Below are 60,948 nucleotides of genomic sequence, written 5' to 3'. Positions count from 1 at the left end.
TACAAAGGCCAAGAAAAAACCCATAAGGCAAGGGGGAGTAAGTACGACTTGTTCATGGCCCACAAAGAGACTAAAACTCACAAGTAAAGGGGAGATTTTGGGTGTACACATGTGAGTGAAGCTCTATATTGAATAATGATGAGAAGAATAAGTGGTTAATATAATATAATTTAGCTCATATCCATTGGGTTCACTAGAAATCTTCATAATTGTAAATTGCAGCTCAAGTTGACAAGTAGTTTCATTAGTCAATGGGGGGTTTTGAGAGAGGGATAAAGAAAATTACCCATACCATAGCATTCAAAAATTTAGACTTGTGATTTTCAAAAAAAGAAAAAGAAAAAAAAAATTTAGACATGTAGTCATCTAATGTAGTCATTAAAATTTAGACACATCAAAATCATACTTAATCTTTTAATATTAGGTGTGCCAATAATGTAGACCGTTTGCTACGTAAACATTTTCTGTAGGCAAGATGATGGCAATGACTAAATTGACTGTAAGTTTAAAAATATAATGATTTAGGGGCAAATTAAATGTAGACTCTATATAAAAATAAGATGAAGAAGAAGAAGAAAAATGAGAAAAGATGAGTCTTTTCTGTCAAGACTAAACCAAATTGCAGGAAGATTTTACAAAGCACATCTAGAAAATTCAGCATTCTAGCAACTACAGTATAGAAAGGGTGAAGGTTGTTGTTCAGGACTTATGGGTAATTTTGAGCATTCATTACCAAAGCTAATTTAAGACATTATATCCGCCCTTATGATCTAATTGAAAAAAATGGCCTCAACTTCCTGTTAGAAAAATGATTAAGAATAGAAAAATTAGAATATACATAAAGAGTTGGCATGTTTAGAATACCAATAATTTTTTTTTTATTTTTTATGAGAAGAATACCAATAATTAGTTTTAGTGGAATGTAAAGTATATGAAACATAAAAGGCAAGGAATGACAACAAAATAAAAAAATTTGATTCATAATTTTTTTTATATTTAAAAAAAGCCATATTAATCCTAAATTGCCCTTAAGAAGCAAGAAGAAGAGCTCATGTTCAAAGGATTTATTTGAGAAAGTTAGCTTACACCTAAAAAGGATGGTTCTGATGCATGTGTTGATAGTTATGCCATTAACAAGATTATAATCGAGTATTGTTAGTTATGTCTTTATCAAAATGACAATCAAGTACTAATAATCATGTCATTAACATATCCAGGAATTAACAATATGTTAGATGTAGGGTCCATTTGGATACAGCTGAAAACTGAAACTGAAAAATACTGTAGCAAAATAATTTTTAAATGTGTGAATAATGCCGTGGGACCCATTTTTAATGAAAAAGTTGCTGAAAAGTGAAATTTGTGGGTCCGTAAACAGTACACAATGTGCTCTGATTGGCTAAAAAAAGTTTGAAAAGTCAAAATTTGCAGTTACTATTCATTGAACAGTACATGAACAGTAACCGCAAATCTAAAAAACGCGTGAAAAAAAAAAAAAAAAAGGGAAAAACGCAAACGCGCTGATTTTCAACGCAATCCAAACGCAGCTGTAATGACTTTTTTTTTTCTCCAAGATTAATCTAAAAAGTGGATAGTACCAAACACACTTTGCTTGTGTGGGGGTGAATCACCACCACATGAATTGCGGGCCGAAGAAAGACTATTGAAGAAGCATCTTAGAGATGAGAGTTTGGGCCCAAGTCTCAATATCACAAGCTCGAGTCCGAGAAAGAGTAGAATGACCCAAGCTATCTGCCAAGGTGATCCAAGAACCCCGTTGCCAAGAAAAGCATCAACAAAGCTATCGAGTATGAGATTTTGGCCCAAAATCCTTGTCGAGGACACAAGGAGAAAGACGCAAGCCCAAAATAGTAGTTACCTCCGCATTAATTAGATGTTCCTACCTAATTGCTCAATCCACTCACCCTGACCTTTAATCTTTCAGTCTTTCCATTGTGGAATTGGATCCCCTACCTTTTTTCTATAAATTAGTTGTGTTGATCTTAAGCATCTAGTTATTTGTCTATGCTTGGTGTTTTTGACCCTCACAGCTTGCGTAACACTTTTTTATGTGAGAAATGCATTCACGTGGAGCAACTGGATATTTTGGGAGCGATAAAACAATTTCCATGGTTGAAGATAGATTTTATTGGCCAAGCTTAGAGTGAGATGTGGCTAGAATTTTTTCACGATGTCGGACTTGCCAATTATATAAGGGAAAGAAGAAATACGTATTTAACTATTTATATAAAGCCTATTCCTATACCATAGGACCAAGGTAGGATTTAAGGGTAGATTTTGTTTAAGGCTTGCCTAAGGCTCTTCAAGGTCTTCCATTTTTTCGTGATATTGTCCACATTATAGTTTCTCTAATAAAAGGGCCCTACATTCTAAAAAGGTCCATTCAACCTAATTTCTTGTCTCCATCTATTTGCTTGACGATTATTTATTTTGTGCTATCCAGTGTTATCCCCATTTCTTTTCTTTTAATCCTGCTTATAGCCTGGACATATACAAGAGCGTTCGTAATCCATACGTTATAGACTACAGATGCTGGACTTATTGTTGCCATCAATGTCTTTCAAAGACAAAATCTATGATCTTTCACTAATGAGGGTTAGTGAGAAATGAATTTTCATTCGTATGTTTTGATTTTGTTGCCAATCTCAAGATTGGAAGGAGAAAGAAGGCCCTGCACTGGATGCTGAAATGCACAATAGGATTGAATAGGTGTGGGTAGTGGTGATAGACAAAAAATAATGAAAATAAGAGAGAACTAATGAAAAAGGCCAAGAACCTAAATCAACTAATCTTAAGTTCATAACCTTCCAAATCTAACGCGATAGAATAAGACAAGTCCAGATATCTTCTTTGCAAAACAGACACAAGGAGGTGACAACAAAAAAGAATATGATTAATGTAGTGTTGTACAAAATCAAAGAATAACATTGATTCTTTCTCTAAGAATTGATATCATTCCTATCAACCATATGGTGTATGTGAATATTCTTGCGGACAAAATTTTCTACATTAGTTACAACACTATAATCAAAGCTTCCTGTAATGGTTATCTACAACAAGCAACCTTTGCAAAAAACGAGTAAGCTAAAATTTCATCATTCAAGCCTAATCCGTGTTTATGCGGACTGGTAAATCCCTTCTCTTGAGCTGCTCAAGATCATCCACTGCCAACTGCCTATTATAATACCCAGTCATCTTTTGATAATGAATCCAGAAGATATTTGCCAATTTTCACTGTAAAAACACTGGTATGAATGAAAAGCATGGGAGGCATGTGACCAAGCGCAGTCCTTTCAGTCAGAGAATGGTTGAGAGTCCATGCACAGATGCACCAATTTTCTTTGGTATTGCCCATAACATTCACCTACTGCAATTACATCTTCATTCTCTGGGTCCAACACAGGTAAGTTACGCAACTTATCCTTCACCAAAGAACTAGATTCATCATCTAAATCTCCTAAATCAGCAATTATTTCTGCATATATTTCACGACAAGCAAGGACGAACATAGCTGCTGTGTCTGGTTGTTGTGCCTCACGAAGTGCTGCTAATGCCTCTTGAAGTGCACCAGCTCCAACATACAAAATCAAAGCTCTGCAATTGGCCATGTTAAGCTCAGAACAAATCAGAAGAAAGAATATCATGTTAAGGAGAGCCATAGGAAATATATACCTCCAAATGTTATATTCAGAGCGAAGAGAATGCTCAGCCCACCTTTGTAACACCCTGGGTAAACACAAAACATAAAATCAGAAGAGGATACTAGACTTTTAAACTATCTTCTCAATTTAAAACATATAAACTAGATTTTTTTAAAAAATTATAAATAGTAGTTTATGTTGCAAGAAGAACAAATATATAACAACCGAATGCTACCAGAAATTGGTACAGCACTCTAGCAAGGGAAGGGAAAAATCCCTTGGGTTCTGCTTTCCTTCGGTTTTCCCCTTGCAAAGGGGAGGGGAGCATTGAGATAACTTCCAAGATTAAATTAGAGAAATGAACAAAATAAGTTACAGGAGAGGGAGAGACAGAGAGAGACCTTGAATAATCAGTTCCCTTTAAATGTGCAGCAGCTAAAGTAGCAGCATCTGTCCAGCATCCAGCATCTTGTAGCTGCATGAGAGATTATGTGACGATTAGTCCAGCAAAAATCAAGCAGACCATGTTGACCACTTTTAATGCACAAAAGATAGTTGGAAACAATAGCATTTTTCTTGTGACCAAGTCCCAATGTCAAACCATGTAAAGTCCATCCCAATTCACTAGTTGCAGGAATCTTATATACATGCAGGCACGCTTCAATTTCTGATCCATCTTTTTCATTCTTTGACACTGTTCAGCTAAGCACATCCTTGTGTTTATATGCATGTCTGGTATCACCTTGTAGCAACAGACACCACTATGATTGCATCAAGTAACGCTTCATCATGTTATTACTTTTTTCTCATCAAGGTTATCCGATTCTATTATCCAATAGCTTCAGAGATTATAAATATTTACAAAATTGGCACTTTCTTTTTGCCTTAACAAAACCAGTGCCAAACAGGAACTTTCAGTCATGCAGTGTGATGTTCATAAAATTCCATAGCTGGTTATATCAGTTAACAATTTCACTGACTCCTTTCTCTTAGGCACTTAGTTGTGGAAACCAATGCCAAACTGTAGTGTTCTCATCTGTGCTATTAAGCTATTGTATGCTCATGTTCTCTCTTTTTTCCCATTAGAAAATATGTTTCCATTTGTAGTGTCATGACGATTCTCTCTAATTTAAACATTTCAACTGATTAAAAAGGTTGTGTGGAGAGGAGGAAAATTCTCGATAAAATAATGGAAATATTTGACAAAGTTCAATTAAAATATCTTTAAGCCCAAAACAAGCTTAAATTTTTTTTTTTTTTTTAAAAAAGAGGGAGTTTGGGGGGGGGGGGGGGAGAGGAAGTTATATGCTTCTGAAAACAAAGATTGGACTTTGAATACTATTGATTTTAAACATTAAAAATGACTAGAAAAAATTTATACAAGACAAAGATCCTAACCTGAGAACAAGCTTCTTGATACCTTCCAACAGCACAGAGAAGATGAGTGCCAGACAGTGACCTATCAGTCCTGACCATGTTGGCTGCAACTACCTAGTTGATAATATGGCATTAAAGAAGTAACCAAAACATGGGGAAAACTATACAATTTTATTCCAATCACCACTTGTTTTAACAGTGAAAAGAAACATAAACACTCACCTTTACTGCAAGTTCAAGAAGAGACCTTGACACTGCAGAAGAAAGAGCAACTGCACGCAGGGCATTTGCAGAGAAGTAAGAGCTCTCTGGAGGAGTTGAAAGCAACAAACTAACTGCAGCTTCTAAGTTTCCAACCGAGACAAGACTGATCATTGGCGTTAAAAAAGAATAAGTCAAAGATGTGAATCCACAACTAACAAAAATTGCAGGAACCTAACACAGCAAGCTAGAGGCAATGTGTTGCCGGCTATTTTACTTTTTGTAGGTAGAATGTATAAGTTGTATGAATAATAGGACATGCAAGACATGGAATCCAAAAATCTAGTAGCTATTCTGGTGTTTGCTGATCAACTTAATCTTTAACCTATATTGCAGATACCCAAAGTCAGTACAAGGACATAGCACCCTTCATTTCAGATTTCAGTATTTTGTTATTTGCAGAAATTGACATAGCACCCTTCCTTACTAACCACATCACACATGCCAGCACCAAATTCCATCCATTTGAGGGGTGTTTCCCAACCTAATTGCACTAACCAAAAAGAAGGGATGCTACGTTGTCTGGCAACACCCAATGAATCCCAAAAGACATAAACACTTCACTCCATTAAGCATAAGTAATTTCACTATGAATCTAAAGATGGAAAAATTTCCGTTGTTTGATGTGATGGAAAAGGGGATGGGTGGAGTTTTCCACCCATCCCACCAAATACAATCCTCCCAAATTGGGAGGAAAAGGCAGATAGAAAAAGTTTTGCACATGTAATTTACTATTTTGTCACTTATAATTCAATATTTTCTATCGTCTTTTTATGTAATAAGCATATAATAATAAATTCATTCAAATCACTTTTTCTATCCTTTCACTTTTCTGTTCTCACTACCAAATACACATGAGAGAATTTTAAAACATTTTCTACTTTCTCACTTTTTCATCCTCCCAACCAAATGGAACCTAAATCCAACCCAACTTTTGGGACCTGAAATTTGAGCCCAAGCCTGCCGAAACAATGATGGGCTCTTTTAGGCCGGCAGACCACCGGTTCATGATCAGGTCTAACATAGAGCATAAGCAATCAACTCATGTATTAAAATTAAGCGGAAATCATGCTTATTCATCATATTTTTTACTTGGACAAATAAAAAATAAAAAACTTGTGGAGCACTCACTCGTGTACACGATTCTGAATAGCCTCTTCTCCCTCTAATTTCTCATGCCATGGAATACGCTCATTAGCAGCTTCCCATAATTCTTCTTGTTCAAAAGCCATCAACCTAAGTTGACCTTGACTCTGACCGGATAACACAATTTATGATAGAGAACATGAGATAGATTAAAATGTAATAAAAAAACAACTTACAAAAATTTTGAGGTTTGGAAGATGACAGGGTATAACAGATATATGAGGTAGAAACCTAACTAAAAACTTCAATACTCTAAGAAAGCCGAAAATAATTATACAACAGTTAATATGCGAAATGACTTACAAGTGCATCCTTCTTCCCTTTTCCTGGCATTGATCTTTCCTTTGATGTTATCCTCTTCAGCAGAGCTGTGTCATCAAGCTCTGAAGTTGATGCTGATACATGGACTTTTTGTGGGGACTTATTTACTAACTTATTTATCAAATAATTGAGAGCACGAGGCAGCTGTAGCCAGAAAAGTGCTTCGGAAGATTCACCAAATATTGCGGCTGCAAAGGCAAACCTCGCTGCACAACCTTTATTCACTATCTTCGCATATAATTTCGCCCTCTCATCATCAAGTATGCAGCCTTGAGAAAATAAGTATTGGTAACAGGTAAGAAAAAACAAATATTGGTATCAAAAGCTCAAATTCATAGTTAGAAACACCACATCTAAGACAAAAGATCCACCTTCTTTTCGATAAGGTTCTAATACTTTTAGGAGCATCTCTGGCACCACAGCATCACCAACAGGTGGTAAGTCAATCATGTAGCTGCGAAGATCTCCTGTGTACGAAGCAGTTCCTGGAATTAGGTGTGGTCTTTTCTCTAGAGTTGTACTGCATGTATTAAACCAAGAGGCCTTCACTCCCAATTGCAATATCATTCGGAGTGCCTGTAGTGAAGAATTAACAATGAAACTCAGTAGCTCACAAGAAATGGACATCTATTCTCATTCCCTAAATTTTCATAAATGAGACAAAACACTATAGTTAGCAGCAGTAGGACTGAGTAGGCACAGGAGGGGGAGGGGAAGTTTAAAAAAGTAACCAAAAAAAAAAAAATCTATTTCTGCTCTAATGAGATATGCAAGCTAATTTTTATCCATAAATGCTTCTTAAATATCCTTTTTTTTTTACCTCTTAAAGGTACATGATCTACCATTGACAACTCAACCAGAACAGGAATGTATTAGATATTGCTTTCACTCAGTGAATCAAGAAGAAGTAGAATACAGTATAAATGTTACCAGGGCATGTGGAGTAGGAAGTAGAATGGGAGCACATATAGGCATTGGCCGGAATCTCTCTTTAACAGTTCTGGACTGAGGTCTGTAGCCAATTTTTTTGTCATTTCTGCATGAAAGAGAGGAACAGGATTAGCAAAGCATAAAACATAAGTTTAGGTTGAAAATAGAAAATTAGCAATTGAATAGAGAAGCAAGTTTGTACTTGAATACGTAGTGCTATCTTACATGCTTTGTTTTCCTTTCCTGACATGTAACAGCTAAAAATAATTTCGACACATTACTCCATGAGGACCATACCACATCATAGGGTGCATAAATTACAGAAGGCCACAATTTGAGTGACACTAAGACATGTACAGAGAACACTGTAACAATGTGTAGTTGGTCATAAATTAGGTCTAAGTGGCTTAAAATTTTATCATTAAAATTCTTCCATATAATAAAAAGGGTTGGGTTCAAGTTACAAGTAGTGTAAGTCTAAGCAATGTTACACCACCCAATTACTTTTTATAGAATTCATATTTTGAAAATCCTAACGTTGAATTACATGTTTTATATGTTCTTAACATTCATACCAATTTTTATTTCAATTGGTTGTTATTTACCATTCGATCCATAAACTCATTTTTAATGCATTATTTTAAACTACAAAAACTTGAATTTAAATAATTGATTGATGACATGGCTATTAATTTTTGACCACCTTGAAATTTTGCAAGCATGGAAAATCTATGAATATAATGTAATCTAACGGTGGATTTGTCAAAATTCACATCTAATTAAAAAATATTAAGTGGTGTAACATTACTTAAAATTACATCATGTGTAACTTTAACCTAACCCTAATAAAATATATATATATATATATATATGTGTGTTGATGTCACTTTCATCAGCACCATCATTAAGCCCTGATTATTAGCCACACAAAACCTTTCACACCATGTACTTTAACCAGAGCTATAACAGAGCACAATCTAACCTCAACTGGACCTCATTATGAACATCTTGGTTATTGCTACTTATGAGATATCAAAGATATATTCTTGACATTCTGAGTCATATAAAGGCAAGGAAATAGAAAAGAATCTAAAAACTCAAAAACAAATACTGCACATACGTATTAACCTCAACAAGGCGAAAGCTACTATCAGCTCCAGCAATGCACAATATCAATGGGTCATTTTTATCAGTTCGCAAAGGCAACCAATCAAGCTCCAATACAAGGGTTCCTGGAAATTGAGGTTGTAAATGAGAATTGGCTAATGGGTCCTGCGAATCCTGGAAGTAAGAAACATGTAGAGATTCAGGATCAAACAGAAGAAGGATCTTCTAAAAGGGGTGGTGGAACAAAAGCATTTATTTAAAAAAACCCTTTACATGATTTGATAAAATATGCACTACAGATGCTGGATTTGAAAATTGTCCCAGTAGGAACTCAACGAAAGTCTAAGGCATGTGCATAAAAAATACTCTACCAGTGACACTGACTAGATTTTACAAAACACAATATAAGTTATTATTTTTCAATACCATTTTCCTGAACACAAGTAGAAACTGCTATGCTGGAGGAAAACATTCTCTACTTAGGAGTTCAATTGACCAGAAAGGAAACCTGAAGGGTTTTTTGTTCTTTTTTTTCTTTTTTTTTTGGGAGAACCTGTGGGCCAATAGATGGCTGTCACTCCCATGGAGAATCACACTTGAAAAAAGAGAGAGAAGGGGGGCAGTTCTACAGTTTATGCCAATTTATACAGCTTCAGCTATAACAGAATCAATCTGGGTAGGTGACAAGATTGGTACATTGCTCTGCGCAGTCGAAAGATCAAAGGGGGCTACACTTAGTGGACTGGAATATGAGAAGCCCTTCATTATTAGTAAGATGGGGCATTGGTCTAGGCCTAGACAAGAGAGAAAAGAACGGCAATAAAATGCTTCATAGGATGCAACCTCCCCAAGAGACCTAACATATTGAGTAGCAGGTAAAATGTAGGGCAGGAATAATGGACAAAGTGTTGCACATCAGAGAAATATTTTGTTTGTGCCTAAATGTCATGGCAAATGGACCAAAGAAATCAAACAACATGCACGAGTCTTTCCTATACAAGTGGCACAGAAGAATATGCCTGATGATTGCTCCAATTGGAAAACCCATCCAGATTGCCAATCCCCAACCATCAAACATAGAACACTGGCCTTGGTAGCTGAGTGGTACATCTCCCCTCTCTTAAGGGGAGGCCAAGATTTGAGCCATTTGGCCTGTTATGTGTGGGGATTTATGGGGTCAGAAAAAAAAAATTACAAAAACTCACATTGCATACACCAATAGTGTGGTATAACAATTTCAAAGCACATAACGGAAAAGGAAACAAAGCAAACAATCTCATTTTCATACTTACAAGATCAAATACAGAAAATGTATTGTCATAAAATAGAACAGCAATACGCCCTCGGCTACGGTCTCCAGATACAAATGGTGAGAATTTGATTCGCCGGATTCCTTCTCTATGAGTACTAAATGAGGAAGAATGTCCAGTTGTCACATCCCACCACCGTATGTTCCCTGACCTGTCTCCCATAACCTGAAAAATGAATTAAGCAAATGCCACTCAAAACAGAAATCTTGCAAGGATAAAGATTCTTATAGCTCAATTGATTGGCACCTCTTGGTGTTTCTAAAGGAGACATCTAGGGTTCAAATCCCCCATCTCTCAATTATCGAATTATCAAAAAATGCAAATTCATAGTACCAACTAGATGAAACAATTCCAAAAGATATTATACATACCACATGAGGCAAGCGGTAGGCCATGGCTGTAATCAATCCCTCCGATAGTACAAATGAAGAAGAAGGCCATTTTGGTCTAGAGACGAGCAAAACATAACCTCAGTAGATATACAAACAAACAAACCATAAATTTATGTAATGTGCAAAACATAGATTTTCAAATTTTCAAAGAATTATTTTATCTGTGATCGGTCAAATTGGCCATTGATCAAGACTACAATGGAGGGTACTAAGAGGTATGAGAGAGAAAAATATATGAAAAAACAAATAAAGAATCAAGTTTTAAGGGCACCATATTTCTGTAGAAAAAGAGAAATTATTGAAAAAGAATCAATACTAAAATCCCAACCAATTAATGTTGGGATTGAGAGCGAGAGATAAATAGAGAAATAGAGAGCAGAAGCAGAATTAAAGTAATTCTACCTGACAACCTATGTCCCAATGAAAAGCATACTATATGGAATTATATGTTACAAGAAGCCCATTGTGAGGATTTCTATAGAGAGACTAATCCTAAGCTAACCATAGACTAACCTTGGGCTCTAGTACAAATTAGAATGTCACTGAATGTGCCATAAATGCTGTAGTAATGGTACAAGTACATAGAAGTGAATTGGAACACATGAGATGGTTGTTGGCAGCAATGAATGGCAACAGTAGACAACAGATGGAGGCTGGAAGATGACTATTGTGGCTAGAGGACAGCCACACCAGTGTCCAGAAGATGGCTACTATGGCTAAAGGATGGCTACACTAGTGGCCTAGGGGACATTAGCAGAAGAAAGGTGGCTCAAGTATGGCATACACGAGACAAATGTCGGTTGTAACCACAGTGATTGGGAGGACAACACCAACAACCTGAGGAGAGCAACACCGTTTGCCAGAATGCATCAACTAAGGATGGCATTGTGGGAGCTGGTAGACAACGGCTAGGGAGAATGGCATGGTGGGGCGCATGAATAAGTGGGTGGCCTTTGGGGAACTAGACCACTGCCTAACTCTGATACTATATTAGAAAGGTAGAACATGGCACAAATACCATGTCAAAGTTGATGTTGGGATTGACAATGAGAATGAAAATACAGAGAAATAGAAAGTGGATGCAGAATTGACATGATTCGGCCTAACAACATTCATCCACAATGAAAAGCCCTAACCGACTACATCTTTACTACATTGAATTTTTATATTACAATAATCCCATTGGGGGGTTTATATAAAGAGACTAACCCTAGGCTAATCATAGACTAATGTTAGGGTGTTGTACAAAGGATGTGCAGTACAAATACTTCAATACAAAAGTATAAGTAATACGTGTACATTTAACATTGACTGATATCCCTAACAATCACTATCATTTCAATATCCATGTTCATCCTATGGACAACTAAAGATATATACGCAACAAGAATGCTGCCAAAAGCATGGGTGCCACAAATGCAAGTTCAAGGCTTAAAGCACTATGGACTTTAAATTCTGATTTGAATGTAATAAACAAGGATTCAAGCATAGATGTCCCATTCAAAGAATATATACAGAAATGTATATCTTCATGCATATTAAGAGTAGAATGAGACTTAGGTACAATACTTACGTGTTGTTCTTTAGGTTCCTTCTTAAGATTATGTTAAGTGGATTTTTTCTCATGAAATGAAAGTGTATTTTTTAATTAAGTAACCACATGACAAAATCTTAAGAAGAGAATCTAAGAAACAGCACCTAAAGTACTGTATCTAAGTTTTGTCCTTAAGAGTAAACCATGGGTGTGAGATGAATCAGAAAGTGGTTCAGCATAGCAAAAATGAGAACATTAGTATGGCCAAGGCTTTCAAAGAGCCTTAGATTTTCATGATGATATACACTTACCAAAGGTGTGATAGATAATTCCAGGAAACAAGAAATTTGATAACAGAATGTAGACCTATGGCAAACCTTTTTCTATATGAACCTATTGACAATCCAAAAATCATCATCCTTTCACATTAACCAAAAGAAGAATGGAGAAAAAAAAAATCATCACATATTCAGTTAGCTCACTAGTGGACAGAGATACAAATATACAGACTCTATGTTGCACCTATTTGCGTTGAAGAAGAATTATACCTGAAGTCTCGGATCCTTCGCCCTTGAACCTCAAAAACTCCAAGTGCACCATTTACTAGTGCAAATGCAAAACTTTCGGAAGAGTCATCTTGAGATCCATCTGAGCTCACTGCCTCTGCACATTAAAGTTAGATTCATACATCTTATACATCCAAGGAAAACAGAAGCACATATATAGACCAGATACAGGTCTAAGTCTTTTTAGCATTTTTCAAAAAATAAAATAAAAGTTGAAAAACTATGTAAGCATATCAAGTAAAAGAGCTCACTAGAATCTGAAGATGATGCCACAGTCTGTGTAGATGCCACATCTGATGACACAGCTGTATGATCCCTAGACAATAATGATGATTGTGTAGAAGGTCCATTTTGAACAGGCCGTGGAACTGTCGGAAGAGTCCATTCCAATACCGTAAATGGAAGAGCTAATGATCTAAGCTACATGGAGAAATAGAATATAAAAAAAAAAAAAAAAAAAAAAAAGACTATTCAGAAACTAAAATCTTAACATGTGTGTATGTGTGCAAGCATGTCACGTATGTTCATGCATATGCATGTGTACATGTACTTGTACAAATACATCACCTACACCCCAAAAATTGAATTGATTGTGTTTTTTTTTTTGGGGGGGGGGGGGGTTTGGGGGGGATAATGTAGAGAACCTTACTAAAGAAGAGCCCTTCGGGCTCGCTTCTGGCTAGTAAAACCTACAAGCAACTCACCTCACCCACCAAAACCAATTGCCGACCAATCAAATGGCATTCACCCCTAATAGTCTAAGGAGTTTATGTTCATGGCCAGGAGCAAAATTGATTGTGCATTATTATTATTTTTTTAAGTGAGAAAAGTATCACGAGGAATAAACAAATACCCATCAAACACCATACTAATATGGTAGATAAAGATATAAGATATGTGAAGGCGCAAAGTATGATACATATTGAGCATTAAAACCTCTTCAATCGCAATCAGAAGAAATAAATAAATAAGTAGTCCAAAAGAAAATAAAATAAAATAAAATAAATAAAAATATTTAGTCCACCAGACAATCTCAATGATAGAGGATAAGAAAACGAATAGATACTCTGCTATTAAATTCAGAAAAATCCATGTCCTATTGAGAAATCCAGAAGGGTTTTTGGTGCCAAGGATAATGGTAAAAAGATTTTTTTTTTTTTAATTTAAAAACACGAATTAGAAAGATGCTTAGGACAAGGTGTTCTGAAATCACATGCGCTTTGCAAAATGAAGTTATCACTCCATTCTGAAACTTTTATTATAAAATTAAAATTAAGTTACATGCTGAAAGCTAATAAGACCCATATCCTAAAAAAAACTTTAGAAAACTCAATGAATTCATATTGAGAACTGTGAGAACCACTCAAACTCCATAAAAAATTGAGAGCCTCAAGATAAACATGCAACTCTCGATTCCTTTACTGTCTACATCAAAGACATATTGACATGAAACGTTGCAGATATTTAATACACCAAAACCCATTTTCATCTCCACAATAAACAGGTGTAACATATTCAAAGGTACACATTGAAAAAAAAAAATTACATAAAATCTGGGAATGTCAAAATGGTGAAAAGGTCTAATTGTTTTTAAAAAAGGATAAAATAAATAAAACACTTCAATAACTTTAGCAAAAGAAGCAATGGTTTTCCACATCCACCTCTTCCCACTCCCAGTCACCCCAAAGAAGAAATAAATCAATCAATCAATAATCCTATGACAGTGAGATAGTGAGATATACATCCCTTTGGAGAATGAAAAACAAAAAAATAATAACCTGTCTTTAAAAAAAAAAAAAATTTCTTGCTAGTGTGACTCCAATAGTAATTAGTGAAGCTTAGGAAACACTTGGAAAGAAAGAAGCATTAAATGTAATGGATTGGCAAAAACCGAAAAACCAATATCACTGACCTCATGCACTAGGTCATGCATGTCAGTCATGCATCAAATATAACAAAGCCAATCACTAAATAGATATATTTTCACAAAAATTAGTAGCTGCAATATATAAGCTCTTTGGCATAAACCCATAGTCCCATGGTCCAGATATGATGAAGTTCAATTATTAGAAAATGTTTCTGGTAGGAAGGGGAAAGAAAAGGTAGCTGCCAAATTACCATAATGGGAGTTTTCGTCATTGCCCAAACCTCTACAGGAGCATCACGAAACAAAATTAGCAAATACCTGCAAATTTGTTAACATAACCAGAGAGAATGTTACCCCAAGCTGCTGATGAAGTTACGAATACTAAAGAGTCATGCAAAAAAAGGAAAGAGAGAGAGCACTAAATGAAAGTTAAATTCCAAAAAATTCTCAGCTCTTCAACACAGCCATATCATACCAGTGATAATTTATCTATGAAAACTTATTGATTGAAGCAATAAGTTTGATAATCAATTATAAAACCTATGCAGCTATAAGAGCCTGTTTGGTTTGTTTTGAATTCTAGTGTTTTGAGAATTTTTTCTCAAAACTTGTTTTCCCACTCCAAAAAACAAGTTGAATCTGTTTGGCAAATTGTTTTCTCATCTAGTTTTTTTCCTCAAATCCTTTTCTCTTCTAATAAAAAATCACCACCACCCACGGCAATCCATCACCATCACTAAACCCAGATCCACCACCACCACCAAACCGAGTATAATCACATCTTACAGAGAGAGAACAATCCCAACACCCGCGGCCACATGATCACAACAATCCCAACCTGCCGTCACCTTCGCAAAAACCCCAAAGCCCCTCTGTTGCCATCTCAACCACCCCAACACAGAGAGAGAGAGAGACGGCTTATAACCTGCGGGGGGCTGAAATTACAATAAAATTATTTTTAAAAAATTAGCATATTACAAAATGCCACCCAAAACAGAAAAGGGGAACTGGAAATAGGTGGGACTTGTTCTCTAAAAACAGTTTTGCACAGTAAAAAATGAGACTAGTTTTAAAAACGGTTTCTGAAAATAGTTTTCCAAACAAATCAACATGGTGTGGGGACAATTTTTTGTTTTTTAAAAACGAAAAACTTTTTTTTTATACCGTTACCAAACAGGCTCTAAAGATTCAGTTTAAAATTTTTGTTGAAAACACTTCCCATGAAGAATTTGATTTAATTTCTGAGATCTTCCTTGAGCAAACAACATCCTCTAAAGTTACACAAATTTTTTTTATAAGTAAATGATTTTATTCTGAAAAAGCTACCTCATTAATAATACAAACACGAGATAGCCTAAAGAATTGCAACCAAAGAATTACAAGCACAAGAGACTGAAGTAGTGAACTTTGTAATAGTTCCATCATCACTGAGACCCAAGACAGGTAACCATTCACGGAGTAATCTGAGAAAAGAAATCTTCAACTACACTTCCAAAACTTCCACATCTTCAAAAGTACAAGAATTTCTTTCCTTACATAAAAGCCACAACAAACATAAAGGAGCTAAATTAAACACAAAAAAAGAACATTGACCAATTAGTAAATCAATCACTCTCTGCAGCATCACCCAATTAACTTCAAAAGGAGCAAAAAAATAGCCCCACATTGCATAAGAAAAATCAGTTGTGAAGTAACAAATGATTCATTGACTCCCCTTTACGCCTACACAAACAATACCAATCTACTAATACGATCCCTCTATTTCCAATATTATCATGGTCAAAATCTTCCCACGTTGCTGTCCACACAAAGAAAGCTACCCACTTCAAGGCTTTGGCACACCAAATTCCTCTCCAAGGAAAAGAGATCTCCTTTCGGGCTTGAACACAGCACAGTAAGACTAAACGTCAAACACCCCTTTACCTCTCAAACTCCATCTCATTATATCAGGACCACTCCTTGGAATATTTGAGTACAATAATCCAAGCATGGAAGCAACAGAGTCAAATTCCCAATCATTAAATTGTTTGATGAACTGGACATCCCAATGTTTCTCCCTCCCCTTAATACATTCCAAGTATGAAGATATTATAGCAGTTGGGTTGGCTGCCAAAAAGAACAAGATCGTATACAAATAATTTAGAGATTGATCCCCACACTTCCATCATGACAATATCTCACATGTCCTCCATCCTCCACTTCAAAAGGCACATGGCTAACAAACCTCTCCAACCTACTCTACTCCTCTTCCATACACTACACCAATGAGTTGTGTGCATTGGTTTCATTGTCCAACCTCCCCCATCCACCTCATACTTTAAAGCAATGAACTGCCTCCAAAAATGAGTCTCTTCCTTCCCAAAGCGCCATAGCATTTCCCTGAAAGTGCTTGACTAAAGGTGCCCAACTTAAGCTCCCCCAAACCATCACAAGCAATTGGGGAGCACATTGTATTCCAACCCACCAAGTGAAACTTGAACTCATCCTACAATCTGCTCCATTAAAAATTTCTTTGCAACTTCTCTAATCAATTTAACAGATGAGATGGGATAGTAAGCAAAGAGAGGCAATAAGTCATAAGAATCGACAGTTTACTCTTTAGTAACATCAATATTCTACCTTTTTTTGATAGGAATAACTTTTTCCAACCACCAATCTCTGCTCCATTTTCTCTATAATGGGATTCCACACTACTATAACCTTGAAAGATGAGCCTAACGGGATACCCCAAAACATTATTTAATGTAAGATTATAAGTCCTTCTTAAATAAAAATGGCCTACCAACTGCAGGTCTGAAAGAAAATAATCATTCTTGCCAAAAAACGTTTCCAACATTTCTCATCACTCCAATCTGAAATAGATTGCACCAAAAAGAGAGAATTGGGTCTTCCTTGCTCAGTTATCCCTAATTGTATTCTATCTACCTACTCAAACCATAATTTGAAAACAGTTACAGCTCATTAAACAAGCTAAGCTGGGATTTAACAAGCATAAGACTTTCAACCTCCTGACTCAATCTCTAAAAACTTCTCAGGTCATAACTCTGAACCAGAGTCTTTTTCTATTAAGGAAAAGAGTTTCCATCTTGTTCATGAACCTATGTGAAAATGCCAACTGCTATGCTAACTGTTTCATTAAAGACCTCTAGTCACAAAGTAAATATGGGTATATCAAGATTTATATTTTCCCACTAAACATAAATATATTTCATTGCAATACAAAAATGATGGCTCCATCACTTTTTTCCAAGTTTTACACATTGAACAGAGTAACCCAAAATGTAAAAAATAAGAATAATAAGACACCATAAAGAAATCCAAATGCATGATAATAAGCACAGTTCCATGCTACATTTTCATTTATTTTAGTTTATCATTTTTTTTTAATAAAAGGTTATCATATTCAAGACAACATAATTAGGTCTGTTTTTATTCCTGTAAGTTACCAATGACAAGCTAAGAATATATTCTCTTTGGTATGGATAAAGAGACTAATGAAAAATCACAAGATATAAAATAGAAGATGTTAAATTGATGGGTACAAATTTAAAGATGAGAATCCTTAATTGAAAGTCAACCTTCCAGATGAAGAAGCTCTTAAAGCTCTTATGGGTGCACGTTCTGGTTTTTGTAAAACCCGAAACATTTTATTGAGGCCACTTCGAACACAGGTCACAACAAGCCTATTGATGTAGCCTCCAGATTTTTCATTTGCCTGGATCAACAGATGTGCCAGTACACGTAAGCATAAAGTCTAATGATGGACATGGAAACGTTTGAAGAAAAGTTACAGAAAGGATGCCAATTCAAAAATCAAAAACAAAGGGAAAAAAAAAAAAAAAAAAAAAGGTATATAAAGAGAAATATGCAGCCCCAGGAGAGGGGTGAAATGAATGACATTTATTTAAAGAAAATAATATCCTAAATCATACCTGACTGTAAGAAAATGAAACCAGTCTAGAATTTCCAAGCCACCGTAATCCTCTAACCATTCCGTTGTGTACAGAAAAACTTGCAGCAATGGCATTTGCAGAAACATCAACAATATCTATTGTCCCGCTTTGAGTTCCTAAAGCAACCAGTGGAACAGCAACAGCAGGAATGTTTCCCCCACCTTCAATAAAGTCATTTTAATTAGCTTTAGAAACCATAATATCCTTTTTTTTCTCAAATGTAGCTAACTAAAAATATTCTTAATACAATTCGAAATGTGACAAATATGGTAAATTAGTGACACAAGGAAACTAACGGGCCAAAGTAGCAGTCAAAGAAGGGGATGGTACAGCCAAAATGGTCACTGTCGAAGAAAGAAGCTGAAGCTGTCCAACCAAGCTAATCTGCATGAGTGATATGGATTGTGAGTATAGATGGAGAACCTAAAGAAAGTTGCTAATAGAAATAAACCAAACCAATCAGAAAACCATTCAATGAATTCATAAACTCGATTTCAGTAAGTTTGGATATACGACTAGAGATGACCAAACCCAATCAGGAAACCATTCATTGAATTCTAATGGACTTGGTAGAAATTATGCATCCAGTTCAAAGACGTTCCAACATGTTTTCATGCATTACATGAAACCTTCCAAGATAAATTGGCCATGCAACTTTCCAAACCTCTTCACTTTCTTTCCAAAAGAAACCAATTTTGATAAAAAGAGCTTGAGAATTCTGTGGGTGTATATTTATAAAAAAAATAAAAAAAGAGAGAGAGAATTCTGTGGGTGTATGTGAGAGAGAGAGTGAGAGCTTATAATGAATAATTTGGGGTTCCCTTTTTTCATGTCATAATGTTACTGCTTTCAGCCAACAAGAGAGCATTGACAAATATTAAAAAAACAAAACTGAGATAAAAATACTTATAAACAAACCTTAAAGGACATATCTGCCAGGCTGGAGGTAGAGTTTGATGGGCAGCTTCTGCCACTATCCATATGTTCTGGTTGCTTACCTGCTTCCATGAAAGATCCACTACTAGAAGAAATTACAGTATTAGCATTGGTCCCAGGAACTGGCACTTCACTGACATCAGCAACCAAGCCCAAGTTTGTATCATCCTTCTGAGTATTTTCTGGCCCTTCAGCAGTCAATAGCCAATTCCATATTTTTCCATCATCAGAAATGGAGATTAAATGCGTCTTAGAAACAAGAAGAGGTTCATCACAAAAATCAAAAGGAGTATCAAAATCCACATCTGGGGAAGGAGAAGATACATCAGAATAGAGCTTGCCAACATTTTGGAAGGTGGAATCTGATCGGCAGATGATGACAGCAAGAATTGAAGGAGAAGGGACAGGTGTGCCAATTGAGGGAATCAACTCTTCAATTGCGCACATTATGTGCACCTGCTCTCCTCTGTGACAATATCAAATAAGTATATTCCCTTTGGACCCAAAAAACATTTGCGTTCAAATCAATTAATATTTATGTCAGAGAAATTAGAAATTTAAAATGCCAATTATACAAAGTATTACAACTTGATTAACATTCAAAAGCATATAGTAACAGAGATAAGCATACACCAGTCAACTTAAAGATATTGCAATGCAACATAATGCCAGTAGCAATGGTAAGTATACACATCATTATCTAGTTTCTAGATATGTTCAGCACTCTCATAGCCCAAATTATATGAGTCCACCCTTAGCACCCAAAATGCCCTAAACTAACTTAACCAGAAATTTCCAACAAACTATCATGCAAACTCTCAATGTCCAGACAAGCCTCTGTATTACAGTGCAAAATAATGCCAGTGGCAATGGTAAGATACACATCATTATGTAAACTCAATCTTAGAATCCAAGATGACCTCAACGATACAATCACTATTAAATTGATCATGGCATTAGAGCAGGTGGTTCTTAGTTCAAACTCGGTCTCCACTCTACCTCTCATTTAAGAATAATGGTTAAATGATTAGATTCACTCTTTCCTAGCAGCTTAAGGTTTGGGAAGAACTAGTAATTTATCAAATCAAAATGGTTCAAATCCTCTAAAGGTGAGGTGCCTTAAGAAACCTGATAAAGAGACTAACCAATGTAAATTGCCACATTTTTAGAATTACCCTGCTTTCTGGAAGCCTAAAGTTTCTTCTTCTATAAATTCGGAATTGCAAGTTTCTGTATTAAAGAAACACACAAACATCCATTATGCAGCTTTTGTAGCCAAAGATCCCTCTTACTCAACAATCTTTTCAGTTACTTTTTGGGGGGGTGGCGGCGGTGAGAATCATAGAATAAACCAACTTCCCCAGGTTGCTAAGTGGTGAAGCTGTATCAGAACAAAATGCCCCCACTCAGCCACTCCTCCACTACCAGATGAGAATCATAGAATAAACCAACTTCCCCAGGTTGCTAAGAGGTGAAGCTGCATCTGAACAAAATGCCCCCACTCAGCCACTCCTCCACTACCAGATCCTAAGCAAAACTAGGGAGGGCAATGAGCAAATGAATGAATTAAACAGGGATGAGATGTACTTGACTTTGAGGTTTATATAACCTTATACTATAATCTTGTTTTACAAGCGTAGAAAAGTTCTAATACAACAACAACCAAGCTTTATTCCCAAAATTTTGGGGTCAACAATGGATCCTCAAATTATTCCGGGTTGACAACATATATTATTTTCCGCCATTCTATTCTATCCTAAGTCACTCTTTGTTACTTCATTAATTAACATATTTTGCCAAGGGCCATGTAGCTCAACTGGCACCTCCTAGAGCTTCCAACGGAGACATCCAAAGTTCAAATCCCCCCACCCCCAACTACAGAATTATCAAGACATGTTCTTTTAAAATACTACTACTAATGTAAGTTTTGGTCTTGGTCTTTCTCTACTTCTTTTCATTCCCTCAACTTGAATGAACGCACTCATTGAGTTCCAATAGCAACTGTAAATGGTAGAAGTTTACACTAGGCAATGCACCTAAGTTACTCATAATTAATGCTAATTAAATCAACTAACATATGCATAGCTAAATCCCACAAATTCTAAGATACTTTCTCACTTCTACACTTCAATGCAAAGCTTATGAATTTGTCAACATTGTATAATGGCACAAATTGGTATAATAAAATCTCTAGCATGGTAGATCAGATAACGAAAGCCTAAAATAGAAATTAATGTAGTTTCGAATTTCAATGACTTACTCTTTGCGCCGCCAAGTACTGAGCTTCCCGTCGAGGTGAGCACAATATATCAACTCATTATTCGGATCCGGCAACACGTCAAGAAACTTGCCGCAGCCACGAGGCAATGCAGATGAGAAGAGCGATGCCTCATACCGCAAATCAAACACTACCAACTCCCTGGGGAACGTGATGAACACAATGTACCTCCACTGCGGCGAAAACGAGAACTTCACCGCATAGAGCGGGAACACTCCGGAGGCAGGCGCCGAGGAATTCGAACCATTTCCAGTGCCAGAGGCGGAGGCCGCGGCGTCTCTCTCTAATCTCTGCAATTCAGAGCAGTCGGTCGGAACGTGAAGCTCCTTGAGGACGATATTGTCCTCGGTCTCGCCGAGGACCTTGACGGACAAGAGGAAGCCCTTGAGGCCGAGGACGCAGAAATGGCGGGAATCAAAGGGGTCGCGGCGGAGGCAAGAGAGGAATTCCGGCGCGGCGTCGTATTTGAAAAAGCATCTTCCGGTTGAGGTGTTGTAAAGAGAGAGAGTGGAGGCGCCGCTGATTGCAGCGAGGAGGTACGAGTCGGGTCGGGCCTGGACCCAACACAAGTCCTGGACGCCCGATTTGGAGGAAGCGGAGTCGGTTTCGAACCAGAGGATAGGAGATCTGGAGCGGAAATCGAAGAGAGCGATGCGGCCTTGGCGGTCGCCGGCGGCGAGGAGGAGGTGAGAGGAGGATGGCTCGGTGGTCAGGAGGTCGCGGCGGAGAGGGAGTGGGGTCCAGCGGACGGAGGTGACGAATGGAGAGAGAGAATTGGAGGAATTGGAAGAGTTGGGAGGTGGGAGAGGGAGAGTGGTGATGAGTTGAAGAGAGCGAGAGTCGAGAATAGCGACGGAGCTACTAGCAGGGAAGGCGAGGAGACCTGAAGGGCTGAGGTCGGCGGATCCGAAGTTGTTGCGGCTGGCTGGGCCAGGGAGCATGCAGTCCAATGAGTCTTGGGTTGGTGGTGGTGCTGCTGCTGCCGCCGCCGCTACTGGTGGTACTGCTGGTGGTGATGGTTGTGGTTGTGGTGCTCTTGGGCTCAACATTGCCCCTTCTTTTTGGAATTTTGACTGTACTGATGAGAGGTCTGTGTTCTTTTATTGACTTTTCTCTGTCTCTGTAGCGACCGTGCGATTCGAGTAACGGAGGAGAGAGAGAGGGGGTTGGGGGGGAAGAACGTTCGGTTATTGGGTCTAAATTTTAAACGGTTGGTTTTTTGGGTTGTGATTATGAAAGTGACTCTCTCAGACAAAATGGAGCCAGCTTGCGAGTCGTGCGTCCGAATCCTGGGACTGATTGACGAACTTTCTTTTTTCTTTTTTCTTTTTCTGCTGAAAAGAAAATATTTTTGACCGTGTGTGTTGTAACTGTTGTTTGTTAGAATTTTTTTTTTTTTTTTTTTTGGAGAAAGCCTCTCTCTTTTGAGTGATTTATTTATTTATTAATTTGATAGTTAGTAAAAAAGGATTTTAATTCTAAATATTTTTGTTAAAATATTAGAAGGGTAAACAAATACTCAAAGTGTTATTTGATAAAGATGATTTCGAACAGTATTTTCTTACAAATAGCTTTTATTTTTTAAAACAATTGCGTTTTCAAAAGGTTAAAAAATAAGTTATACCAAATTGGTGCTTATAGAATATTATTAACGAGTCATATTTTATATTTATGCATAACATAATTTTATTAAAAAAAAGTATAAAAAAACACCATTTAATGTAATATTAAATTTATTATATATATACATATATATATATATATTTTTTTTAAGAGAATTTGAACCTTAGATTTAGATGGTTTTATTGCAAACACCATGAGATGTCAATTAAATTACAAAACTCTTAACCTAATTTTGGATGTATCTTTATTTTTATATTTATGCATAGCTTAACTTCTTCTTTTTCTAGTGTGTGTCAAAATACCTATCTAAAAAAAAAAATGTATCAAAAAGTCATTTTTAATATAATGTTGAATATATCTTAATTTGTAGTACAGGTTAAAGGAAGTTTGGTTCGTTATGATGTGCCCTTTATATGATGCATATTACGATGATGTGACAGAAAATTTTTGATTTATTTTATTTTTTTAATATTATCATAATTTAAAATTATAAAATATATCACATCATCTTAATCTCATCACTTTCCTAAATAATGTAATATTTTGTTCTTATATTGAGATTGTATTAATATAAGATTATAATAACGTAATATAATATTATGGTGTAATAGCGTAATATAATATCACGATGAATTAACCTCTCCTAAATAATTTGATGACGGTGAATGCGTCTAACGTCATTGTCTAATAATTCACTATGGACAACGACCTCATGTAGACAAGACAAATTTAAGGAGCTGAAGACCTCCCTGATTAATGATTCTTGAAATATATGCCTGAGTTTACAAGAATAACAACTATGGGCCTTGAATATTTCACACCATCCTAAGATGCACACTACACACAATCTTGTGCATGAGTGCACGACAAGCCATCTCATTGTCATGGGTCACAATTATGATAATTGCTAGAGTAATGTTAGGGATACATAATTTGGCACAATTTTATATCACAATTTATCATGTGGTAAATTATGATTGGTAAAAGTGTGTTCTCACATGACTTAGGCCTAGCTACTATCATACCTTTACCACAATTCACCACATAACGAATTATGGCACAAAATTGTGCTAAATTATATGTCTCAAGTATTACTCTAATCACTAAGATTAGAGGACATATTAAGCAATTTCAATACTCTATACATGTTATATATATAGGCTTCATGACTGTGAAATATGAGAAAATACATCAGGATTCACAAGTTCACTCCTCTTATCAAAAAAATTTAGAGTATTAACTTAGATATTAGAAAAATTTAAGCCGACATCACACCAATATCACTTGAGACATGTCATACTAACTTCGAGAAAACCATATAATTACTTATACATCATCAAAAGTCTTTTTTTTTTTAATTAAATATTCTTTTAGTTGATTTTTCCTTGGTAATAAGTAGGAGTCATTGTAGAGTTGTGTATATTTTACGCATGCTATGCAGTAATGATAGTTACATATGATGGTGCAGCGTTGTGCCATTTTGCACTTAAATCATGCTGTGAATTGGCTAGATTGGTCACTCTAGCATTTTCTGATTTTCCTTCACTGTTTTATTTTGGAAGTTCTCGAAGACTTTGATTTATACAAAAGTATAAGGTTTTAAACATCCGTAAAGTTTTACTAATATAATCATCCTGTTCATAATTTATCTCAATCTTCTTCTTTTGATGGATTCTCTTTTCTTTTCTTTTTTTACCCCTTCCATTCTTTTATCTGTTATCACTACAGCTAATAGTTTAACAGTTAATTAAGATGTTTAAGGATTCTAATTAAGATGACAGAATAAATTGCTCTTGGACCATGCTGTCCTTTTTCTTTTTCTCTCTCTCTAGAAGTTGTTTGAACACTGAAGTAACACAAACTTTTGGAGTTTACTGTGTCAATTACTAGTTGATTAAAAATATATATATAAAATTTGTGAACGAGTTTAAAACTCATCTAAAAAAGTAAAAATTCAGCCTAATTAAATGCTTAACTGTACTTTGATTATGCAATGTCTTTATTTTTTTTGCTCTCTCAATAATTTTGGCTTGGCGACGACTATTAGACGTAATTTGGATCTGGGTGACAAAGTGAAAAGAATGTTTGATTAATGATGCTGCAAGTGGCTTACATGCATTAAAAATATATAATGGTAGAATGGTAGACCAAACAAAATTAAATTCATGGGACCAAGTCATTTCGTTGAATGGCCAATTGATGCCATTGCATATTTGAATTGCAAAATACAAATAAATGGTGTACCGATGACATTCCATATTTTCATTGCAAATGGCCACGATCTTGGACCACCAGCACGTGGTGCAAAAAAATATATGAATATATTAGTTTACAGTTTACACTGTTGAACTTGCCCACTCCCCCCCCTCCCCCCCTTTTTTATTTTTTATTTTTGACAATCATAACTCTCTCTCTCTCTCTCTCTCTCTCTCCTTTAAGTACCTAAGAGCATTTACATCAGCTCGTCTAAAAGATTTCGTCTATTTTACATCAAAAACCTACTTTTTCTATTTTACACCATTATTTTTACAAAACACCCATATCAGTTCATCTATTCTATCACTTCTCTTATTTAAATAATCAATTTTCTTAATTATTTTATTATTTCTCACCTAACCCATTATTTTATTATTTCTCACCTCTCTTATACGCGCTTTCTCTCTCTCTCTCTATCAAATTTTCTGGTTTCTTTCTCTCTCTCTTCTATCTCTCCATACCCGGTCTCTCCCTCTCAGTCTATCTCTCCATACCCTCTCTCTCCACTCACGAGACTCTCTCTCTCTCTCTCTCTCTCTCTCTCTCTCTCCACTCAAGAGACTCTGTTCTAGAGTTTCTCTGAAAGTCCTCTCTATTCCAAGATTTTCACTCCTCTCTATTCCAAACATTCTGAACTTTCGATCCAAGCAGGGAGCACGGCGCCGAGAAGAACTCCGATCCAAGCACAACGAGAAGAACGTCGATCCAAGCACGCCGATCCGCCACAAGCACCGATCCACTCTCTCTGTCTCCAATCCAAGCACGGTGAGAAGAACTCCGATCCAAGCACGCCGATCCGCCACAAGCGCCGATCCACTCTCTCTGTCTCCAATCCAAGCACTCCGATCCAAGCACGCCGATCTGCCACAAGTTCCGATCCACTCTCTTTGTCTCCGTTGGTGTGTCCGTGTGTGGGTGTGTTTGGTTTTGTGGTGTTTCTGGGTGATTTTGTTGTTGATTTTGTGGTTGATTTTTTATTTTTGTGGTTGATTTTTGATTTTGACTGTGGGAGTGTGTGTATCAGAGGAAGAAGCAGATGATGATGAGGGTGTTGGGTGTGCAGATAGAGGAGAGAGAAAAAAACGAGCGAAATTATAAATTATTATAATAATGTATAGACGAGCTACAGTAACCGTGTATATATGCACGGTTATTGTAGCTCATGGAAATTTTTAGATGATTTTACACAGGTTTACATGAGCTGATGTGGGAGGTTTTTTAGCTAAAATGTGTAAAATGAGGAAGTTTTTGTATTATAGAAGAGTATCCACCAACTGATGTGGATGCTCTTAGAGCATCCACACTAGCTCGGCTAAAATTTTCTTCTATTTTACACTAAAAACTTACTTTTTCTATTTTACACTATCACATTTTCAAAACACTCACATCAGTTCATCTATTTTACAAATCTATTCTAATTAAATAATATTATTTATTGGTTTTTTATTATTAGTTAATAAAATCGTTTCTTTCTCTCTTTCCCTACCCGTTTCTCTCTTTCCTCACCCATTCTCTCTTTCAGTTCACTCACCCGTTTCTCTCTTTCCCTCACTCACTCCCAGCTCACCGACCTAACCAATCTAGCTCATTCCCAGCTCGCCGATCCATCTCGCCGCTGCTGCAACCTCAGTCATCAGTCGATTCGGCCTCCCTTTCGCTTTCGCCCTCCCTTTCTCCTTCGCCCCTCCCTCTCTCCTCCACAACCGACCCTTCGCCTCCCACCCCCAACCGACGACAGCAATGGAAGATCCAACGGCAGCAATGGAAGACCCGATGACAGTAGTGGCAGCAAATCGGGCAGCAAATCCGGCTCTATTGGGCTAGGTTTTCTAGTGAGTGTGGATTGTTTTTGGGTTGGGTTTCCCAGTGAGTTTTAATTGATTTTGAGTTAGGTTGATTTTTGGGTTTTTTTTTATTTTGGGTTGGGTTGATTTTTGGGTTTCTGTTGATTTTGGGTTGGGTTGATTTTTGAGTTTCTGTTGATTTTGGGATATTTTTCTGTGCTAGGTTGCGGTGTTTGGTGGTGGCGCTGGGTTTGGTGGTTGGGTTTGTTGTAGTTTGGTGGTGGCGCTAGCGCTGGCGCTTGGATATTCTTCTTCCTTGCCGCGCTAGGTTGTTGCAATTTGATAAAGGAGAGAGAAAAAAAAAATTATTTGCACGGTGAACAGTAACCGTGTATATATGCACGGTTATTGTTCATTTTTAAGAGCATGGTGTATATTTAGAAGATTATACACAAGCTGGTGTAGGGAGTTTTTGGGTTAAAATGTGCAAAATTGAGCACTTTTTGTATTTTAGAAGACTATACGTGAGCTGGTGTGAATGCTCTAATAAGCTAGGGTATATATGTTGGATATGTTTAAAAAAATTTGAACCATTTTCTTAGAAACCCAAGTGTGTGTTTAACTAAGCCCAAGCCCATGATAAATTAAGTCAGCCAGCATGTGGAGATTTAGCAGAAACAAATCCCCAATATCATCTATTTCCTTTCATAAAGTTGTGATTTGAGCAACTCTGATATCAAAGGGATGAAATCCCTCAAATCCTTCAAATCCCTCCTTTGTTGGTAGAATTTCCTAAGTCTACCGTCCTTTCTTTCCTTATTCAATCTTACAAAAATTCAATACTTTCAACATTCAGAAAATTACCTTCTGCAATTGGGGAATTTTCCATGGAGAGTAATTTGCAAACGGAGCCAGCCAGTTGTGTAAGTGTGTTTAATTTCTTATTATATATTAGTTAGCTCTTCTACATAATATTGTCCCAAAAAAGATCAAAACTACCACTTTGATATTTTCTACTAGTATTATTATATTGGAAATTTTCTCTTTAGGCATTTGAAATGAGTTCGAAACTCTTTTTGTGAGTGCACACTAACAGATTTACCGTTGTATCTTGGAGAGCAACCATCTGAGCCATATGCACTCTAGTGGAGGCGAAATAGTTTCTTAAGGACAGCGGATTTAGTTTTGTGCCTTAGCAATAACTTTTGTTTAATCTAAATTTTATGTGCTTTTACTCTTGTTGATTTTATTAAGTTGATCTTAGCGTGTGTCCTTGTTTTATTGTATTGATATATTACTGATATTGCTTTTATAATTTTGTTAATCAATTTGAGCAATCTTCCAAATTATATTTCCAACAATATATACCAATTTACCAAATTACCCAAAACACTAATCACATATGCGTCATATTTCAAAAGAACTGATCTAGTCACAATTGAAGTGTAGGGTTGAGGGGTCCAAGAATGTATGTTAGGTCTTAGGCCTTTTCTGAGGACGCTGAGTGGTCCAAAGACAGATAAACAGAAATGAAGATGTGAGACTCAAAACTCCATGAGTAAGCTACGAATGGGAAGGCTAGGAAAGGTAGGCCGATGAGGAGTATCTCCTCAGCTAAATGAAGTAGAGGTCAGAAAGTGTGTTCTGTCATCCAAAGTGATGTTCCAGGAAATTCTATTGATAAGAATATGCCTTATGAACATACAGGACAAATGGGAGCTAGGAAATATCTAAGGGAAAGCTGCTACCACTACATTGAATGCTCTTCAGCTAACTCTCTGGCCGTATAATGAGAAAGTGATACCTGAACAGTAATTTTCAGCCTTACAGCTACTCCCCAAAAACTTCAGGAAGGTGCTGATAGGATGGGAATCAACACTAACAATCTAATCTACACGTGGAGGGTAGAGATGGAAGGGAAAAGATAGTATAAAATGGAAAGGAGACCTTGAGAGAAAGGGTTGGAAAAATAAGAAAGAAATATTGTAGCAATAAGAGCTATACTTGTAATCAACTTCAAGAAATATGTATAAGAACTGATCTCCTCGGACTGTGCCGAGAACCATTTTCTCTAGAGAAAACCAGTCCATCTTTACTTTACTGTCATTTGGATCCACTATAATTACTACCCAACTCATTATAGCCTAGTTTTCCAACTCATTCTCTACAGATTCATTATATTGGACTCTTTGGGCTTAGATCCTTCTAACTTTTGGGCTTAGGACTCAAATCCTGTTTATATATGAAGTTTCTTATAATTATTTATAGCGGTCTGTTTGTTTTGATGCAAAATATTTTCTCTATCTTTTCCCTTAAAAAAATATTTTTAGGAAAATATTTTCACATTTTACAATGTTTGTTTTACAATAAAATAATTGGCCAAATGTAAAATATTTTCAATCAAAGGAAAAACCAAAGGCAAAAGCTATAAATGTTTTACACTTGAAAAATTAGTAAAATATTTTAAACTTTCTTCTCTCTTCTCACTCCCAACACTTTCTCAGTTTCTCCCCCTCTCTCACTTTCTCAGTTCTTCTCCCCTTCTCCATCTCTTAGCACTCTCAATCATAAGGCCATAACCCTTTCATCTTTGCCCATCTGGCACAACCCATCTCCCTCACCCATCTGGACAACCCATCTCACATCGATGCCCACCCGGACAACCCATCTCACATCGATGCCCACCCATTAACCAATGCCACCTACCGACGCCAACCACTATCATCAGCACTACCAACCCTATCAAATCTCTTCCTTGCACAAACTCATCTTTTCTTCTCTCTCGCACCACCCTTGGGTCTGATTGACAAGTTGCGACGATCTTGAGTTTTTGGTAGTTACCCGATCTCTCTTCCATTTGTTTAGATTTTCATATTATGTTATTTGTTTCTTGGATTTTTTTTTTGGGGGGGGGGGGGGTTCTAATCTAGGTCCATGATTTGGCTGTCTAATCTGGATTTTTGGTTTATGGTGGTTGTTTTTGGGTGGTTGGTGGTAGTTTGGTGGTTGGTGGCTGTTTTTGAATGGTTAGTGGTGGTTTGGTGGTTGTTTTTTCTTTCGATGTGGAGTTTTTAATGGTGGATGGTGGTGGTTGGTGCACTTGTGCCTGCATTTGGTGGGTTTTGAGAACTATGGAAAAAAAAATCATTTTTTCTAGTTGACAATTAAACACGGTAAAATGAAAACGTTTTACTAAAAATATTTTACTTCAAAACAAACGCAATGTTACACACATATCAACCCAATATAAGCCCAATGTGGGACTTAGTACATACCCACACATCACACACTCAACTAATTCAATTCAATATCCTATCAATATGGGGCATCACATGTTTTTATATTTTTTAACTACAAATCTATATTATATATTAATAGCCAAAGTTTAGAGAAAATCCAATTCGATTTTAATTGGATTCTCAATTTTGTGCCATGTGTCTTGTTTAATTTTTAATTTTGTGTCTAGTGAATTATTGAGTGTACAAATTGAAAAGTCCAAATCCAATTAGATTCTAAATTAAATTTCAATTTGAGTCCAATTTTCCACCACGTGTCTATCTAAGTTTTAAATTTTTGTGGCAAGTGAATTATTGGGTGCATAAACTGAAAAGTCTAAAACCTATTAAATACTAAATCATATATATATATATATAATTGTGATTATTTTTAATTGTATCCGTGCATATGCATGAGTTTACACACTAGTTATAATAATTATAAACAACTTCCATAAAAATTATCGCTCTGTTTGTTTCGCTAGAAAACCTTCTGTAAAGATAGTTTTCCACATTTTCCAATGTTTGATAGCACCAAAAAAAAAAAAAAAAAAAAAAAAAAAAAAAAAAAAAAAAAAAAAAAAAAGCCAATGGAAAACTATCTTTGGTCAATGAAAAACCCTGATAAAAATAAGACTTATTTTCTATAGGTTGTTTTCCAAAAAACGTTTTTAGAAAACAATCTTTCTTTCACGCGTTGCATCTCCTATAAATATTATCTTTGTTTGTAGCCATGGAAAACATAATTTTTTGGCGCCTTCCCTCTCTCATGGTAAGATTTCTCACTTTTTCTCTATTCCCTTTACTTTTTCTCTCCTCACACCCTCACTATTACTAACTCTGGTCTCTCCTCTTCCCATAGATCTTTCTCTCTTCTCTCTTTTCTCCATGTTTCTTTTCCCCCCTGTAACACAATTCTCTGATTAGATTTTTTTTTTCTTCACTGATCGGTCAATAGCTCAAACTTGCAAAGGAGAACAAATTTGCAATGGCAATTATTTCATTCCTCTCTACCAAAATCCCAATTCTTTGCCTTGAATTTCAAGCTTGATTTTCCATTTTCTCTAAGAAATTTTTGGTTTGATGGATTCCAGACAGAAGTTATTTATTTTTCGTACATAAAGTGCAAAAAAAAAAAAATAAATAAATAAAAGAAGAAGAAGAAGAAGAAGAAAGAATGAATGAAGTAAAAGATAAAAAATTTAAACATAGTACCTATATTGCTCTAAATTGCTTTTACATGGGACAATTTTTACCTTGGACTAATAATATTGTTATATAATGAATGATAATTGCTTAGGGGAATTGATTTGTTGGCAAATACTTTTTTTGTTGGAAGATACTTTATGTATATACTATGTAGTAATGATATATTATGTAATACATTATGTAAATACCTAATTTAGAGTAATATTGAAGACTTGTGGTTGACCACAGTCCATAGTAGACAATTAGTATACTAACAAAAAGAGTAAACAATTAAAAGTTATTGTTATTTATGCTTATTGAAAATGTATTCCCCTGTCAAATATATATATATATATATATAGACAAATAGTTGATGTATATGTGTGTGTATGTGCGTATATGCGTTACTATCCATATATATGAGCAAAATGAGTGGTAGAGATTATGAAAATTTGACAACTAATTAATTTTGATTGTATCTATTATCAAAATTTTAGTATGAAAACCAAATTCACTCTTGGTTTTTTATTTATAATGATTACATTAGTTGGTTTACATAATATACATGTTTTAAATTATACAAGAAATATATTTAAAAAATTGCATACCAAACACTAGAAAACATTCTCAAGCTCATTTTCAAGGTTGTTACCAAACATTGGAAAATGAGAGTTTTTTAGAAAATGCTATTTGAAAAATGAACAATTTTCTAGAAAATGTTAATGCTGAAACAAACGGAGCGTATATTTCATAATAATCTCAATTACAGTATTGAGTATACAATCTAAGAGCAATTACATCAATCTGTGCAAAGTTGTGCAAAATGAAAAAACTAACTGATTTTATACATTTTGAGCAAAAAAACACCCACATTAGTGGGTGTAAAATTGTGCATAAATGCACAATTGCTACAATAACCATGTATATATGCACAGTTACTGTAGCATGTGCATTTAATATTTTAATAATTTCTGATTCGCTCCTTTTTTTTTTCCTCTCTCTTCTCCATCTACAAAACTAACCCTCCCTCTCATGTTCTTTCTTCCTCTGATACACACGCTCCCACAAACACAAAATCAAAAATCAACTATAAAAATAAAAAATCAACCACAAAATCAACAAAAAAATCAACCACTGGAACAAAATCGTTGGATCGGTGATCGGTGATCATGGATCATGGATTGGAGAGGCGGTTTGGATCGGTGATGTGGATCGGTGTTGATGGAGATCGATGATGGGTTGATGTGGATCGGTGTTGATGGAGATCGGTGATGGGTTGACGGAGATCAGTGTTGATGGAGGTCAATGTTGATGGATGATAGGCCACAAACTAAATGACCCCTCGTGATAGAAATTAATAAATTAATTAGTCAAGTTATTAATTAATCAATTTATCATGCAAACGCGTGGTAGCACAAAAAAAATCACTAATAAACTAATTATGCAGCAGAAAATAAATAACACGGTAATTTATTTACGAATGGAGAAAACCTAACGGCAAAAACCCCACTGGGTGATTTTCAGGTCACCACTCCCGAAACTCCACTATTATCACAACAAGCAGTTATAAGTAAAGGAATCCTAAATACCTTACCAACCTACAGTTGAACCCTTACCCCAATACCCAATTGGACTTGTTTTGTGGTGACAGTTCCCCTTTCTGAAGCACGACTCCCAAGTACGTGACTAACTAATTGCGCGGATTCTAATACGCAACTTCAATCACTAACTAAGAAGATTGTTGGTTGCAAAATTTTTTAGTTCATCCACACGATAAAGATTAAGAAGGTGCTTGGTCACAAAATCCTACGGTGTACATACACAGCAATTTCTTCAAGAGAAAGAGATGAACTAGGGCAAGAATTTCGTCTCCGGTCACAATTTGCTTGAGCAGAGTTTGCTCAATGTTTGTGCAACTTGTGAATTATTTTATGGCCCTTAAAACAATCCTTTTATATGTCTAGGGTTAGGAGAAAAGAAAGCCCAAAGACATATTCACGGATTCTTAGAAAATCATATTAGAATTCTGAAATTCTTAAACCTCAACAGATATGAGGTGTCAAGCAGCTGTTGAGTAGGTGTCGAGCACACGGGGCTTTGAACAGCTTTCTTAAGCTCGATAGATGCAGCTATCGAGCTTTAATGAATTTGCACCATTAGCTTGTTTTCTTGGACAGACTTGAAGGTTTCAACACTTGATCTTGAAACATGGTTTTTTGAAGTATTTAAACACATCCTAAATCTACCCAAATACAAGTAAAATGCGTTTTGTAAAAGGATAAGCCAATTACATAAAGTAGTGACATATGTTCCTAACAAGTTAAACACATATGTCCTAACAATGGAGATCGGTTTTGATGGAGATCAGTGTTGATGGAGTGCTTGTAATGGGTTGACAGAGAAGAGGAAAGAAAAAGATTCTCAAAAAAAAAAAAGAAGAAGGAGAAGAAAGAGAGGCGGAGATAGAGATAAGGATGGTGTGAAGAAGAAGGGGGTGTATTCAGAGGAAAAAGAAGGGTGTTGATGGAGTGGTTGTGATGGGTTGATGGAGAAGAGGAAGGAAAAAGATTCTAAAAAAAAAAAAAAAAAAAAAGGAAGGAGAAGAAAGAGAGGCGAAGATAGAGATAAAAATGGTTTGAAGAAAAAGGAGGTGTATTCGGAGGAAAAAGAAGGGTTAGGTAGGGGTTGGTGGAAAATAATAAAAAAGTGAGGAAAAATATTATTTTAATAAAAAAGTGTGTACAATAGATAAACTGATATGGGTGTTTTGTAAAAGTGATAGTGTAAAATAGAAAAAGTAGGTTCTCAAAAAAAAAAAAAAAATAGAAAAAGTAGGTTTTTGTGTAAAATAGACTAAATCTTTTGCATGGACTGATGTAATTGCTCTAATAGTTTAATTCCATCCCAAAGAAGTTCCATAAAATTTAGAAGCACACAATATAAGAAAAATAAAACAAAATAAGTTTTTGTTTGATAAAAGTGTTAGAGGTTTTAGGATATTAAAGGAAGAATTTGCCAATTCAGCCATGGAGGAGATTCGAATAAGGGTTGTTATGTATGGAATGATATTGAAATACAAGACTGTTGGCTGTTAATAATAGCTATATTCATAAGGGGGAAAAAGAATATTTGCAATTGAACTTTTTTTTTTTTTTTGAGAATCCATTTGCAATTGAACTTTATGATTACCAAGAATTAAAAAGTGGGTTTTATCTTGGAGATCTGATCTCTTGTTGTGTGGGGGCCGGGCTATATATATACAATAAGAAAATAACGAAAACTTCATCTGTCTAGTAGTTTCTTTCAAAGACAAACCCAAGCACCTAATCGAGTAATAAGACATCAGAAAAGCAACAAGATTAATAATAATGCTTTCCTTTATTACTTGGCAGTTGGCACAATTATATAATAGTTTCATAGAAACCTTTGAAAATTGGACATAATATTCTTTCAGCAAAAAAAAAAAAAAAATTGGACATAATATTCCCACACTGGTTTTTTATATTCTTTCATACTATCGTATGAGATGTGATGGCGGATGGCCGATGGGTCATGCAATCTCACATAGTGATGGTACGAAACAAGATTTTTTTTTTCTTTTCTTTTTCTTTTTTTTCTTTCCACATTATTATCAACTTATTCTCTTCCCATGTATAGTCAACACCATTTTTTTTTTTAAGTAAGAGTTTTTTATCCTTAAAAATATAAAATCCCATATTAGTAATGAATAAATTATAATTTATTATATTCTTTGATCTACTTAGATAGAGAGATTTTCAACTAATAAAAAATTAATTAGATTTACCAACATTGTATTATTAAAATAAAATACTTTTATTATTAAATGGAATTTTATATTATCAATAAATTATATCTGATTTGAAACCTAATTAAATTATTTACAAACTTATACCATCCAATATCGTGTGTGTATGTGTATAGGGTAAAATATTGTTTTCACCACAATAGTTTCCATGAATTTCATTTTTTTTTTCCTTTAAACTTTAAAAGATCATTTTTTTTGTTCTTAAATTATTGAAAATTTTATACTTTTGCTAAACTTTCAAAAGATTTAAAAAAAAAAAAATCCTAACAATTGAAGAAAAAAAAGTTCATTTTTGTTCCTATTTTTGCCTTAAAATATTATATAAAAATTTATTATATTCTTTGATCTACTTAGATAGAGAGATTTTCAACTAATAAAAAATTAATTAGAATTACCAACATTGTATTATTAAAATAAAATACTTTTATTATTAAATGGAATTTTATATTATCAATAAATTATATCTGATTTGAAACCTGTAAGGACGCGATTCGTGGCGGACCGTAACAGTGTCGGGTTCGCACGTAAAAAGGCCCCTAACAATATCATTTGTAGAGCATGGGTTTGGAAGGCTAGGCCCTGGTTGACAGGCGGTGGGTTTTTCGCGGTGTTCGTACAAGTTTAAGTTTTCCTTCACCCCTGGAGTCTTTCTCCTGGAGGTGGGCTGGGAGGCTCTGGTTTTTGGCCACTTTTCCCAACCCCCTCTTTAGGTTACTTCTTTTTCCTTTTATATTCACCTGCGTTCATTGTCCTTCGTCCACGTATAGGGTCAACCTTTCTAAGATTGATACTTGTCCCATCAACCCATATTCAAAGTCGTTTGGGGGTGGTTGTAAAAGCCAAAGAATGCGGCTCTGTCAGGTTCAGAGCATTGAATGGCAGTAAGGGCAGCTTTCCCTGGATATTTTAGATCTTTCCTCCTAGTTTCAGTCCTATACCGTTTTTACCCTTCTTTCAGGGGGGACTTTTTGGGTCTGCCGAGGACTGAGCTGTCCTCGGCGGTATCCATAGGCTATTTTGTCGAGCTTGGGCCGTAGCCCTCCTCGGCTTGGGCCTTCGGATTCTCCCCGGGTAGATGGGCCTGGCCCATAAATCATTTGGGCCCCACAAAACCTAATTAAATTATTTACAAACTTATACCATCCAATATCGTGTGTGTATGTGTATAGGGTAAAATATTGTTTTCACCACAATAGTTTCCATGAATTTCATTTTTTTTTCCTTTAAACTTTAAAAGATCATTTTTTTTTGTTCTTAAATTATTGAAAATTTTATACTTTTGCTAAACTTTCAAAAGATTTTTAAAAAAAAAATCCTAACAATTGAAGAAAAAAAAGTTCATTCTTGTTCCTATTTTTGCCTTAAAATATTATATAAAAATTTAAAACAATTTAAGGACATTTTTTTTTTTTTAAGATTATGAATAAAAAATGAAATTCATGCAAAGTTTAGAACGAATACAATATTTTAGCCCATTACATATATTTAATTTGAGTTTTATACTCAATAATTTTTGAATGGACAAACTGATATATTTGTGTTTGATTTATTTAATAATAAAATCTTTTTTTTTTAGAATGAATAATCGAATCTAGATTTAATTTAAACTTGTCTGATTTTTTAAATGAACTAACATAAACAAATATTTTTCCATCCATACCAAATCCAAGAACTTGTAGTGATGAGACCGATAAGCCTTTTGTCTCAGACGAGATAATCAAATATCTCCGTCAATGAGTCCACATCACTGACGAAGGTAAGAAAGCCATTCAATGCAGCCAATAATGTCTCGGACGGTTACAGGACCAACTCTATAGATCGTTGAAGGCCCATCAAAGCCTATATTACTAAGCATAAAGCGTTACCAAGATAGGTATTAAAACTATAATAATAGCCACAACGGCTAGGAGGAGTGGAAACATATATAAACCTCTCACAACACCAACATAAGGTACATAGACACATCTAAAATCACTCATAGTTACTCTAATATTCTGTGTTATTCTCTAAAGGTTTCCTTGTACTAACTTTGGCATTGGAGACGTTGTGGTAGGCACCATACCGGTAACCACCTTGAGGGAGCCATCTTACCATATTTGCAGGAACACAGACGATGACTCAGCTCCATCTGGACACACTTACAAAGACTGACAATTTGCACTTCATCATGTAGCAACTTGTAGGCTCTGACACTTGTGTCATGACTCATTTGCAATTTAACATTAAAAAAATAAAAGTTTGTTTTATTTTATTTTATAAAATTTTAACTCATAGTGTCTGTTTTTACAAAAATTTTATTCTTTATTATCAAACTAAAATATCAATTGATTTTTTATGTATTGAACCCTAAATCTTTTATATATTCAGCCATCAGACTAAAATTTACAAAAGAAAAACATTTAGTACCACATAATTTTTTTTGAGAAGGAGTACCACATAGTTTGACACATATTAAACAGGTAATAAAAAATGGTAAGTGTATTAAGTAAGATATGTCCAAGTGTGCCAGCAATGCACGTTCATACTAGAAGAACCGTTAAAAAAAAAAAATACTAGAATACTAGAATTGATTATATCTTGGACCTTAACTGTCGCAAGAAAAAAATCCCAATTCTTTGCCTTGAATTTCAAGCTTGATTTTCCATTTTCTCTAAGAAATTTTTGGTTTGATGGATTCCAGACAGAAGTTATTTATTTTTCGTACATAAAGTGCAAAAAAAAAAAATAAATAAATAAAAGAAGAAGAAGAAGAAGAAGAAAGAATGAATGAAGTAAAAGATAAAAAATTTAAACATAGTACCTATATTGCTCTAAATTGCTTTTACATGGGACAATTTTTACCTTGGACTAATAATATTGTTATATAATGAATGATAATTGTTTAGGGGAATTGATTTGTTGGCAAATACTTTTTTTGTTGGAAGATACTTTATGTATATACTATGTAGTAATGATATATTATGTAATACATTATGTAAATACCTAATTTAGAGTAATATTGAAGACTTGTGGTTGACCACAGTCCATAGTAGACAATTAGTATACCAACAAAAAGAGTAGACAATTAAAAGTTATTGTTATTTATACTTATTGAAAATGTATTCCCCTGTCAAATATATATATATATATATATATAGATAAATGGTTGATGTATATGTGTGTGTATGTGCGTATGTGCGTTACTATCCATATATATGAGCAAAATGAGTGGTAGAGATTATGAAAATTTGACAACTAATTAATTTTGATTGTATCTATTATCAAAATTTTAGTATGAAAACCAAATTCACTTTTGGTTTTTTATTTATAATGATTACATTAGTTGGTTTACATAATATACATGTTTTAAATTATACAAGAAATATATTTAAAAAATTGCATACCAAACACTAGAAAACATTCTCAAGTTCATTTTCAAGGTTGTTACCAAACATTGGAAAATGAGAGTTTTTTAGAAAATGCTATTTGAAAAATGAACAATTTTCTAGAAAATGTTAATGCTGAAACAAACGGAGCGTATATTTCATAATAATCTCAATTACAGTATTGAGTATACAATCTAAGAGCAATTACATCAGTCTGTGCAAAGTTGTGCAAAATGAAAAAACTAACTGATTTTATACATTTTGAGCAAAAAAACACCCACATCAGTGGGTGTAAAATTGTGCATAAATGCACAATTGCTACAGTAACCATGTATATATGCATAGTTACTGTAGCATGTGCATTTAATATTTTAATAATTTTTTATTCGCTCCTTTTTTTTTTCCTCTCTCTTCTCCATCTGCAAAACTAACCCTCCCTCTCATGTTCTTTCTTCCTCTGATACACACGCTCCCACAAACACAAAATCAAAAATCAACTATAAAAATAAAAAATCAACCACAAAATCAACAAAAAAATCAACCACTGGAACAAAATCGTTGGATCGGTGATCGGTGATCATGGATCATGGATTGGAGAGGCGGTTTGGATCGGTGATGTGGATCGGTGTTGATGGAGATCGATGATGGGTTGATGTGGATCGGTGTTGATGGAGATCGATGATGGGTTGATGTGGATTGGTGTTGATGGAGATCGGTGATGGGTTGACGGAGATCAGTGTTAATGGAGGTCAATGTTGATGGATGATAGGCCACAAACTAAATGACCCATTGTGATAGAAATTAATTAATTAATTAGTCAAGTTATTAATTAATCAATTTATCATGCAAACGCGTGGTAGCACAAAAAAATCACTAATAAACTAATTATGCAGCGGAAAATAAATAACACGGTGATTTATTTACGAATGGAGAAAACCTAACGGTAAAAACTCCACTGGGTGATTTTCAGGTCACCACTCCCGAAACTCCACTATTATCACAACAAGCAGTTATAAGTAAAGGAATCCTAAGTACCTTACCAACCTACAGTTGAACCCTTACCCCAATACCCAATTGGACTTGTTCTGTGATGACAGTTCCCCTTTCTGAAGCACGACTCCCAAGTACGTGACTAACCAATTGCGTGGATCCTAGTACGCAACTTCAATCACTAACTAAGAAGATTGTTGGTTGCAAAATTTTTTAGTTCATCCACACGATGAAGATTAAGAAGGTGCTTGGTCACAAAACCCTACGGTGCACATACACAGCAATTTCTTCAAGAGAAAGAGATGAACTAGGGCAAGAATTTCGTCTCCGGTCACAATTTGCTTGAGCAGAGTTTGCTCAATGTTTGTGCAACTTGTGAATTATTTTATGGCCCTTAAAACAATCCTTTTATATGTCTAGGGTTAGGAGAAAAGAAAGCCCAAAGACATATTCATGGATTCCGAGAAAATCATATTAGAATTCTGAAATTCTTAAACCTCAACAGATATGAGGTGTCGAGCAGCTGTTGAGCAGGTATCGAGCACACGGGGCTTTGAACAGCTTTCTTAAACTCGATAGATGCAGCTGTCGAGCTTTAATGAATTTGCACCATTAGCTTGTTTTCTTGGACAGACTTGAAGGTTTCAACACTTGATCTTGAAACATGGTTTTTTGAAGTATTTAAACACATCCTAAATCTACCCAAATACAAGTAAAGTGCGTTTTGTAAAAGGATAAGCCAATTACATAAAGTAGTGCCATATGTTCCTAACAAGTTAAACACATATGTCCTAACAATGGAGATCGGTTTTGATGGAGATCAGTGTTGATGGAGTGCTTGTAATGGGTTGACAGAGAAGAGGAAAGAAAAAGATTCTCAAAAAAAAAAAAAAAGAAGAAGGAGAAGAAAGAGAGGCGGAGATAGAGATAAGGATGGTGTGAAGAAAAAGGGGGTGTATTCAGAGGAAAAAGAAGGGTCTTGATGGAGTGGTTGTGATGGGTTGATGGAGAAGAGGAAGGAAAAAGATTCTTAAAAAAAAAAAAAAAAAAAAGGAAGGAGAAGAAAGAGAGGCGGAGATAGAGATAAAAATGGTTTGAAGAAAAAGGGGGTGTATTAGGAGGAAAAAGAAGGGTTAGGTAGGGGTTGGTGGAAAATAATAAAAAAGTGAGGAAAAATATTATTTTAATAAAAAAATGTGTACAATAGATAAACTGATGTGGGTGTTTTGTAAAAGTGATAGTGTAAAATAGAAAAAGTAGGTTCTCAAAAAAAAAAAAAAATAGAAAAAGTAGATTTTTGTGTAAAATAGACTGAGTCTTTTGCACGGGCTGATGTAATTGCTCTAATAGTTTAATTCCATCCCAAAGAAGTTCCATAAAATTTAGAAGCACACAATATAAGAAAAATAAAACAAAATAAGTTTTTGTTTGATAAAAGTGTTAGAGGTTTTAGGATTTTAAAGGAAGAATTTGCCAATTCAGCCATGGAGGAGATTCGAATAAGGGTTGTTATGTATGGGATGATATTGAAATACAAGACTGTTGACTGTTAATAATAGCTATATTCATAAGGGGGAAAAAGAATATATGCAATTGAACTTTATGATTACCAAGAATTAAAAAGTGGGTTTTATCTTGGAGATCTGATCTCTTGTTGTGTGGGGGCCGGTCTATATATATACAATAAGAAAATAACGAAAACTTTATCTGTCTAGTAGTTTCTTTCTAAGACAAACCCAAGCACCTAATCAAGTAATAAGACATCAGAAAAGCAACAAGATTAATAATAATGCTTTCCTTTATTACTTGGCAGTTGGCACAATTATATAATAGTTTCATAGAAACCTTTGAAAATTGGACATAATATTCTTTCAGCCAAAAAAAAAAAAAAAAAATTGGACATGATATTCCCACACTAGTTTTTTATATTCTTTCATACTATCGTATGAGATGTGATGGCGGATGGCCGATGGGTCATGCAATCTCACATAGTGATGGTACGAAACAAGATTTTTTTTTTTTTCTATTCTTTTTCTTTTTTTTCTTTCCACATTATTATCAACTTATTCTCTTCCCATGTATAGTCAACGCCATTTTTTTTTAAGTAAGAGTTTTTTATCCTTAAAAATATAAAATCCCATATTAGTAATGAATAAATTATAATTTATTATATTCTTTGATCTACTTAGATAGAGAGATTTTCAACTAATAAAAAATTGATTAGATTTACCAACATTGTATTATTAAAATAAAATACTTTTATTATTAAATGGAATTTTATATTATCAATAAATTATATCTGATTTGAAACCTAATTAAATTATTTACAAACTTATACCATCCAATATTGTGTGTGTATGTGTATAGGGTAAAATATTGTTTTCACCACAATAGTTTCCATGAATTTCATTTTTTTTTCCTTTAAACTTTAAAAGATCATTTTTTTTTGTTCTTAAATTATTGAAAATTTTATACTTTTGCTAAACTTTCAAAAGATTTAAAAAAAAAAAATCCTAACAATTGAAGAAAAAAAAAGTTCATTTTTGTTCCAGTTTTTGCCTTAAAATATTATATAAAAATTTAAAACAATTTAAGGACAATTTTTTTTTTTTAAGATTATGAATGAAAAATGAAATTCATGCAAAGTTTAGAACGAATACAATATTTTAGCCAATTACATATATTTAATTTGAGTTTTATACTCAATAATTTTTGAATGGACAAACTGATATATTTGTGTTTGATTTATTTAATAATAAAATCTTTTTTTTTTAGAATGAATAATTGAATCTAGATTTAATTTAAACTTGTCTTATTTTTTAAATGAACTAACATAAACAAATATTTTTCCATCCATACCAAATCCAAGAACTTGTAGTGATGAGACCGATAAGCCCTTTGTCTCAGACGAGATAATCAAATATCTCCGTCAATGAGTCCACATCACTAACGAAGGTAAGAAAGCCATTCAATGCAGCCAATAATGTCTCGGACGGTTACAGGACCAACTCTATAGACCGTTGAAGGCCCATCAAAGCCTATATTACTAAGCATAAAGCGTTACCAAGATAGGTATTAAAACTATAATAATAGCCACAACGGCTAGGAGGAGTGGAAACATATATAAACCCCTCACAACACCAACACAAGGTACATAGACACATCTAAAATCACTCATAGTTACTCTAATATTCTGTGTTATTCTCTAAAGGTTTCCTTGTACTAACTTTGGCATTGGAGACGTTGTGGTAGGCACCATACCGGTAACCACCTTGAGGGAGCCATCTTACCATATTTGCAGGAACACAGACGATGACTCAACTCCATCTGGACACACTTACAAAGACTGATAATTTGCACTTCATCATGTAGCAACTTGTAGGCTCTGACACTTGTGTCATGACTCATTTGCAATTTAACATTAAAAAAATAAAAGTTTGTTTTATTTTATTTTATAAAATTTTAACTCATAGTGTCTGTTTTTACAAAAATTGTATTTTTTATTATCAAACTAAAATATCAATTGATTTTTTATGTATTGAACCCTAAATCTTTTATATATTCAGCCGTCAGACTAAAATTTACAAAAGAAAAACATTTAGTACCACATCATTTTTTTTGAGGAGTACCACATAGTTTGACACATATTAAACAGGTAATAAAAAATGGTAAGTGTATTAAGTAAGATATGTCCAAGTGTGCCAGCAATGCACGTTCATACTAGAAGAACCGTTAAAAAAAAAAAAAAAAATACTAGAATACTAGAATTGATTATATCTTGGACCTTAACTGTCGCAAGAAAAAAAGGGCCACAGTACACCCACAGCTCATCTCCATGCCCCTTTAATTGACACCGGCCACTTGAAACCTGTGTATTTCTACCAATTTTTATTTATTTATGCTGTGCTGCGAATCTTGCGATTCCAAGAGTGAGGAATATGAATAATAAGGTTGTAATAGTGGATGAGAAATTCTGCTTCCCTGAAGAGACCCATCTCACAGTCCACAAGACCTCAGTGTTCTTCCCCGGTGATGGCTTCATCGTCTACGATCTCCACGGAGAGGTTCTGTACCGCTTCGATTCGTATGGTCCCGAATCAACACCCAAAGATGAACTTGTTCTCATGGATTCTTCTGGAAAATGCCTCCTCACTCTTCTTCGAAAGGTTGGTTACTAGTTACTACTCACCACTGTTTCGGTTGGTCTGTTTGATAGGTTTTTTGAGCTTATAGTTATTGCTAGCTGCTATTTAGAAAATATAGGCTATTATCAGAAGTAAAGCAAATTGCTATAAGCCTATAAGTATTGAATTACTTTTGTTTTTTCACAATCCTGACTTTTGTGAATTTGGCATAAAAATATGCAATAAGTAGAAATACATTTTTTTAGTTTTAGTAATGAGTTGCAATACTTAAAACAGACAAATTTTAACCATTACACAATTTACACTTTACACACAATCACACCAATTTATTTTTACACTATATTTAACATTACCCAAAAAAAAACAAAAAATTTTATGTCAATATATTAAAAAATGAGCATAGATTTCATGTGTATATTTTTTTTGGCTGAATATTTTATAATGGATTTTACTTTACAATAAGTCTAGCCGCACATAATAATTTTAACAATTGACGTTTTATTGTGATTGGTGCATACAAAAAATAGTCATGAAATCAACTGGTCTATATAAAAATGATTTCCCAATTTCAACTTGCTACCTTAATAACTTGAAATTCTTTTTACGTTCTCTCTTTTTAAAAGAAAGCGGATTATATAGTTTCATTAATGATAGCAAACCATTACAAAACTACCACATATCATCCTGGATTAATTCTGCAATACACTAGGATGTTTCTTCCAATCAAACCACTTCATTCTCTAAGAACCTTGCTTGCCCTGCAAGCGAACGAACTGCACAATATTTACTTTTGAATAATGCTTGTGCCACATTATGTGGCACTAGCATAGCTCTTTACTTTTCTTCGTATGTGCTCAAAAGCAGTGCTCTTAGATTGTATTAAAGAAGCATTCTTTTTGAATTATATGATTAAAAAGTAATTAGACAAAGTTAAGTCCAAGCACCCTTGATAATTGTTACCACGACTAGTTCATCCTTTTTGTGAGATACGAACACAAATGTCAAGAGTATTGTAGCTTAATGACATAATCGGCGAGCAAAATCAAAATCTAAATCCTCGTCTCATATTATTGTAACTATCAAATCAATTGTAATGTGTATACTGTTGTAAGTGTACTGATGAATGAGAGGGTGTTTTGGAATAGAAACCAAGCCTTCATCAACGTTGGGAAGGACACATAGGGGAGAAAGCAGAACATCAGGAACCAATTTTCAGTCTATGCAGATCATCCATAATCAGACGGTCGGGCCTGGTTGTAGAGGTTCACGGTGATCCTGAAGAGGAGTATCACATCGAGGGCTCTTTCACCCATCGATGCTGTAAAATGATGGACAATTCATGTAGGGATCCTGTGGTTGAGATCAAACGAAAAGTGGACCCCTCAACTAATGTGATGCTTGGGAAGGATGTCCTTTTGTTGTGTCTCAAGCCTGGCTTTGATAGTGCTTTCGCTATGGGATTGGTGCTTATTCTTGATCAAATGCACGGTGATGATGCTGATGATGTTGCACAGGAGGTGGATCCTACCGTAGAGGATACAATTCCACCCTCCTGATTTTTTATTTTTTATTTTTATTTTTTGGGTGTGTTTTCCAAGTTAAATCATGGTCTCTCATTTGGATGTGCTCGTTGTTCTCATTTATTGTTATTTCTGGTTTTTGTTTTCTGTTTTTTTGAAAAGAAATCGTGTCCTAAACAAAACACATTACACTCTAAGTGGCCATCTAGCTACAATTTTGTTTCTTTATATGAATCCATTAAACAAATTATTAGAATCAAGACTAGAATGAACTAAGATTCTAATTGCTGAGGTACAAATTTTTGGGTCTTAATTTTATTAGTCAACTCACAAAAATATTCACATAAGTTTATAAATTATTTTGAGCTCACATAAATATTCCCCATATATATTACCCAAATATTTTTCATGTTATTGGGCCTTTACAAATATTCCATTCACAAGCCCATAATTTGCCTTGGACCCTCTCACAAATATTACCCATTATATCCCACATATTATCCAACTTGGGTTTTCACAAAAATACTTACCATATTGCTACCATATTGAGCCACAAAATTATACCATCTCTATAAAAAACCTAAAAGCATTTACCTTGCGGGAAAAATCCAAAAGGCATAACAAAACTCCCTCTAAAGCTCGCTACGATATGACACTCTAAAGCCCGTTACGATACGACATCTCTAAAGCCCATTATGATACGACATCTTTAAAACTCGTTACGATACGGCAACTCTAAAACCCGTTATGATACAACATATTTAAAACTCGTTACGATACGACACCTCTAAAAGTCCGTTGCTATACGGCATAATTTTTACAAAATCCTACAAAGCTCAAATGCTAATTTGGCATTATTTTACAAAGCCCAAATATTAATTTAACACTTATTTTACAAAACCCAAATACTAATTTGGCACTATTTTATAAAGCCCAAATATTATTTTGGCAACTATTTCATAAAGCCCAAAGGCTATTTTGGTACATATTTACAAAACTCAAATATTATTTTGACACTTGTTTTACATATACTAAATCCCTCACTCATAGTAAATATAAATATTCATCCCTCGATAAATACCTCTCTTACAAAATTTATAAAAACCCATGTATATTACCCATGACAAAACTATTCATTTTGTAGGGACAACCAAGCCCAAAGAAGCTTAACTATAAAGCCCAACTGAGCCAGCCCAGCTCACACACAAATTCTAGCAACTGGAGATCACGTGAACTGACCAACCAAATTTCAGTACAACTAAACAGCTAGAGCCCATTCCTATCAAGTCCTAACTTGTCCAATCAGATCAGAAGAGGACACGTATCCATCAGGTGTTAAACCTTTCCTTCACAAACTGAAATTCCATCATTTCTCATGTGACATAAAGCTGAAGGTGACGTGACAGAAAGCTGGGAAGTTTCAGCCAGCTGTCCCTTCTTTCTTCTCTAACCCATTCGGTCAAAAACTAGGAGCAGCCATGACCAGACCATTAAAGCTCCTGAAACAACTTGAAATCAATTCATTTTCATACTAAAAACATATATTCTTTGGTTCATGAACCAAGCACATGAACCCCAAATGGGGAAACTTAGGGAAATGTGGTTTGGAGGGCATCAAAGAGATCCCAGCAAGGGCTCCAAGATTGACACCTAGCTTGGGGTGATACAATCTGCCCTAGGGAGTTCTGATTCTAGCAGCAGCATAACCAAGATCATTAGCCTAATGCATGCTCTAATCCCATTAGCCAAGGTCAATTAACATTCAATGTTAAGTCAGAATCTCAGCTGTTATTTCCTAAAACAATAAGAACCTTCTAAAAGTTGAGCTTACCACTCTTAGCTAAAATCCTAGGAACGATTCTCTAAAGATTTTCTGAAGATTGAAAAAGATTTAGCAGAGATTATTTGCTAATGACCCCCCTAAAAACCAGATATAAAAGGAACTCTCCATTAATGCTTCAGGGGAGGAAGACACACTAAGACACTTTAAGATACACACCAAGAAAGGACTCTTCCTTAACCTCTCTATTTAAGCCTTCTTTAAGCCCTGAAAAAAGTCATTGAGTTCTTAATTTCAAACTTAAAAACAAAGTTCCCCAGCTCCTAGCTTACAAACACTCCTTATAGTTCCACTCATAAACATTTATATACCCCCAGTAGAAAGTCCCAACAGCTTTATTATACACACTCCCCCTCTCATACTACCTGGAATGTTCCTCATTACTCACTATATTCACGAGCATGTCTTGGCGCCATAATGATCTTGCTGCGCTAGCTGGGATCTCTCTCTCTCCCTTCATCTCACTCTAAGTTTTCCTCATTATTTGTTATAATGGAACCCATGATATTTACTTATTCATTTACTATTAATAGTTATGATGTAACTGTTACTATAAAATTTTTCCCCTCCTATTGTTGTATTAGAAGACTCTTCTCCAGAGCTAACGGATGATGAGTCTGAAAGTGTAGATATTTTTCTTAATCTGTGAAATAGCTAATAGCTGAAGGTTTATCATGTTTTATCTTACTTTACCGCTGGGCTATTTTCTGCAGAAACACCTTACCTCTGAGTCATTTTTTGCAAAAACATTTTATTGTTGGGCTATTTATTACAATATGTTTTTTAAACATCCTAACGTGTCTGTTATAGGGATTGTTTATGGGCCATTCTAGGCCAAGGCATAAAATACAATGAATTCTTTGGATCTTCATTAATAGCCTTTGGGCCATGCATCAAGCCCATCGTCAAGTGTCGGTTTAAATCCTCCAACCCAATATAAATCTTATTTGTTGGAGGGGAAACTTTTTTATCCCCGACGCTAATATCCACCATTGCATTGATGACCACCTTCTTATCATCTTCAGAGGTCAAATTATATATATATATATATATATTATATATAAAGAATAACACACACAATTTAACATAAGGTATTTTCTCATCTATAAAGAAAATATTTACACTAAATTAGTTTTTACATAACTCGTAATATATATATTTTCTTCATTCAATCACTTTATAAAATATAAATATTTTGTAAACATGTTACTATGTTAGATCGTGATTTTTTATTTAAAAATTATAGATTATACTGATAGAGTCTTAAAAATTATGAAACATATAAAAATTTAATAAATTTCAAATAATAGAAATTTTAAACATCACTTTACATATCTAAATATATACAAGTTAATATAAGAAAAATAGAACAATAATAAAAATTAGTCACATTTTATGTAATTTTTTTTTTTTGGGTTGATAAATTGATAGTTGGAGGTGATGGAATTTGAGCTCAGTAGGTGCCAGTTGAACTACTGATACTCTAAGGGTGTGTTTGGATACCGCTTATTTTGCTGAAATTGAAAAATTATTACTGAAAGTATTGTAGATAAAGGTAAAAATCAATTGAAATAATATAGTGATACCCATGAATAGTATCAAAAAGTGCAATGAGGTCCATGAATAGTAGCAAAAATAAGCTGAATAGTGAAAGAATTTTCATTTTTCATTTACACCCAAATGCACACTAAGTCGTTATTTTCAATTAATATTAATGACTCATTGATGACATGTATTTTAATCACCCAAACTAAATGGTAATGGTAATTATGTAAATTACCAAATTTTGTAATAAAAGGTATCATGTAGTGTAAAGATAAAATAATCACAGTATGTGACTATTTTTTTTTTTTTTGATGGGTACAGTATGTGACCTGAACTACTATAACCCAATTTTTACTATATAATATAATAGTTTAATCTATTCTATAAGTTCAAGGCTTTGTTTGCTATAAGCATACTTAGTAAAATAAGGTACGTGTACAATATGGTAAATATATGGATGAATATAATTTAGTGTCTTTAAGAAAAGTACATTTCAAAAATTTGGTAGAAAAATACAAAAAACAGAGAAATAATAGTACATGTATAGTACATGTATAATACATATATTATTAAAAAAAATCACCACTAAAAATACAGATTCATTTACAAATAGCATAATATAATACAAACTTTTTCTACAGTATATTAGAATCAAATATAAACTAATTTCATATAATTTTATTCTATTTCCATTAAACATATTCATATTGTAAGGGACAAATTTTGAGGCCCAAGCCCAGCAAGCGAGCGATTCTGGCCCAAAAGACCCTCAACAATGAATTTGTAGAGAGTGTGTCGTAGAACTAGGTCTTGACAGAGTAAACGTAATTGTTAGTAAGCCATGCAACCATTTGAACGTGGGAATTCTTCATTAAGTTTCCTGGGATAACAGTTCGTGGGGCTGTACCCCAAAGTTTCGTTTACAGAATTCCTTTCTTTCTCTCTCTTCCTTTTCTTACTTTTTGCTCTCCAGCTTCCGATCCCCTGATCATGGGGGTTTTCTTCTCTTATATAGCATCCTTCGAATGATAATGACCCTACACTTGTTGATCATCTGGGCCTCTACTTGAGTGCCTGTCTCATAGGACATCCTCCTCCTTTTCTGTGAGTTGCACTGGCTAAGATAATACTGTTCTCTTGTCCTCTCCACATTAATGCGGCTGGAAAAGTAGCTTCCTTGCATTTAATGCGGCAGTTGTGGCTGCCCCCTGAACGTCTAGCATTTTCCCTTGATTTTGGATGACCTTTCACCATGTAAAGGGTGTGAATTGGACTCCCGTTTGGTGCGTCCGAGGAGGCACTCCTCCTCGGACGCCCCTTAAACAAGTCCGGCCCAACATGGTTGGGCTGGGGGTCCTCTGTCTGTGTTTTCGCTTCCTATTATGGTTGGGCTTTGTACGGGTACCATGGCCCACAGTTTACTGGCGAACTTTACCCCCACAATAGCCCCTCAAAATTCCGGCTCTTCCTTCTTGGTCCGAGGAGGAAAGGCGGGATTTTGATGCCTATTGGACAGTTCGTTGTGGATTCCTGATTTACACGTGCGGGGGCGTGCCCTCACGTGCCTCATTAATGCTGCAGGCATTTATTGACCCGGGGGGAAGTAATCGCAGCTTTTTGGAGTTTTACGCTCTTTCAATCCAACGGTTGGAGACCGGATCAACGGTGGACAACGTTTCATTTGCTCTAGGCGGGAGTGTGTCTGTCCAACTCCCTCTAAGTATATAAGGTTTTGAAGGCGTTCATTCCTCGCTTTTGATGAACACTCCAGTATTCAGAACATCTCAGAGCCTTTTCCTTCAGCACGTTCTTACCTTCGCCACCGTTCTCTTGAAGATTCCGTCGAGTTTCTCACCCGTAAGTGCGCGCTTCTTCTTCGTTACTCTTCATTAGAAAAACTACCTTCACGTTGTCTAGGATTAGAGGGGATGGGTAGGCTTGAAAAAATGGTAGACTCTCTGGCCGGTATGGCGGGCTTCAGGGCGAAGTATCGTATTCCACCGGAGGTAGGTTTAGAGTATTGCCACCAGGAGGAAATTTTGTTCAAGAGAAGAACGGGGGAAGTCGCAATTCCAATGATAGCCTTCGTGGAAGGAGGAATGACGATTTCAATGGAGAGAATAACTAGGGACTACCTACGTGGTCATAGATTGGCCCCCCACCAGTGCACCGCGAATCTGTTCCGAATCCTGGGGTGCGCCGACGCCTTAAACGACCAGATGAACCTCGGCCTTTCATGGCACGACGTGGTTCATCTTTATGAATGCCATAAGCTCGGCGACTCATACTACTTAAAGTCTAGGACTGACGAAGTGAGATTGATATCCTGCCTTCCCAAGTCCAGCAAAGGCTTGAAGGACGACCATTTGATCGTCTCTGGACCATGGCATGACGGCATTCACTGTCCGACTAGGGCGGGAACGCCAGGTGGGGTGGCATAGAACTAGATTCCGTGGGTAAGACCTTAGTTTTGAGCCCTCCCCCCCCTTTTCCTTTCTTTCTTTCTTTTTCTTTTTATTTTAAACTTGTTGGTTTGGTTGCATGCCTCCTCAAACTAACATAAACGACCTTTGTAGACAAGGAGCGAACAACCCCTCGGCTGAGCTTGGTCAACGTCCCGACTCTAAATTACCTCCTGAGATCTGAGATTTTCGTAAGCGAGGACGGACAATTACGGTCGGCTCTCTTGATTTTGGACTACGTTCCCCTCACTCGATCCTTGGTAGACGTCGGCCAAGCTATAAGGGCTGGCAGTCCAAGATTGGCACGTATTGACGTATCCATACCAGGGTTCCTTGCTTCAACAGACTTACCTCCTGTTCAGCTGCCTCCTCAACGTGCCTTTCCCGCAGTGGTTATCCAGGAGGAGGAGGCTGGTTCTTCGCATTCATCCTTAGAGGAACAAATAGACCAGTTCCAATTTACCGAGGAAGGAGAGGTGTCGGCCAGGGTAGTAGAGCTCTCGGACTCCGACGCCGATTTAGACCGTGCCTTTGTGGCTCCTGATACTGGTTTAGTCATTGCCCAAGTTGATATCAGCGAAGAGACTAAAGAAGAGGGAATGGATTTGAAGCCAAGGACTGGCCTCAGGGGCCTTCTATCTAACAGGAGCAAGGGGCAGTCCTCTAAGGACGTCTCGAAGGAACAAACTGCCCCTAAGACTCCTGCTCCTCCTCTTCCTCCCTCGTCGGACGCGGCGCTGCAGCCTATGCCTAACTTAAGGCGAAAAAGGCCTGTAGAAGAAACGGAGGAGGGAGAGATTGGTCGTGAAAAGGCCAGGCCTCAGAAGAAAGGCAAGAAGACGAAAGAGCCCCGAGAGAAGAGGACTAGGTCCGTTGATAGCCGAGACGAGGCGGCTATTCGTAGGGAACAACGAACATGGTCGCCGTGGATCGAATTAGACGGCGCCCCGATCCCTTGGGATGCGACCCTATGGGAATCCCAACGAGGGCAGGCATCATTCTTGGCCGAAGCCCTGCAGCAGCCTCTTCTCTTGCCCCGTGATATGGAGGGTCTCAGAAAGACTCGTCAGCCAGACATTTTCATGTCATTGAAGAGGGACATGGCCATGGTAAGTGAAATCTTCTATCTCGTCTCTATATTGTGTACCCTCTTATCGTCATGTTTTAATAAGGTTTTTATTTCCTTCCGAGCGCAGGTCACTCAACAAATTTTTGTTACTGAGGAATGGGCCATGAAGGCTCGTGAGGACTTGCATAGGGAGGCTCAGTCCCGCTCTGCCGCCGAGAAGGCCGCTGGCGATCTCAAACAGGATTTTGATCGTCAAAATAATGAAATAAAAGAGGTGAAGAAGGCTCATGCGAGTGCGGAGGCCGGCCTTAAGAATGCCAAAAAGCAAGCTGACGATCTGCGTATATAACTCCGCCAATCTGAGGAGAAACTTACGGCGGAGCAGCAGGCGGTTTCGACGCTCAAGGCTGAGCTTGCAAGGACTAAAGAGGAGGCCCGCTTGGCCAGGGAAGCTGCCGAGAAGGCTGTGGCTGCCTCATATGAACGTGGAGCCCATGATACTGAGGTCAGGCTGGTCGAGGAAGTTGCCACCGTCTGCAGGGAATACATCACCACGTCCTGGGGTGTAGCCCTGGATCGGGCAGCTGTCCCAGCAGATTCTGATCTCAGGAAGGCTGAGAACATCTTTTTCCCGGAGGATATACGCGAGATTCCTGACGAAGTTGCCTCCGAAGAGCCTCTTCCAACAGACTCCTCTATTCCCGAGGCTGGGGGCACGGAGCAGGCTGCGCAGGACAAGTTACCCGAGGACAACCTTCATATTAGCGAGATCGTTGCTCAGGCCAAGGAGGTTGCCTCGGGGAACCAAGCAGCAGATGATCAACCAGCTCCTGCTCAGGGCTCTTAGGACAGTAGTGTAGTATTTTATTTTGTCTTCTTTTTTGTATTTGGCTTTGTTTTGCCTTGTTAGCGTTTGTAATCAAAACCGTTTTTGGATTTTAATGATAAAGGTTATTTTCCTTCAAATATTATTGTCTTCTTCTTTCTTTTTTTTTTCTTTTTTTTTTTTAATTTATTTATGAATGGATGTCTATTCCGTCACTTATTGTTGATAACTGAGCGTAAGCGAATGAATACGTGAAAAGAACGATAGTTAATAATTAGGCGAACTGGCTGCGAACCTTATTTTCCCCAAGTCCCTGGTCCGAAGAGCCAGACAGGATTTGGGCCCTATTTAACACTTAGGGAGAATAGCTTAATGGTTAATTTCACCCAAGTCTGTGGTCCAGAGAGCCATGCAGGACTTGGGTTCTGTTCAACACTTAGCGAGAATTGTATCGCGGTTAATTTCCCCTAAGTTTGTGGCCGAGGAGCCATGCAGGACTTGGGTTCTGTTCAACACTTAGCGAGAATTGTACTGCGGTTAATTTCCCCCAAGTCTGTGGCCAAGGAGCCATGCAGGACTTGGGTTCTGTTTAACGCTTAGTAAGAATTGCATCGCGGTTAATTTCCCCTAAATCTGTGGCCGAGGAGAGCCATGCAGGACTTGGGTTCTGTTTAACGCTTAGTAAGAATTGCATCGCGGTTAATTTCCCCCAAGTCTATGGTCCAGAGAGCCATGCAGGATTTGGGTTCTGTTCAACACTTAGCGAGAATTGTACCGCGGTTAATTTCCCCCAAGTCTGTGGCCGAGGAAAGCCATGCAGGACTTGGGTTCTGTTTAACGCTTAGTAAGAATTGCATCGCGGTTAATTTCCCCCAAGTTTGTGGTCCAGAGAGCCATGCAGGACTTGGGTTCTGTTCAACACTTAGTAAGAATTGCATCGCGGTTAATTTCCCCCAAGTCTGTGGCCGAGGAGCCATGCAGGACTTGGGTTCTGTTTAACACTTAAATTAAGTAACTGCATAGCAATACGGCATCAAAGATTATATCTTTCATTAATAACAGTACATTTTCAGGTTGTTTACATTCCAAGGGCGTGGCACTACATGTTCATCCAAGTCTTCTAAAAAGTAGGCTCCTACGCCGGCTACGGAAGTGATACGGTACGGTCCCTCCCAGTTTGGTCCGAGCTTTCCCCATGCGGGGTTCCTCGCAGTGCCCAAGACTTTCCTCAGTACTAGATCCCCAGGCGCCAATGGCTTGGACTTCACCTTGGCGTCGTAACCTTGCTTGAGCTTCTGCTGATAGTTAGCTAGGTGGACCATCGCGCCTTCCCTTCTTTCGTCGATGAGGTCCAAGCTCTTTTCTAAAAGTTTGTCATTGGTAGCGGGGCAAAAAGTGGCAGTCCTCTGGGTTGGGAAGTTCACCTCCAGTGGGATGACAGCCTCGGCCCCATAGGTCATTGAAAAAGGGGTTTCCCCCGTGGACCTACGAGGCGTGGTACGGTATGTCCACAAGACATGGGCTAACTCCTCAACCCATCTCCCTTTCGCGTCATCTAGTCTCTTTTTCAGTCCGTTCATTATGGTTTTGTTGACGGCTTCTGCCTGTCCATTACTCTGGGGGTAAGCTGGCGTGGAGTACCGGTTAACAATTCCCAGCTCACTGCAGTACCTTCTGAAGGCTTTGCTGTCAAACTGGAGCCCGTTGTCTGACACCAGGGTGTGCGGGGTGCCGAACCTGGTGACTATATTTTTCCAGAGAAATTTCTTGACATCGACGTCCCTAATGTTTGCCAGCGCCTCAGCCTCCACCCATTTGGTGAAGTAGTCGGTGCCGACGAGAAGAAATTTCCTGTTCCCTGTTGCCTTGGGGAATGGACCGAGTATATCTAGGCCCCATTGCGCAAATGGCCAGGGACTGGACATTGGGTTTAGCTCCCCACCAGGCTGGTGTATGCTCGGAGCGAATCTCTGGCATTGGTCACACTTCTTCACATAATCCAGGGCATCTTTATGCATGCTTGGCCACCAATAACCCAGCGTTAAGGCTCTGTGAGACAAAGACCTACCCCCCGTGTGACTTCCGCAAATTCCTTCGTGTAACTCTTCCAGGATGAGTTCAGCAACCCCTGGGTGCACACATAGCAAATACGGCCCCTAGAACGAGCGTCTGTAGAGCTTGAAGTCCTCCGACAACCAGAATCGAGTGGCTCTTCTCCTGATTTTGCCAGCCTCAACCTTATCATCTGGCAATGTGTCGTGCTTTAAGTACAGAACGATAGGATCCATCCAGCTCGGTCCTGCCCTGACGTTATGTATTCCCAACCCATTGGCCTTCTCTATTAGTGGACGGAGGATCTCTTCTACCAAAATGACTCGAGGTAGAGGCTGAGCCGAGGAGGTAGTCAATGTTGCGAGAGAATCAACATGAGTGTTCCCACTTCTAGGTACGTGTGTCAAGCGGAAGTGATGAAAATGGGTTTGCAGGTGCTTAACCCGAACTAGATACTCTTGCATTCTCTCGTCCTTTGCCTCCATGTCTCCATTTACCTGCCCCACAATAAGTCTTGAATCCGAGAACATGTCCACAGATTTCCCCCCCATTCTCCGGATCATTCCCATTCCCTCCAATAGCGCCTTATATTCAGCTTCGTTATTCGTGGCTGAAAAATCGAGTCTCAATGACTTCTCTATTGTTATCCCTTCGGGTAAGAGCAGGACAAGTCCTAACCCTGAGCCCCTTTGATTTGCCGCGCCATCGACGTGCACCTTCCACCAAGTGTTTTCATTCTGAGAGATAGTGCTGATCATCTTCTCATCAGCCCCCACTGATCCCGCCACGTTTTGTGCCTCTAGCGTGGGCTCCGCAAATTCTGCTACTAGGTCGGCAAGGACCTGGCCTTTTACAGCAGTTCGAGGCATGTACCTAATATCGAAAGCGCCCAGGATCATTCCCCACTTTGCAATTCTGCTTGTGTAATCGGCGCTGCGAAGGACAGACTTTATGGGGAGTTGTGTTAGCACCACTACAGTGTGTGCTTGAAAGTAGTGGGGAAGTTTTCGCGTGGCTTGCACGACGGCCAAGATAGCCTTTTCGAGGGGAAGATAACGGGTTTCTGCCTCCTGCAGTGATTTACTAACGTAATAGACTGGTCGCTGTGTGCCGTTGTCTTCTCGGATTAGCACCAAGCTTACTGCATGTGGGGCTACTGCGATGTAGGCAAACAAAACCTCGTCGGCGTCTGGACTGGACATAATTGGCGGTTGGGCGAGGTATTCCTTTAACTGTTGGAAAGCTGCAGCGCAATCTTCATTCCACTCAAATCCCTTCCACTTGTGTAATAGGAGAAAAAAATGGCCTGCATCTGTCCGCTGAACGCGAGATGAAACGGTTTAAAGCAGCTATCATGCCAGTAAGCTTCTGGACCTCTTTAGGGTTCCGAGGAGGCTGCAAGCAATGGATGGCTCTTATCTGGTCAGGGTTAACCTCTATGCCTCTGTGAGTCACCATATAACCTAAGAATTTTCCTGATCCCACTCCAAACGAACACTTGGCTGCGTTCAGTCGTAGCTTGTACTTTCTCAATATTTGAAAAACGTTGCCGAGGTCTTCAAGATGGTCGGGAACTACTTTGCTTTTAACCACCATGTCGTCTATGTACACTTCAACGCTTTTACCCATCTACTGTTCAAACATCTTGGTCATCATCCTTTGATAGGTTGACCCGGCATTTTTCAGGCCAAAGGGCATCACCTTATAATGATAATTTCCAACTGGGGTGACAAAAGCCGTCTTCTCCTGGTCTTCGGCAGCAAGGGGTATCTGGTGGTAGCCCTGAAAGGCGTCTAGAAAACTCATCCTTGGGTGTCCGACAGTTGAATCTACCAATCGGTCTATCCTGGGCATTGGGAAGGGATCCTTGGGACACGCCTTGTTCAGGTCTGTAAAGTCTACGCAGACCCGCCATTTCCCGCTCTTCTTCTTCACCACTACCATGTTAGCCAACCACTCGGGATATAAGACCTCTTTGATAGCCCCAGCTTTCTTTAATCTTGCGACCTCTTCTCTCACGGCGTCGGTATGTTCTTTCGACGGTCGTCGAGGAGCCTGCCTCTTAGGGGTTATAGCTGGATTCACATTAAGGTGGTGGCAGATGAAATCCGGGTCGACCCCGGGAGCCTCATAGGGGTCCCAGGCAAACACATCTACATTTTGTCGGAGGAAAGCAATAAGTGCTGACTTCTCCTCGGGCGGTAGTTCTGAACCAATTTGAAAAAACCTTTCAGGGTCTCCTCCAATGAGTGCTTTCTCCAACTCCTCACAGTTCACATCCACGGCTGATCCTCCACTACTCGCAGTAGGCGCCGAGGTCATTGATTGCTATAAGCCATTCTCGGCTGAAGTGGAAGGCTCACTACTCAGCCGTTGTGATATTGCCGACACCATGCATTGTCTAGCCACTTCCTGACTCCCTATTATTTCTTTGATTTGACCTCCTGACGGATACTTCACTTTTTGGTGCAAGGTTGACGGCACAGCCCCTAGTGCATGAATCCATGGCTGGGCTACGATAGCGGTGTAGGGGGAGTATGCATCTACTACAATGAAGTTCACTTCTACCACGTTTGAATCTGTTTGCACAGGCAACTTGATCATGCCTTTCGGGATGACGATTTTTCCTTCAAAGCTGACCAGGGGGAAATCGTATGGCGACAGGTCTTCCTGCTTCAAGTTCATCCCCTTATACAAATTAGGATACATTACCTCCACGGCGCTGCCTTGATCAACTAATACCCTCTTCACGTCATAACCTCCTATTCTGTGTGTGACGACTAGGGCATCATCATGGGGTTGAATAGTCCCTTACTTGTCTTCCTCCGTGAACCCGATTAGCGCCGTCTCATTCACTCTGGCTCTCTTGGGGTCCCTGCCGTTTGGCTCAGTTGGGAAACTGCTCACTGACATTACCCTGAAGGGGGCAGAGCCTGTCCTTCCGGGTGCGGCGAGAATGACATTAATTGTGCCAATGGGTGGCCTCAACGTATTTTGCCTGGTTTCATTGTTCGATGGTTCCTGCCATCCTTCAGGGCGATGCAGCAGATGTCTCAGCTTCCTTTCTCGGACAAGCCGATCTAAGTAGTTCTTTAGGTTCCTGCACTCATCAGTGGTGTGACCTGGCTCCTGATGGTATGCGCAATACAGGTTCTGATTGCGCTTCGTAGGATCGCTAGCCATCTTGTTCGGCCACTGAAAGAAAGGTTCATATTTCACCTTCTCTAGGATTTTGTGAAGCGGTTCTCGGAATACAGCACAGACTGCCTGAGCCCCAGTAGATCCGGGCTGCTCCATATAGTCTCTTCTCGGTCTGTTACTGTTGTTAAATCGTTCCGACCTGAGGTCCCTCCTCTCCTGAGGGACGACCTTCGTTTTACCCTTCCCCATCTGCTGGTCCTTCTCGACCCTCTTGTACTTGTCAATTCGGTCCATGAGTTGGTGCATGCTGGTAACTGGCTTTCCAGTGAGGGACTTTCTTAAGCCATGTTCTGTCGGCAAGCCCCTTTTGAACGTACTGCTGGCGACGCCATCATATTTCCCTTCTATCTCATTATACATTTCCCAGTATCTATCCGAGTAGGCTTTCAGCGTCTCTCCTTCCCGCATGGACAAGGATAGGAGGGAATCGAGGGGCCGAGGGACTTTAGTGCTGGTGATGAAACGGAAACCAAAAGCCTGCGTCAGCTGTTTAAAGGAATCTATGGAATTCGGCTGGAGGGAATCGAACCATCTCATCGCCATGGGTCCCAAGCTAGATGGGAATATCCTACACATTAACGCCTCATCCCTAGTGTGGACGGCCATCCTCTGATTGAATTGGCTCACATGCTCCACTGGGTCGGTCCGACCATTCTATATAGCAAACGTTGGTTGATGGAACCGCCGAGGAATCACTGCCCTCTCTATTCTACGTGTAAACGACGACTGGGAGATGCGATCCAGGGCCTTACTCATGGCATCGTTGGCCAGGCCTTGGTAAGATGGGCTTTTGTGGTTGCGTTTACGAGGTCTCTCTTCCTCATAGGAAAAGGTCTCGCTCGGAGGGGTTCTTGATCTTTGACGGTATTCGTTATCCTCGTCACTGCTAGAGCCCAAGCCGGGTGAAGGATGTTTCTGCTGTGCTCGGCGCATCTTTTTCTTCAAATCATCAATCTCTTTTCGTAAAGCCTTTCGATTGTTTTGCTCATGGGATGCATGATCCTTCCCCTTTGAACGACTTTTACTCGTATAAGAGGTGTTCACGCTTCCCTCTCGTTCGTTATCTTGGTTATTTCCTCGTTCGACATTTAAAAAATTGTCCTGCCGTTGAGAATCTGCACGTCCGGTTTGGCGCGGGCTTGATCCTTCCATTTCTTACTGTTCACTTGTCGAGACACAAATTCTTCCCACAGACGGCGCCAATTGTAAGGGAAAAATTTTGAGGCCCAAGCCCAGCAAGCGAGCAATTCTGGCCCAAAAGACCCTCAACAATGAATTTGTAGAGAGTGGGTCGTAGAACTAGGTCTTGACAGGGTAAACGTAATTGTTAGTAAGCCATGCAATCATTTGAACGTGGGAATTCTTCATTAAGTTTCCTGGGATAACAGTTCGTGGGGCTGTACCCCAAAGTTTCGTTTACAGAATTCCTTTCTTTCTCTCTCTTCCTTTTCTTACTTTTTGCTCTCCAGCTTCCATCCCCTGATCATGGGGGTTTTCTTCTCTTATATAGCATCCTTCGAATGATAATGACCCTACACTTGTTGATCATTTGGGCCTCTACTTGAGTGCCTGTCCCATAGGACATCCTCCTCCTTTTCTGTGAGTTGCACTCGCCAAGATAATACTGTTCTTCTGTCCTCTCCACATTAATGCGGCTGGAAAAGTAGCTTCCTTGCATTTAATGCGGCAATTGTGGTTGCCCCCTGAACGTCTAGCATTTTCCCTTGATTTTGGATGACCTTTCACCATGTAAAGGGTGTGAATTGGACTCCCGTTTGGTGTGTTCAAGGAGGCACTCCTCCTCGGACGCCCCTTAAACAAGCCCGGCCCAACATGGTTGGGCTGGGGGTCCTCTGTCCGTGTTTTCGCTTCCTATTATGGTTGGGCTTTGTACGGGTACCATGGCCCACAGTTTACTGGCGAACTTTACCCCCACACATATTATAACTAAATCATGAACAAACAAATATATATTTATAATAAGTAAATGACATAATATAATATAAACTTGTCTAATTTTTTTAATTTTTTTATTGTATAACAATTTTGTAATTTTTTACCATTCCAATCAGTCTTTGATGTCAGGTACTAATGTGATGTTTGGTTGGAGCGATTTTAGGGAGGATGGAATAATTAGAGTGAAAAATAAGGGAGAAAATGAGTAAGAATGGTGTTTGGTTGGAAGAGAGAAAAGGGGAGAAAATTGGTAGGGTCCAACTATTTTTCCTCTTGACCCACCAAAACTTCATCTCCACAAATTGGAGAGTAGGGGTGTGCAGCCAACCCGCCAACTTGCCACAACCGACTTGACCTGACCCAACCCACCGGATTGGGTCAGTTT

At 37.3% G+C, this 60,948-nt stretch overlaps 3 protein-coding genes across 4 annotated transcripts; 1 reads left to right on the top strand and 2 right to left on the bottom strand.

The window, feature by feature from the left end:
* Positions 1-2,893: 2,893 nt before the first annotated feature.
* On the bottom strand, positions 2,894-22,919 carry LOC115977087 (WD repeat-containing protein 11-like). 2 transcript variants are annotated; one of them, XM_031098741.1, is made up of 20 exons: positions 21,623-22,919; positions 19,345-19,828; positions 18,723-18,810; positions 18,406-18,587; positions 18,052-18,188; positions 14,725-14,791; positions 12,858-13,026; positions 12,589-12,703; positions 10,486-10,561; positions 10,097-10,279; positions 8,818-8,978; positions 7,698-7,803; positions 7,139-7,343; positions 6,750-7,036; positions 6,432-6,553; positions 5,262-5,406; positions 5,061-5,153; positions 4,064-4,137; positions 3,694-3,747; positions 2,894-3,615 (listed from the first exon to the last, which is right to left on the bottom strand). In XM_031098741.1, exons 1-20 carry the CDS (start codon positions 22,687-22,689, stop codon positions 3,315-3,317), a joined length of 4,116 nt encoding a protein of 1,371 aa, XP_030954601.1. In that variant the 5' UTR covers positions 22,690-22,919; the 3' UTR covers positions 2,894-3,314. The 2 variants fall into 2 exon arrangements, with proteins under 2 accessions (XP_030954601.1, XP_030954602.1); XM_031098742.1 differs by having other exon boundaries at positions 12,589-12,697.
* A 20,804-nt stretch (positions 22,920-43,723) lies between these two features.
* Positions 43,724-45,777, top strand: LOC115957107 (protein LURP-one-related 5-like). Its single transcript, XM_031075337.1, has 2 exons — positions 43,724-44,113; positions 45,238-45,777. Exons 1-2 carry the CDS (start codon positions 43,886-43,888, stop codon positions 45,646-45,648), a joined length of 639 nt encoding a protein of 212 aa, XP_030931197.1. The 5' UTR covers positions 43,724-43,885; the 3' UTR covers positions 45,649-45,777.
* A 12,440-nt stretch (positions 45,778-58,217) lies between these two features.
* On the bottom strand, positions 58,218-59,150 carry LOC115973783. Its single transcript, XM_031094020.1, has one exon. The coding sequence runs from the start codon at positions 59,148-59,150 to the stop codon at positions 58,218-58,220; it is 933 nt and encodes a 310-aa protein (XP_030949880.1).
* Positions 59,151-60,948: the final 1,798 nt, after the last annotated feature.

The sequence above is a fragment of the Quercus lobata genome, chromosome 2, assembly GCF_001633185.2.
Source record: "Quercus lobata isolate SW786 chromosome 2, ValleyOak3.0 Primary Assembly, whole genome shotgun sequence".
NCBI classification, from domain to species: domain Eukaryota; kingdom Viridiplantae; phylum Streptophyta; class Magnoliopsida; order Fagales; family Fagaceae; genus Quercus; species Quercus lobata.
Note: the sequence above shows the minus strand (reverse complement) of the source record. Positions and strands in the feature narration are given on the sequence as shown.

Excerpts from the sequence above, each read along its gene's own strand:
- LOC115977087 (XM_031098741.1), bottom strand. The coding sequence starts at position 22,689 with ATGTTGAGCCCAAGAGCACCACAACCACAACCATCACCACCAGCAGTA. Across the intron at positions 19,829-21,622 it reads AGTACTTGGCGGCGCAAAGA|AGGAGAGCAGGTGCACATAA; the intron begins GTAAGTCATTGA and ends ATATTGTCACAG. Across the intron at positions 18,811-19,344 it reads TGGCAGATATGTCCTTTAAG|ATTAGCTTGGTTGGACAGCT; the intron begins GTTTGTTTATAA and ends TCACTCATGCAG.
- LOC115957107 (XM_031075337.1), top strand. The coding sequence starts at position 43,886 with ATGAATAATAAGGTTGTAATAGTGGATGAGAAATTCTGCTTCCCTGAA. Across the intron at positions 44,114-45,237 it reads TCCTCACTCTTCTTCGAAAG|AAACCAAGCCTTCATCAACG; the intron begins GTTGGTTACTAG and ends GTTTTGGAATAG.
- LOC115973783 (XM_031094020.1), bottom strand. The coding sequence starts at position 59,150 with ATGGCGATGAGATGGTTCGATTCCCTCCAGCCGAATTCCATAGATTCC.